The sequence below is a fragment of the Pecten maximus genome, chromosome 15 (genome assembly GCF_902652985.1).
Source record: "Pecten maximus chromosome 15, xPecMax1.1, whole genome shotgun sequence".
Lineage (NCBI taxonomy): Eukaryota > Metazoa > Mollusca > Bivalvia > Pectinida > Pectinidae > Pecten > Pecten maximus.
Window position 1 is genome coordinate 35,163,205 of NC_047029.1, and position 56,509 is coordinate 35,219,713.

The 56,509-nt window shown below is 39.7% G+C and overlaps 1 protein-coding gene across 1 annotated transcript; it reads right to left on the reverse strand.

Annotated features, from left to right (window-relative positions):
- Window positions 1-409: 409 nt before the first annotated feature.
- On the reverse strand, window positions 410-44,246 carry LOC117343406 (solute carrier family 28 member 3-like). The gene is made up of 10 exons (XM_033905748.1): window positions 44,083-44,246; window positions 43,707-43,860; window positions 35,925-36,116; window positions 32,475-32,636; window positions 29,130-29,255; window positions 23,799-23,929; window positions 19,246-19,429; window positions 13,569-13,862; window positions 13,100-13,280; window positions 410-752 (listed from the first exon to the last, which is right to left on the reverse strand). The coding sequence occupies exons 1-10, from the start codon at window positions 44,244-44,246 to the stop codon at window positions 727-729; spliced, it is 1,614 nt and encodes a 537-aa protein (XP_033761639.1). The 3' UTR covers window positions 410-726.
- Between the last annotated feature and the right edge of the window lie 12,263 nt (window positions 44,247-56,509).

The following is a 56,509-nucleotide window of genomic DNA, read 5'->3' on the forward strand; positions in this document are numbered from 1 at the left end:
ATACATTCTGTTTTCCTTGCTTGTGGTGATATTCTATTTCCCCTCACTCTACCTCATCCCTACCGTGCACAATGTACGCGACAGAGACCGCAGGGGAAACAGAAATTGATGGTGACTATTTTTATCAATCATTAAAAAAAACAAAAAAACAAAACAGCAGCAGCAGCAGCGTCCACAGGCATCATAATGACACACTTTTCCGCGTAATGTTTAAATATATAATGTAATAAAGCAAGTGACAACAACAGGCCTGGAGACAACGGTACTCGTATTGGAAATGATAAAAACTTGATTATGAAAATACTTTGCTGTTTGCATATTAATTGTATGATAATAAAAAAAAACAACAACGAAACAGTATAAATTTGATTTTATGCTTGATAGCTATATTTATACCATTGACAAAAAAAAAAGAAAAAAAAAGAAGAAATAATCTTGTAAAAAGCAACCATACAATGTCTTAATATGTTTTGTCATATTGTGGAAATCCAGAAAAAAAACCCGCGAGAGTTGGTCACATCTGAGCCTATTAGAGACATGTCAACTAGGCAGACAAACACATACTTGAGATGAAAATCGATGTTTCATTAATATCATTAATTAATAGACATTGTTACGTTAGGTTATGTTAATAGAAAAAATATATTTGTAGGTGCTAAATTTTTTCTTCGCCGGTGCATATATACTATGTCTGTTTCCCTGTCAGCTTCGTCACTCATCGCGTGGTCAAACTTCCCCTCTGTACAAAAGTCCTGCAAAAAAAAAAAAAAAATGTAAAAAATGCAAAGGCTGTATGATAAGGTGTGACTCTAGTAACAGAAAGGATCGTGTATAATGGCAACGTATGTAGTGTGTAAACAGAAAGGATCGTGTATAATGGCAACTTATGTAGTGTGTAAACACGTGTTGCATGCTGATCAATAATGGAATGGATGAATTCAATATGGTGGTATACCAATATTAAGTTTCATACATATAGCAGAATAATGTTGAATTTCAAACACTAATAAATATCTGCAATGCACAAAACTAGTCATGTAATACACCAAAATGTTTGTTTGTACATGTAGTTTCTTTAAATCACCAATAATTTACTGTAGATGCTAACAGTGTCTTCTATAGAGTTACTTCGTTGTAAGATGTCGTTCGGGATAGTTCCAAGTCACACAAATAATCAAACCTGAAAATAGCCATATTGTTATTCTCACAACACGATAGAAACAGTGAATAATATTACACAAACATAGCATAAATGGAGGCATTGTATTGTATTGTATTGTATTGTATTGTATTGTATTGTATTGTATTGTATTGCAGTGTATCGTAGAGGAGCAGAAATCACAAGTTTAATTTTAATTAGATTGATATTTTGACGTGTTTTTAGAATATGTTTGTGGCTGATGTTAGCTGCTGTTGTAGGAAATTATATATTCCTGTCATATCTCTGTCGTCATCCTCCGGCGTTCCTTCAATTACAGGTATCTTGAGGATCTGTGATGAATACCAAAACTATTGTAGCCATTACAATAGAATTCTGATAAAAATATTATCCTCTAACAAAACCAATCTTCTTTGACAAAAAGATCTTTTGTGAATATTCATATATAAAAGATTGTAAACTCTCTGCACCAAGCGGAATAGAATTACCAGAGCGACCTTCCGTTATAACGTATCTCAATAGCTCCTGGATACAGCACGTTATTTACTACAGCGAATCAGATTTGAGTAATCGAATACTGTAGCTATCAGATATTGACCAGTCAGATTTGAGTAATCGAATCCTCTAGCTATCAGATATTGACCAATCAGATTTGAGTATATCAGATATTGACCAATCAGATTTGAACAAACGAATACACAGACCGATCAGACATCAATCGTTCAGTTTTGAGAAAACGAATTCAACAACCAAAGGGATAAAGACCAATTAGATTTGAGCAAAAGAATACAAATACCAATGGAAATCAAGGCTGCATCTTTACAAATTATAAGTACCAATATATCTTCATACGCCATTTTACACAATAACAGTTTACATTGAAAGGTTGCATGGCAACAAAAATTGTATAAATGGAATTCATTTATAGGAAATCGATTCAATGTTTATGACTCGACTTACATCATATTGGCAATACTTCATGCTCCGTTCAAATTTTACTTGAGGTAGAAACTGAGAAAAAGAAGGATGTCAATGATGATGAGTACTCAAACAAAAAGATTATTGGAAGGCGATAAATAATATAGACCGTACAAGTTTACATAGACGATCAATTTGTGAAATATTTACCAATGATTTATGATAGTAAGTACAAAGAAGTGATTCGTTTCTTTAGCAATTTCAAAAGTTAGTAGCACAGACAAATGTATGAGGAGAACTATCCGTAAGCTGTAGTCAATAAATGTCGAAATATCGCAGAAGCAGCAAGATTTTCTTAGGGAGATATGGTATGACCAAAAACACGTGCTTGGCTATAAGGGCATCAAAAAGGAAAGCAAGCTGAAAATAAGTCATCACAGATCACCGATTGGTTGCAGAATCAAGATCCTTACAGTGTTTGAAGCCAGGCTCGACACAAAACACTTCCAAACAAACTTCTTTTGATGAATCTGGATTAAATGTGGAATACTGATTTAGCAAATGTCTCCAGTATCGGATACTTTATCGATTAAGTCACCTTCTTACTAGTCGTTTTATATCATTTCCCGTGCTATGCTTGGGCACTTCCTCTGAAGAAGAAGAACGCCAGCACTGTATTGGATGATATTTGTCGAGAGAACCCCCAACATCGTCGGATCAGATCAGGAAAGAATTTTTCAACCTTCCATTCCGACAACATTGTAAATCCATTTGGGTCACCCACATTGCAAGTGACAATGCTCATTAAGCTCTATTTGCTGAATCGTATTTAGGGTAATCGAAAAACAAGCTGTATAGATACTTGCATTCACATCAGACCTTCACCATTATCGACGTATCATCGGATCTCGTTAGAAGTTACATCAGTAGAAAACACTCTTGTCCGTATGGATTGGCACCAAACGATGTGAACATATACACACAAAACGTCATCTTTTTTCAGAAGAGACCAAGAACCTACCAAGACGAAGCCACACAAATTCAAAAAGGGGAGATCAAGGGAGACTGAGTTGAAAAGCACGAGAGTTTCGTCGTTGGTGGCAGTAAAAGTGGACGGAAGAAATATTCAGCGTCTCTCACAGATACTACTGAGTGTTCCTGTTTACAAAGTCAAAGATATGATTGGCGAACAGATAGAAGGAGCTTTTTACGCTCAAGAAAAGCAGAAGGTCAACAAACCAAAAGAAACGTAGTGGAAAATAGAAGAAGCCTGAAGAAGATAAAAGGAAAGAAATCAGCTTTGGTCAAATGATTACGCTAGCCCAAAAAATCGATTTCTTGATCAATCTTGACCCCCTATTTTTAAGAAATAAATGTCATGTTTTCGAGGATGTCTTCGTATCTCGTGAAACATTGCAAAGACTTGGGAGTTTTTCTGCCGGGCTAAACCTTCAATACATAAAGCTATCTTCTAAAAAGCCAGTTAAAGTTTCGTATGCTGTTTATGTGAGCGCATTCTACAAGGTCGCTTGGCCTAAACAACTTACGATAACGTGGTATATAATGGTCTTTTCAAGATGACGGACCAGGACGATCGAAGAAAGTAGGTCTTAACATCAAGCTACCAGATCAGTTGTTTGTACTACCAGATCAGTTGTTTGTACACACATTGTGACCATGAGAAATACCATACTGAACTCAGACAACTGGCAAGATACTTGTCAATCCATCGTGACTGTGGACGAATTGTTGAATCAGATCTTTCGTTATAATGTGTCGGTATCGAATTATATCAAGGGTCTTATGTCTCGCCACCTAGTCAGAAATACTCCCCAGTGAGATCAGATAACATGTCATATACTGTTCGTGTCCACAGGCCTATACTTTTTTCCCCCGAAAATCAAGGGATAAACAAATTATTTATGTTGAGGATTGGTCCAACGTTATAGAATCCACGTTTTTGAAACAATGCTACTGATTGGTTTCAAAAAATCAAATTATCTGGTTATTGATTGGTTCCGAAACAACTGAAGATTGACATATGTTCATTTTTCAGATTTAAAGTTATGGATATATCTTTCCATTGACCGGATTCGGCGACGCTTCTCTATGACCACTGCGGTAAGGAGTTCAAGTCATGAAATGGTATGAGACGCTTACTAAAAGTTAGTGCGAGAAGCGCCTCCTAGACGTCATCATCGTTGGATCAAATATTTGTAAAAGAAAGGGTTGATATCATCATTTGCAACGATCATTTTAATCAATCATAGTTATGGTGCATCACATATACAATTGGGTTTGGACCAATCCATAACCAGATGATTTTATTTTTTGCATCAACTACACTGTCATCGTCTGTAGCATATGTCATCTAAGCACACGTCATCCCCTAGAGTCTCTGTGGTTTCTTTGTTGAGCAGTGGTAGTACCTAGAACTACTCCTCTAAAAAGGAAAGAAATATTGTATAACCCTACCCAGTAACAATGCGACTTAAACCACACGTCTGCATGAACCCATTGAACTAAGAAGTTTGTGGGAAGTGTGTTTGACCGAAATTCAATATCCCAAGTTTAACGTCCTTGAAGGTGAATTATGGTTGAAGATGGTCGTAGGTTGCAGTGAAAACATTGCCAGCGTGAAATTCGATTCCGCAGCTGCAGTAAGATTTCACGTTAAAGCAGGTTATTATCCAAACGTGATCGGAATTTTAGAGTACCTATGAGGTGCTAAACGAATGGTATCAGACGGAAATATATTCAAGATTGCAACGGACGAATTCGATCAGAGGGTGACGTTTAAGGTGACTACATGTTTACGCTTAATTGAGCAACAATTGATAGGATTCGAATCTTCACGCTTTTCCGAAGATAAACATACCGGATAGTGGGCGAGTTCCTATCAAAGGTACCCCCGCAAACGTCATCATTCAAACATTCCAACCCATTCACTGAATACGATTACAACAACGACAATTTCAAGAAATATAAATCTTGAGAGACGATACCGGTTAACCCATTCCATTCGTGAGAGGACAAGTTGCCGCGGCTACCTTTCATTTCAGAAGACGTTTGTAAAGCTTGATCAACCACATCTAGATACTCTATATAAGGAATGAATGACGTCAAAAATTGGGGAAAAAAATCAATATGAAAGCTGCTCACCAAAGCGATAAAAACCTATTCGAAAGGTATTATTTGAACCGAGCTGGAGGGGGTTGTGGTGAAAATGTCTTTAGAGGAACGCGAATGCAGAGAGGTCATGGCAAGGGAGGTATGTTTAGATATTTATTTCATCGGTCAGGCCTTTACTGAAATCTTGAATAAAGACCATCACGCAAATCTTGAAGAAAGGGATGATATTTGTAGGACAACAAGCAATCTATTCTGGCATGACTTTGGCAGGAGATTTGTTAAAAGGAAGAAATATCAAAACTGCAACAAGAAAACGTGCTATCTTAGCTAGAGATCAACTTAAATGTAAAACGTCGAACCACCTGGAGAGAGAATAAAGAGACGAAAATCTGCATCGAGATAAAGATATCTTTGATTCATGATTAACCCCAAAAAAGTGTGGAGCCATCCATCGTTTCCGTAAAGATGTGTTTAGTACATCAGAATTCGTGTGCCCAATCGGAATTAGATTTATTCGCTTCTCAACCCACTCAAACATGCGTTGAAGAATGATGCTGGCATCAAATAGGAACGGTCACTTCCATCAATGACGGTGGTCCTTACGTCTTCAACGTGTCTGGAGCTGGAGACGATAACATATATTTAGCAAATAGTTCCCTAACGTGACAGCTCAGATCATTAGTAACGATGATACGGACCTTACCGGTCAGAATGTGTCGCCCATTAATCTCTGGTTGTGTTAGCTTTTCGCTGATGTCAGCGTCAGTCTCAACGAAAAAAATTGTCTCTTCACCCAACATGTATCAGTTCAGAACTTAACTGGAAACGCAGCCGAGCTACGGATCAACTGCCAGGGAATCGCAGTTAATGACGGGAAGTGGTATAAGGACACGGCTACAAACATGGATACGACCGGAGACAAGAACTAGGGTTACATCAAGAGGAAACCGTTGACGGCCGTCACCCACCCGTCTAAATGATAAGAAGACTGCTCTTGGAATTATTTATTTAAAGTAAAGACTTGTTTTGTTTGATGGGAGAAGACAATGAATTTAAAGTGGCAACCAAGGACATATATCTAAATGTGAGAAAAGCGAGACCGAGTCCGTCGGTGAGACTAGCCAATGAATAAAGCCATGGAGATATCGTCCGTCAAATACCCCATCAGAAGAATCTTAATGAAGGTGTGTTCTGTTTCATGAGGGAAAACATAATTTCGTTGAGTCGACACTGACGCATATAGTTGACCCGTCTCCAAGAATCCTTTTCATTTTAAAGTTTCAAAAATCAATTTCGTTCTCTTGAACGTGGATGGCGAACAAGTCTCCATCAATATCGCTGAGAAGCATTACATAAGAAGCTACATGGGGCTGTTTACGACTACCGGTAAAACAGATCACGACGAAGGCACCAACATTTAGAGACGAGTATGGCACTGGTTTTACTTTGCTAGGATTCGATTTAACTCCAGACCTGTCAGATGTGGGCACATTTCATCTTATAAAAAAGAGAAAGATGTCTTTGGAAGTGGATTTCGGGGCAACCCTATCTAATACGATCAACGTCGTCGTGTACGCTGAACGTCATAGAAATCGATCGTATTAGACATATCATTTTTATCATAGAGTGTGATGAATACGCTTGAAATAAAACCGATCTTAGATACCATTTCTCCTCACTTTGCAGCGGTGTATGCCAGAAATAAACTGCCTACATATCGTTTACGTGTCCTTTGTCTTATGGTCTGTAATATTGATACCGATACTAGGTCAACATTGGATTACAGTGGATAGTGAACATGGGAATTCGTGGCGATCCTTATCGATTACCCAAGTCATTTTGAATTTAACGACTTTTTAAAATAACTACTTCCGGTACTTAATCTGGAAAGGACACACAAAGTATGGAAAGAGTTAAAATGGCGATGTAAAGCATGGAGTTATAATCCAATCAGAGCACAGCATCTGAACTCTCTAGTGTATGATCAACATTGAATCTACTACCTAGTTTACGAGAAATGGGAATGATTTAAGGCACATAACAGAAGTCTTCAATCTTACTAACATGTCATTGCTCACCTTGTAGATGACTTTGTTCGAAACCTTTTACAGTACTTGTCATAACAGGAATGTCATAATTCATTTTAAATCTTTTGTTTTTGAATGTATCAAAAGGGAGAAAAACACACAAACACAAAAAAAAAAATAAAAAAATAAAATAAGATAAAATAAACAACAACATCGGGGTCATTCACTGTGAACTCTGTATCTTAAGCAGAATTCTATAGTATTGGCTGTGATGTTGTTGTTGTGGTTTTCTTCGTATTCATCAAAGAAGAAAACTCCTCTCAAAGATACCTGCAATGAAGAATCTCAGAAGAATAACGACAAAAATACAAGACTATGGCAATTTCTTCATCAGTAAAATTGTAACAAACAACAGCTAAATACATACTCTAATAGCATGTCCTTGTGAAAACTGACATCGTGTTCAAAGCCGCTTTTCAGTATTTGAGGCACAGACACGATGGTCGTAAGTCGCGTCTGACAGGTCGCCGCTTTGAGGAAATAATATGGTAGCATATGAGAGGGAGTCGCTTAATTCAGATGATCGCTAAGGCAGGTTTGACTGTATTTTATAAAGGTTTTGAATATCATGTCAGCATTTGAAACTAACATGCAGAGTTAAATAATTGGCATGGCGAAATCAGCATATGAAGCTAACTATTTGCATTTAAGCACGTCAAAATCAGCACATGATGATTGATATTAGCATGTAAAACTAAACTGGTGGCATTCGTTAATTACGAATAAATTGTACATACAGGTAAGGAGCGATAATGCGGTGAACAAGTCTTAATTTATAGAATATCAAAATGAAAAATGCGGTGTACAGAGAAACCACTAATAAAACTTACTGTAGGGAATTAACTCGTTGACTATGTATCCAATTTACATTAGGCGTGATCATTAGTTACGTTAATAAGAATTGATGATGTCACACAAACAAATACAACATGATGGATAGATGACGATAACGAGCCGTAAGTTTAGTTTACGGGGTTCCATCAGTCTTCACCCTTAGCAAAACAGCCACTCATTCTCGTCTATTGATCAAATGGGTTATTATACCTATTTTATTCCAAAATGTCTGTTTTCAGTGGTATTAAGGTCAGACCGACATGAGATCTGTCTAATTCAGTGGTGTTAAGGTCAAACCGACATGAGATCTGTCGAAATCAGTGGTATTAAGGTCAGACCGACATGAGAACTGTCGAAATCAGTGGTATTAAGGTCAGACCGGCATGAGATATGTCTAATTCAGTGCTATTCAGGTGAGACCGACATGAGATATGTCTAATTCAGTCAAAATGTTTGATTACTTGCGTTTTTTGCTGGAATCCATATGTAGATCAGTTTAATATTCCATGGTGTACAATTTTTTGTTATATTATGAGGAAAATAACAAATAAATAGAAAACAAAATACCAGCACAGTCTGAAAAATCCTCTTTAGAGTGTTTTTCGACGTAAAAAGCGACTCCCAACAGCCAAACCAAAAGCGACCCCACCCCACTCCAGATAGCGATTCCCCTGCGCTAGGTAGTTTTATGCTATATTGGTCAAGTATTTACTGTACAACGTTATCTACTCTCTCGATCTCGAAAAGACCGACAACATCATCTCAGACTAGCGAAACCATATATAGACATAGTGGTATCGTCAGTACATGTGCCCGGACCATCTAGGTGCTGGAGTACGAACCGTCAAGGAATACATACATTTAATTACACACATATATATACAGCAGGTGCGTAGTCAGGCTGTTTCCGATATGTATGCAGAAAGTCGTGCGTTACGCCCGAGGCGTGATTGCGAAGCCATTCTAGGGGAGTGCATGTCACCCCTCTCGCTTTCATATGTTTTAAGATGCTTACATCTAGAGCTAGCTGTTGCATCATGGTGGCTTTTGAGATAAGACTTTTGATGGTTTATTTTATCTAAGACCACATTGTTCGGTTGATTCACTGACTTTGTTAAGCATCACAAAATGCGAAAGACAGTCCCATCCTGACGAAATTATCTGGAATCTGTAAAATGATGCGAGTTTTTAAGTTGACTTTGCAGCCATGTTACCGGTGTTGACAACTACAAATAAAACAAGGTACCATAGTTTCCTTAGTTATGTACAGGTGTGTACTGATCGATACCGTCAGTTGGCGTTGGATACGATCAATTAGGTCCCCCCGGCCTGTAGTATCAATGATATGTATTTCAATCGAACTACGCATCATCTAATCACTATTCCAGATTCAAGTAAAATAATGATAATAACATTAAGATAAAATGATTAAATTATCAAAATCTTATTTGAATTTGATAACTTGGCACCTACTTAGGATCGGTCTAATTCAGTGGTATTAAGGTCAGAACGGCATTAAATATGTCTAATTCAGTGGTTAAGGTCAGAACGACACTCACTGCCTTCTATGCCCAAAATGCTTGGCCAGACAGTTCCCTGGGGCGGCTTGGGTAGTCTACATGCAGTCTTCTATATGAGCCAAATGAGCTACCACGTGGTTCCTATACAGATGATATAACTGGCGCCTCGAATGGTATCAGTGTTATTAGTACACATATCTTTATCGATCATATCTTCACTACATCAATGGAAGCCTAAATGCCATCGTCGTCAACGATTCCATAGTTATGCTGTATAGGTACTAGAGGATGTATGGCCAGGATCGATGTAACGTTGTTCTGGAGCCAACAGAGGCCGACAACAAGGATCGGCGTGACCCGACACCTTGTACAACATGAAACGCTATACTCACACTGTTGATTTGCGGGAATTCCTGTATCTAGTTTTATTCGTTTATGTATAACTTCATTTCTTTGTTTTTGATGCTGTTTTCGGTAAACTATCCGTGACTTTGATATTTTCCAACACATTTCATACACTGATTGTTATGTGATGCAATTTAATTGTTTTTATCTAAATAATTGTTTTATGACGACAGCAATGAGCTATATGATCGTGTCAAATTTTGATACAATGTATGGAGGGTTGATATGCGCCATTTTCTTGTTTCGTTTTGTCGCCCCAAATAAAGATAATTGGCTTTTCATAGCGGAACAAAATAATGTTAAATTCAAATACCGAAAGAAATGAAGTCGCAGTGTACCGGCCTGAAATATGTTGCCACTCTGATTTTGTTGTCTATGGTTTTGCCACGCCTGGCGACGGGATGAAGATTATCGTCTTTTCACGACGAATAATAACTCTTATTAGCGGGTTGTATCTCGCGTCGAAGCAGCGACTTCATGTTTATGTCGCGTGAGGAACGATTCATGTTTGTGTCGCGTGAGGAGTGTGTCATGTTTGTGTCGCGTGAGGAGTGTGTCACGTTTGTGTCGCGTGAGGAGTGTGTCATGTTTGTGTCGCGTGAGGAGTGTGTCACGTTTGTGTCGCGTGAGGAGTGTGTCATGTGTGTATCGCGTGAGGAGTGTGTCACGTTTGTGTCGCGTGAGGAGTGTGTCATGTTTATGTCGCGTGAGGAGTGTGTCATGTTTGTGTCGCGTGAGGAGTGTGTCACGTTTGTGTCAGATGAGGAACGAGTCATGTTTGTGTCGCGTGAGGAGTGTGTCATGTTTGTGTCGCGTGAGGAGTGTGTCATGTTTGTATCAGATGAGGAACAAGTCATGTTTGTGTCGCGTGAGGAGTGTGTCATGTTTGTGTCGCGTGAGGAGCGACTCATGTTTGTGTCGCGTGAGGAGTGTGTCATGTTTGTGTCGCGTGAGGAGTGTGTCACGTTTGTGTCGCGTGAGGAGTGTGTCATGTTTGTGTCGCGTGAGGAGTGTGTCACGTTTGTGTCGCGTGAGGAGTGTGTCATGTGTGTATCGCGTGAGGAGTGTGTCACGTTTGTGTCGCGTGAGGAGTGTGTCATGTTTATGTCGCGTGAGGAGTGTGTCATGTTTGTGTCGCGTGAGGAGTGTGTCACGTTTGTGTCAGATGAGGAACGAGTCATGTTTGTGTCGCGTGAGGAGTGTGTCATGTTTGTGTCGCGTGAGGATTGTGTCATGTTTGTATCAGATGAGGAACAAGTCATGTTTGTGTCGCGTGAGGAGTGTGTCATGTTTGTGTCGCGTGAGGAGCGACTCATGTTTGTGTCGCGTGAGGAGTGTGTCATGTTTGTGTCGCATGAGGAGTGTGTCACGTTTGTGTCGCGTGAGGAGTGTGTCATGTTTGTGTCGCGTGAGGAGTGTGTCACGTTTGTGTCGCATGAGGAGTGTGTCATGTGTGTATCGCGTGAGGAGTGTGTCACGTTTGTGTCGCGTGAGGAGTGTGTCATGTTTATGTCGCGTGAGGAGTGTGTCATGTTTGTGTCGCGTGAGGAGTGTGTCACGTTTGTGTCAGATGAGGAACGAGTCATGTTTGTGTCGCGTGAGGAGTGTGTCATGTTTGTGTCGCGTGAGGAGTGTGTCATGTTTGTATCAGATGAGGAACAAGTCATGTTTGTGTCGCGTGAGGAGTGTGTCATGTTTGTGTCGCGTGAGGAGCGACTCATGTTTGCGTCGCATGCGGGGCGTGACCATTACTTTGTGACAATTTTGTCCGTCTTCAAAGTCTTCATCACTCACCCTTCAGCTTTTCGGACTATATTTTCCCCGACTGCTTTCCAGATCAATTCAAAACTGTGTATATTGCTTTCTTAAATTAATTATAGATCGACTTCGCATCCCATGTCAATATTCAAGTTTCTGTTGGTGTGACGGCCTTTCGCACAAAGAAAATTCTTATAATGAGTTTTTTTTCAAACCTCTTTTCGCAATCGTTTGCCCGGATCAATTTGTAACTTCGTACGTGGTTTTCATAGTGGATTATAGATCGTTTTCGAATGTCAATATTCTTAATGATTTTTTTCCTTATTTCGAGTTACATTTTTCCTTATTTCGAGTTAAATTTTGCCTTATTTCGAGTTACATGTATTCTTATTTCTAGTAACATTTTTTCCTTATTTCGAGTTAAATCTTTCCTTATTTCGAGTTGTATGTTTTCTTATTTTGAGTTGAATATTTCCTTATTTCGAGTTAAGTGTTTCGTTATTTCGAGTTACATTTTTTCTTAACTCGAGTTACATGTTTTCTTATTTCGAGTTACATTTATCTTTATTTCGAGCACTATGTTTTCTTACTTCGAGTTACATTTTTCTTAACTTTAAGTTCAATGTTTCCTTTTTCGAGTTACATGATTTCTTATTTCGAGTTACATGATTTCTTATTTCGAGTAAATTTTTTCCTTATTTCGAGTTACATTTTTCCTTATTTCGAGTAACTTTTTTGCCTTATTTCGAGTTACAATTTTCTTTATTTCGAGTTACATTTTTTTCCTTATTTCGAGTTACATTTTTTCCTTATTTCGAGTAAAATATTTCCTTATTTCGAGTTGATTGTTTCGTTATTTCCAGTTACATTTTTTCCTTATTTCGAGTTACATGTTTTCTTATTTCGAATTACATTTTTCTTTATTTTAAGTTAAATGCTTCCTTTTTCGAGTACATGATTTCTTATTTCGAGTTGCGTATTTCCTTATTTCGTTTCGGAGCTACGAAAAGATCACGTTTAGCGAGATAAAAAAAAACCGACAAGTATCTTTATTTCGGGGCGAAGTCATGACAGCAGGAAATGGCACATATCAGCCACCATAGCTTCGTAACTGATACAGTTCTCATTATAAGGAGAGCTACTCATAAATAAATGTATTGGTAATTGGACCACTATCAACATTATATCTTTGAAATTTAAACTCGCCTAGAGCGATACGAGTTTCACACATTAACACTAGAAACATGAACATTTCATTTTTTTTTCAGTTTTAACAATACTTTTACCTGCAATACATGCCGTCATGAAGCAAGCTGCATTCCCCGTTACCATGGCGCTGATCACCAAGGCTGATACATCAGTCTTACGAGACGGAGCCAGAGCACCAAGTGCTCCCAACATAATCCCCAGGGAGCTGATGTTGGAGAAGCCACACAAGGCATATGTCGAAATAACGATCGACCTATCCTGTAATGTCACACCAAAAAGATCTTAGATTTTATAACGCAAAAAAATATCCTATTTTGTTACCAAAGTATAAATAAGCAAATTTGCCAGCTTGAAGTATTTGGGATGACGATTTTAACCCTAAATCTAGACTTATGTTTTTTTACAGAAAAAGAGGCTTGAAATATGTTACTTTAAGGTATTGGTTCATCAAAATGAGATCTTTGATTGAAGCTTCACACGCTAAAGCTCATTTTAAGTAGTAGGCAAGTGTAAAAGTACACGTACACACGAGATAAAAAAACTTACAGACATGATTCCTTTCCTTAGAGTAATGTTCAGATCTGTGTACACAATATCATCTCCTGAGTAGTACCATCTTGTGACGTCACTTCCGTTAGCAACCCCCGACGTAATGTTCCTCGTCCTTTGTTGATACCATGTTAGATTGTAGTTGTTATCCATGTAAACAGAAAGTTCCGTATACGCAACTAGTTCATTTATGAATATTTTGGTTCCAATCATTTCCGCCACTTTCCGACAGTCACCAAGGTCAACTCCCATCATAGCGGCTATAGGCCAAAATATATAGGAGCACAAAAACTGAAAGGATAGATAGGGAAGTATTTAAACATTTTGATGGCAAAACATAATTTTAAAACAAATAAACCAATGAATCATCAAAGCATGTTTATATGCATTAAAATAGTTTGATTATGACAGGTTTAGAATCTACGATAATGAAAAACGAAATGAACTGACCTTAAAATATAACGAATTCTGTATCTGGGAAATAGATATTCCAGGTAGGTTATTATTATTACAACTGAAAGCACCTTTCAATATCTCCTTAATTGTAATCATGACAGTGAAATTGAGTATACATGGCTAGCATGTTACAATGGTTTAATCCTGTTTCTCACAAAACTGAAAATCCAGGTAAATTTTTTTTTGGGAGAAACAGGATTTGTTTACACAGGGGTCTAATTACTTAAGGATTGATTGTCAATTTTGTTGCTTGTATGGACTGATGAAGGGAAGTGAACCTCGTGCAAATGGTACATGAACTGCAAAGCAGTTCACTTCATTTGCACGAGGTTCACTTCCCTTCATCAGTCCATGCTAGCAACAAAATTGACAATCAATCCTTATATTTATGTTAACCAAATTAAAAACTTCGCCACAAGATTTCAAAATTAGGTCGCAACAGTGTGACGTAAGTGCTTCACTTTGTAATATTGTTATACTTATCGTACATGTGTGCACAGTAGTGGAACAGCAAATAGTCAACTATTCTCGTCGCCAAGGCAACACAAAATATAGTGTCATACACGTTTTGATTATTACGATGTTGATACACATAAATACGATATTTTCAAGGTAAAATATTCATTTATAACAAATATTTACGATATTGTATAATAAAAAATAAAAAATACCCATATAAATACGAATTTAAAGTGCAGTGTTGACGGTATAGTACAGTATGTGTGCGATTTGGTCACTCGAGAAACAGGGACTCGGCTAAAAAAATGAGCACAGGGTTTACGTGACGACAGTTCAGTGAAATATCGCAACGTTAAAAAACAGTGTTATATACTCTCTAAAGTCTTGAAAAAAATCGATTTTTAAGGTTTTATTATTTGAATGAATGTTGGAATTTTACTCTTTCGATTATTTATAGATGTCATATGTTACTCAAAATTTAACGCCGAACCCCTGTGACCGTATGTGATGCAGTCTAATAGCATACTTCTGCTACCAGTCTGTTTTGTGTTGTTAAATAGTGTTTAAATTTAGGTTTATTTTCTGTGACCACTGAAATGGTATCAAGCATGGCATTCGAGATAGAGCTGACGTTAGACCTACTGCGCTACGTACAATGTAGGTCATGAGCTCGGTGCTATCGAGAGTGTCAGTGTTATGTCAGATCCTGTACAGATAAAGTCATTGTATTGTCAGATAAAGCAATCGTATTGAAGGATAAATCATACGTTTATCCGTCAGTAGTTATTGGTTAAGGTGTGTGTCAGTTGCAGGATTAAACAAAATAATTTAAGGTATTTTAATTAATTTATTAATATTGAGAGTCCATTCCCTGATAACTGAACATACATTGTATATCTTTCCCACGAATATCGTAGACCCCATGACACTTTTATGTAACACGCGACAAACCTTCACAGGCGCCTCGCCGTCAAAGTACAATTTAAAGGCAGATTATCTGCTCCCTAACTCCCTTTGTAGACCTTTTAGATGTAACGTGAAAACACAACAAGATTTCGGCAAAGAAAAAAGGGTTAAAAAACGGCTGCTGCCATTTGGATGGCTAATGTTTCCCATGACAATTAGAATTACAAGCTACAGTATCATGATTGGTCCTATAACATGCCTTCAAAGGTTTGGATCGTGATTTTGAAACGTTTGTTTAAGGAATAATTCTTGTTTTTTTATCGTATGATGGTGTGTAAACCGCATTTTTTTTTTTTTTATAGATAACGGATATAGAGAAATATTTTTTTTGCAAATAAATGGTCATTTAAAGAGCTACACTCCATTCGTAGTCGTGCATGATATATTTGACCCTTCTTGGTACCAAAACTATAATATATAGGCGTTTCCTGAGTGTATTGCTTTTAAAGCAGCAGTATATGGATTTGAACGAACATTTTGTGGAAGACAAACTATTCCAACTACGAATGTATCTATAACAGAAGGTGGGAAAGATAAAAAAATATATTCCTGGTGTCATACCGATGACCTTCAGATACAGTACATTGGATGAGGAGGTGTAGGTACTCTGGTGTGTATTGATAAAATATCTTATGGAACTGACAATAATTATGAATTTGCCTCCGATCAAATAAGCTGAGCCAGCCTGATTCTAGTTTTTTAATGTTTACTAATTAAGTTGCACCTATTACATTTCGGGCGGCTTCAATATTGAAGTTTTCAGGTTTTTTCCCTAGCTCACACGGTATATTTCTCCACACAATATCTTCATACTCAGGTTAAGATCTTATAAATTAAAAATATATTGTTTGTTAAGTGTTTCTATCAAGTTGGAATTTCGATGTTCGCATGAAGTTAAGTGTCTGTGATGTTTTAGAGATAATGTAGTTAACGTTGTCTGTACAACTACCGTTGGAAGGGCAAAAGACTCCGATGTGCTGATGTCATATTTTAGGGTGATTTAGGGGGGTTCTTTTCCTACTTATGGTGATGTTTTCCGATTCATTAGGGTTTAAATCTACAAGCCACGTGACGTGATCATGCATTTATTTTTTCAAGTCCGATTCTTGTATTTCGTGTGTCGTTACAAGATTTTCTACAAAGACGTATTGTCGGCAAGCAGTTTTATATTGAATTTATATCAGAAACAATGTCATTAATGTACACTAAGAATAGCGTAGGACAAAGTATAGGGCCTTGGAGTGCCCCGGCATTAATAGATGCCCGATAAGAAGTACAATAATATATTCCCAATTATACCTGCAATTGTTTAAATATGATCCCTGTTTTCGGTCGAAAAGATAAACTTTAAGCCAGGATAATAACTTTCCACATATGCCAAAAAACTTTGAAGTTTGAAATGAAGGCCTTGTAGCCGAACACGATCGAAAGCTGTGCTGATGTCACGAAATACTACACGGATGTCTTTGCCTGAATCTAGAGCTTTACGGAATTCGTTAGATATACTGTGTGATTGATTTATAGTAGAGTCGCCGGGCGTGAACCCCGATTAATAGCTGGTAATGAGACTATTTTGATGAAGGGATTTGTACAACGTTCAAATACTTTGCCTGAGACACTTTATAGACATATAGGATGATAATTTTTGACGTCGTTACGGGTTTTTTTATATACAAGTATGACATTAGCTTTTTCCATGACGACGGGGATTTTGACATGGCAAAACATTTATTGAAGAAACCGGCTAGAGCATTAAAAAGAATATCTGTAGTCTCTTTTAATACTTTGGGACTAATGAAGTTGGGTCTAACTGCTTTAGACTGATCAAGATTAACCAATACATCCTTTACATCATTAGTTGGAACTATTGTAATATGACTAAGCTTGGTACGAGAGATACACGAATCATCTTCCTGTAGTACGGGAGTCATCAACTCTAGATGGGCTAGAAAAATAAAAGTTAAAAATGTCGGCTTTATCATTATCCTCATTGTAGTTAATTCCGTAACTAATGATTGTTGGAATGTTAGTTTTGTCAGTATCTATTTTGGTGAACTTTTAGAGGATTTTCCAACATGACTTTGACTGATTTGGGACGGTAGTTCTAATGACAGTTTTTTGAAATAATTTTCTTTGGACTGTCTAATTAGGTTGACACGCTTATTATATTTTGTGTTTCAATATTTCACCTAACTAAATTACATAAAGTCATTATTGGATTTAATAAATGTTTATTCGCTGTGGTTAAAATATTATGCCTAATTTCAAAAGTTGATTATATTTTAATCAAATAGCTGATCAATTTCGAAACTGTTCTTGTGGCCAATTACACATCAAGGGCTCAGAAGTAGAAATATATTTGCGATAATAAGTACTAATTAGTTAGTTACGTTCATAAGCACGTTTGACCTATGTCAAGTAATCTGGAGTGAGCGTCGATGTTTGTCACATGACGTGTATGCAATACCTCTCGATTGCTGGAACCATTCGTTTCTCTTTATTATGTAGGTGTATTTGAAATAAAGGTCAATATAGGATTATTTGAAATATGGGCCAAGGTATGTGTATTTGAAATATGCGCCAATGAAGGTGTATTTGAAATATGCGCCAATGAAGGTGTATTTGAAATATCGGCCAATGAAGGTGTATTTGAAATATCGGCCAATGTAGGTGTATTTGAAACATGGACCAATGAAGGTGTATTTGAAATATGCGCCAATGAAGGTGTATTTGAAATATCGGCCAATGTAGGTGTATTTGAAACATGGACCAATGAAGGTGTATTTGTAATATGGGCCAATGTAGGTGTATTTGTAATATGGGCCAATGTAGGTGTATTTGTAATAAAGGTCAATGTAGGATTATTTGAATTATGGGCCAATGAAGGTGTATTTGAAATAAAGGTCAATGTAGGATTATTTGAAATATGGGCCAAGGTATGTGTATTTGAAATATGCACCAATGAAGGTGTATTTGAAATATGCGCCAATGAAGGTGTATTTGAAATATCGGCCAATGAAGTTGTATTTGAAATATGGACCAATGAAGGTGTATTTGTAATATGGGCCAATGTAGGTGTATTTGTAATATGGGCCAATGTAGGTGTATTTGAATTATGGGCCAATGAAGGTGTATTTGAAATAAAGGTCAAAGTAGGATTATTTGAAATATGGGCCAAGGTATGTGTATTTGAAATAAAGGTCAATGTAGGATTATTTGAAATATGGGCCAAGGTATGTGTATTTGAAATATGCGCCAATGAAGGTGTATTTGAAATATGGGCCAAGGTATGTGTATTTGAAATATGGGCCAATGTAGGAGTATTTGAAATATGGGCCAATGTAGGTGTATTTGAAATATGGGCCAATGTAGGTGTATTTGAAATATGGGCTAATGTATGTGTAGTTGAAATATGGGCCAATGTAGGAGTATTTGAAATATGGGCCAATGTAGGTGTATTTGAAATATGGGCCAATGTAGGTGTATTTGAAATATGGGCCAATGTAGGTGTATTTGAAATATGGGCCAATGTAGGTGTATTTGAAATACTGGCCAAGATAATTTAAAGGCGCATATATATGGAAATGTGCTCTTTTTTTGCCAACTATCGATTTGACTTTGAGGTCCGGTAAATAATAAAATAAATATCCGATAAAGTATGTTAAATTCGCTATACGAACCTTGGAAGGCATACATATTATAGGACTTGACCATGGTATGTCAATACGTTTTATAGTCATTTGATAATGATATAAATTGCTGTTATATGAATGTCATCAGATGTGTAACTAACCTGAAATGTTAGTCGCTCGTACTCCGGTGGTTCTAGTCCTACTCGTGCCCCAAACCAATCCAAAGTGGCGTTGACAAATTCAAGCATTGCGATGAATGCGATCATATTCACGGCTATGTTTGCTATCAGAGTGATCGACTGGGATGCGCCGTTGGAAGCTGCCTCGATCACATTCCTCTCTGGACTTAGTGATACCGGAACCGGAAGTAAAGTAGAATGTGGGTTAAGGAACAATTCATTCTCACTGAGTTAACATTTTTCTTTTTATAAAACCTGTTCAACCAAATATCACAAATTAAATAATATTTCACGGTCGTTAAAAGTCCGAAAAAATTAACAGAACGGTAAAATAAATCACAATATTTCGTAAATAAGCATATAAATTATCACTTTCTGCAAATAATTGTGTACTTCATATTCCTTCTCAACAGACACACGAAGCTAGGCACTTACACGGTGATAAACATGGTTAGCACTTATTAAGAACACGTCATCACATTATCTCATCAGTTGTACAATGTTAATGAATTGTCATAGTTTGTGGGTATGTTAGTAAGAGCACGAGTGCAGTTTGTTTGGTTCATCGCTTCGTGAACAGCCAGGGTCATTTTGAGGCAGGGACACCTTGTAGTAGTTGGTGACTACCTCGCTGAACAACATACGGGAGCCAGTCGCTTGCCATCCAGAACAATCATTAGGGTTAAGTGCCTTGCCCAAGGGACATTCACCTGAAGTTACGTGGCCAGTGTAACGTTGAAAATCAACCCGGGGTCAGTTTTCAACGTTGAATATTGACCCTGAATACCGTTGAAAATTAAGCCATCAGCGCATTCTTCAATCCGACCCTGGAATATGGACCCCGATTAAAACTGACCCCATTACAAATGCTTTACCATTTTGCAACTTAACCCGCCATGTCGACTCGATAAATATGGCCGAATCGACCAAAACAAATGTCAATGGCACTAGTTCAAAGTTCAAGGTCATGCGACGAGTTATTCATTTATTGATTTCACTTGAAGCTCAATATTCGACATTCAACAGTAATTATTGCCCAACGAGGGAACTTTTGAATGTCGTGTAGCTCGACATACGACATTTCGTATTCTGTGACATAACTGGCCAGTCCTTTCCGATCTGTCAGTGTTCTATCTACAATTCGTTAAATATCACTCCCTTGTAACGTGTCTCCTAATCAATGTTAAAAACAGATCCCTACGTGTATGTGTAAATCTCTTTATCTCTATATCTCGGTTGCATATTTTAATGGCGTGACTGGCTTCAGGATAGACAAAAGTATATGCTTTGCCGTATTCTGATATCAGATACACGTATTTTTTTTTATATAAAAACATTAGTTATATCAAAACATAAATTTTAATTTATTGTTTGATCTCGAAAATCGATTTTCTGATATGATATCAAGGATCAAAATTGAAATCTTAATTTCTGATGTAAAAAAAAAAATCGAATGTTTGATAATAAAAAAATAAAAATTATTGATATAGGAAAATAGTGAATAAAATAGTAATTATCAATGATGAAAGAACGAAGGAGGGGACCACATTGGACAAATAAAGATTGCAAAAGTCTGTACATCACATAGCATGTCAGCACAAGACCGCGTGACGTCATTCGAACATTGCTGACGTATACAACAGGAAGTCAGGGGACCAATCATATGGCTCCAAAGTGATAAACAACGGGAGTTTACGGGAGCTTCGAGATAGTAAAAAATACATAAAATTACGAGTACGATTCTCCCGGATTGTCCAACCTTCGGTGATTGTGGCGTCACATTTTGGTGGGAATATCGTACTCAAACCATTTAGTTTTACATCATTTTTACTATCTTTGAAACTCTCGTATCAAACAACCAAGCCCAAATATCCTATGGCCTGGTTGTGTGCTTAAAAATATCAAAAACCATCCGTCGAAACAAAATATGTCGACTAACGGACAGGAAATTGCTTCAAGACGATGAATTGGAAGCTAATGTAATTCAAATAGCTACTTAGAAGAGGGTGCTTACAGCGAAAAAGGCAATCTAAGGCCCCAGGCAGATCGGTGAAGCTTGTGTTGAACAGTCAATTTTCATCGGACAATTTTCAACAAACCATCCGTTTAGAATTGACCTTTTAAGCCGTCATTTTTCAACGACACGACCCATTTTCAACGGCATCCGGGTCCATATTCAACGTTAAAAAGTGACCCAGGGTCCATATTCAACGATAAACAGTGACCCAGGGTCCTGCTGACCTAGTCTCTACCTTACACCGGCTGAGCTATCGCGACGCCCTCACCTAAGGTTATGTGGACGTCGGCGCTCTGACTGAGCTATCACGGCCCCCTCTCCTGAGGTTACGTGGCCGGCGCTCTAACCGACCAAACTATCACGGCCCCCTCACCTGAGGTTACTTGGCCGGGGCTCTAAGCGGTTGAGCTATCACGGCCCCCTCACCTGAGGTTACTTGGCTGGCGCTCAAACCGACAGAACCGACTGAGCTATTGCGGCCCCTCACCTGACTAAGATATCACGGTACCCTCACCTAAGGTAACGTGGTCAGCGCTCTACCGATTAAGCTATCACGGCCCCCTCACCAGAGGTTACGTGCTCAGCAATACACTCCCGGGGGCGTAGCTAGGCCAACACAAATGTGTAAGCCCAGGTGAGGGGTGTGGGGGCCGCCTAGGCCCCCAGCGGGTCCAGGGCAGAGCCCTGGTAGGGAGATTAGGGGGCGAAGCCCTCCGACGGAAAATGAACTTAAATATTTTATGAGGGTTTGAAAATTGATTTCCGAGATAGTAATTTCAAAATATGTTTAATTCTAAATCATACTGAACTACAAGTTTTCCGGTATAAACATATAATTAATGTTCATTTGTTTCTATAGTTTAGACAAAAGACAATTGTCTGTCTAAATTTAAAGGCATTTTCAATTTGGGTAAGAAATCTCATGTCTAGGTAATTCGGGCCTTTCTGGGATAATTTGTGGTCGGAACATGTAGGTCCGACTTTGCCATATGTCTGTGGTACATAATGTACGTTACTTGGGCCAGGAAATGAGCTATCAGCAGACTGGTTCAACTTTTTAGTCGCTGATTCTTCTTCCTTGGGTTTGAAGAATGTTTCGATCCATTTTTTGAAGCCTTCTTCATTTTGAATAGATACACTTTTCAACATTACACAACCGGAAACAGGGGGTTGACAGTAATGGACAAATATGATGTGATAGATATTCCAGAATGCACTAGACATATATTTATTTAAGAAATAATTAACGATGATTCGTGTATTGTTGCATGATATACAACGAGGACGAGGATATTTTGCAATTAAATTAATAACGAAGGCCGCAGGCCTGAGTTATTAATTAAAATTGCAAAATATCTAAGTCCGAGTTGTATATCCTGCAACAATACACGAGTCAAAGTTGATTATTTCTATTCTACCATGTACTGTTTAGTTCTGAGATCGACCTCTTTCTAATAGAAAAACGGCAAAGAAACCCGGGAAAACCTTGTAATTTATTTCTTGAGTATTGCATTATTTTGTTGATAAAATGTACATTTCTTTACAGGCACTACAGTACTACAATCAAGAACATCTATCGTATGGCATTGATTTTTTAAGGCCTTCGTGGGATTCGAACTCGCGTCGTGATACAAAATAAGCAAAGACTAACCATTAGCCCACTCGGCTATAGTAACCGTATTATTTCTGGGTGAATATTAGATACATAACATTGTAACAGACGTGACTCACGAGCGTGTGTTATTGACACGAGCGTGTATTATTGGAAAATAATACATGGTTTTAAACCAATCAAAACTGGCGTTGCATAGCAAACATGGTAGAATTCATTTTATTTTATAATATATAGCACACAGTGGTACATTTTCTGGTATTATCAATCATTTGGTTATAATATTAAATCAAAACTTTGAAGTCATAATCACTCACTTTTTCTCGGAGGCTACTTGAAATGTTGGACCATAACATAAAGGTATGATTTTTATGTGTAAGCCCGGGCTTTGTTTTGGAATGGACGCTACGCCCCTGACTCCTTTGTGACAACGCTCTATTAATAATGATTGGACCAGAGATTGTTAGAGTATATCTTTATGCTATATGTACATAATTGTATTATCCATCCGTGTGTCTGTAAAACTATGAAAATTGATGTTTCGAAACTTTATTGTGAAGCTGCACGCGCTTAAGTTTCACGTGAAGTCCCAAGGAACAAATGAGCGTTGCACATTACAGACTGAGCTGTAATAGAAATTGTACTAACGTTGCTGTGCCCTAGCAGTTGATGGTTTTCAAGTGCATGTTGACGTAACGTACACGGTTTTTAAGTACGGTGATAAAATAGCTTTGTTTGAAATGTTGAACTGTTAAAGTATACAACTATACTTTTTTGATCTACATGGACTGGATAATGGAATTAGGACCAATTCGTTCGAACTTTAAATTCACTAACGAATGTTAATGTTCGCCAGACTGAAGTGGAATGACACCAGTGAGAATTAGGAACAATATAGCTACCTACCCTTTGTCCATCTGGTAGACTTTGTCAGGGTCCATCTGTGGTCGATTGGTTTCTGGATAAATCAGTTTTGACAGTGCTAACGCAGCAGGCGCGGACATGACCGAGGCAGAGAGGAGATGGTTAGCGGGTACCTGTTGGTATAGACAGCAGAAACCTGTAACTACCCATCAAAATAAACTTAAACATCATGAAGTATAAGTACCTGGTAAACTTCATCAAATAGTGTGAAACCTAATGCTACATTTCATAATAAACTCAACTTAAAACATACTGATAAACATTCACATGTAGTCTTAAATCTATCATTCACCGGGTGGGCGAGCTAATTATCGTCTACATGTGTATTAAACACCGGGTGGGCGAGCTAATTATCGTCTACATGTGTATTAAACACCGGGTGGGCGAGCTAATTATCGTCTTCAGGTGTATTAAACACCGGGTGGGCGAGCTAATTATCGTCTACATGTGTATTAAACACCGGGTGGGCGAGCTAATTATCGTCTACAGGTGTATTAAACACCGGGTGGCCGAGCTAATTATCGTCTACAGGTGTATTAAACACCGGGTGGGCGAGCTAATTATCGTCTACAGGTGTATTAAACACCGGGTGGGCGAGCTAATTATCGTCTACATGTGTATTAAACACCGGGTGGGCGAGCTAATTATCGTCTACATGTGTATTAAACACCGGGTGGGCGAGCTAATTATCGTCTACATGTGTATTAAACACCGGGTGGGCGAGCTAATTATCGTCTACAGGTGTATTAAACACCGGGTGGGCGAGCTAATTATCGTCTACATGTGTATTAAACACCGGCTGGGCGAGCTAATTATCGTCTACAGGTGTATTAAACACCGGGTGGGCGAGCTAATTATCGTCTACATGTGTATTAAACACCGGGTGGGCGAGCTAATTATCGTCTACAGGTGTATTAAACACCGGGTGGGCGAGCTAATTATCGTCTACAGGTGTATTAAACACCGGGTGGGCGAGCTAATTATCGTTTACATGTGTATTAAACACCGGGTGGGCGAGCTAATTATCGTCTACATGTGTATTAAACACCGGGTGGGCGAGCTAATTATCGTCTACAGGTGTATTAAACACCGGGTGGGCGAGCTAATTATCGTCTACAGGTGTATTAAACACCGGGTGGGCGAGCTAATTATCGTCTACAGGTGTATTAAACACCGGGTGGGCGAGCTAATTATCGTCTACAGGTGTATTAAACACCGGGTGGGCGAGCTAATTATCGTCTACAGGTGTATTAAACACCGGGTGGGCGAGCTAATTATCGTCTACAGGTTTATTAAACACCGGGTGGGCGAGCTAATTATCGTCTACAGGTGTATTAAACACCGGGTGGGCGAGCTAATTATCGCCTACATGTGTATTAAACACCGGGTGGGCGAGCTAATTATCGTCTACATGTGTATTAAATACCGGGTGGCCGAGCTAATTATCGTCTACAGGTGTATTAAACACCGGGTGGGCGAGCTAATCATCGTCTACATGTGTATTAAACACCGGGTGGGCGAGCTAATTATCGTCTACAGGTGTATTAAACACCGGGTGGCCGAGCTAATTATCGTCTACAGGTGTATTAAACACCGGGTGGGCGAGCTAATTATCGTCTACAGGTGTATTAAACACCGGGTGGGCGAGCTAATTATCGTCTACAGGTGTATTAAACACCGGGTGGGCGAGCTAATTATCGTCTACATGTGTATTAAACAAAGTCACGAAAACGCATTGAAAATTTGTCGAAATGAATTTTAATATACAGAGACCGTAAAAATATATAGAAGTAAAATAAGTTGCGTTCCGAGACTTGTCCACGTCTCTGAATGTGAAAGTATACACTGTACACGGATGGTACAACATTTTTGATTGGATCAAAAGGTGAGCATGTCCCATATCCTTAAAAGCCTATATTATTAATCTAATCGAAATCAACCGTGCCATTCATTATCGTTTTAATCTTTATCACATCGCATATCTTAAAAGCAGTGTGCTATGACGTGGAACAATATACAACGTTGCTTAACAAGATCAGGATAATACGATGTATAAGTTTAGACATTATGTAAATTACTTTAGAAAACATTGCTTATAACAATAACATCTTTCTCGGTGAATCTATTCGCGGGTAAAGCAAATAACACGCGAGGTTTAAAGGGTATGACGTTAAATAAGCCAGGACTGGAGTGTTGTCTGTTTGATGTTACCCAGGACTGGGTGTTGTCTGTATGATGTTACCCAGGACTGGGTGTTGTCTGTTTGATGTTACCCAGGACTGGGTGTTGTCTGTATGATGTTACCAAGGACTGTGTGTTGTCTGTATGATGTTACCAAGGACTGGGTGTTGTCTGTATAATGTTACCCAGGACTGGGTGTTGTCTGTATGATGTTACCCAGAACTGAGTGTTGTCTGTATGATGTTACCCAGAACTGAGTGTTGTCTGTATGATGTTACCATGGACTGGGTGTTGTCTGTATGATGTTACCATGGACTGGGTGTTGTCTGTATGATGTTACCCAGGACTGGGCGTTGTCTGTATGATGTTACCAAGGACTGAGTGTTGTCTGTATGATGTTACCTAGGATTGGGTGTTGTCTGTATGACGTTACCCAGGACTGGGTGTTGTCTGTATGATGTTACCCAGGACTTGGTGTTGTCTGTATGATGTTACCCAGGACTGAATGTTGTCTGTATGATGTTACCCAGGACTGGTTGTTGTCTGTATGATGTTACACAGGACTGGAGTGTTGTCTGTATAATGTTACCTAGGACTGGGTGTTGTCTGTATGATGTTACCTAGGACTGAGTGTTGTCTGTTTGATGTTACACAGGACGGGGTGTTGTCTGTATGATGTTACCCAAGACGGGGTGTTGTCTGTATGACGTTACCCAGGACTGGGTGTTGTATGTATGTTACCCCGGACTGGAGTGTTGTCTGTATGATATTACCCAGGACTGAGTGTTGTCTGTATGATGTTACCCAGGACTGAGTGTTGTCTGTATGATGTTACCCAGGACTGGGTGTTGTCTGTATGATGTTACCCAGGACTGAGTGTTGTCTGTATGATGTTACCCAGGACTGAGTGTTGTCTGTATGATGTTACCTAGGACTGGAGTGTTGTCTGTATGATGTTACCCAGGACTGGGTGTTGTCAGTACGATGTTACCCAGGACTTGGTGTTGTCTGTATGATGTTACCCAGGACTGAGTGTTGTCTGTATGATGTTACCCAGGACTGAGTGTTGTCTGTATGATGTTACCCAGGACTGGGTGTTGTCTGTATGATGTTACCCGGGACTGGGTGTTGTTTGTACGATGTTACCCAGGACTGAGTGTTGTCTGTATGATGTTACCCAGGACAGAGTGATGTCTGTATGATGTTACCCAGGACTGGATGTTGTCTCTATGATGTTACCCAGGACTGAGTGTTGTCTGTATGATGTTACCCAGGAATGTGTGTTGTCTGTATGATGTACCCAGGACTGAGTGTTGTCTGTATGATGTTACCCAGGACTGAGTGTTGTCTGTATGATGTTACCCAGGACTGGGTGTTGTCTGTATGATGTTGCCCAGGACTGAGTGTTGTCTGTATGATGTTACCCAGGACTGGGTGTTGTCTGTATGACGTTACCCAGGACTGAGTGTTGTCTGTATGATGTTACCCAGGACTGGGTGTTGTCTGTATGTTACCCAGGGCTGGGTGTTGTCTGTATGATGTTACCCAGGACTGAGTGTTGTCTGTATGATGTTACCCAGGACTGGGTGTTGTCTGTATGATGTTACCCAGGACTGGGTGTTGTCTGTATGATGTTACCCAGGACTGGGTGTTGTCTGTGTGATGTTACCCAGGACTGAATGTTGTCTGTTTGATGTTACCCAGGACTAGAGTGTTGTCTGTATGATGTTACCCAGGACTGGGTGTTGTCTGTATGACGTTACCAAGGACTGGGTGTTGTCTGAATGATCTTACAGGAGCTTGACTCCCGCGCCACCTAACATTATGACCCTGCCTAAGCTTACGTACCCCTCTGCTAACTATCCAGCTAAGCGAAGGCCTGTTGAAATGTGGCACACCTCCGGAAACAAATCCGTTCGACTGCCCCCTGAGCGAGCCAGACACCCGAATATATACCCGAGATTGCGCCCCAGGCATGCTCGTGCGAATCTATTTATAAACAGCTACAACTGGATAAGCGACAATAACAGGGTCAGCCAGACATGACCTGGCGACGTCACAATCCCCTCGATCGTCGTCGAGCTGACTGGTAACAAAATAACATAATATCTAATACTGTACGTTGTTTTTACGATGCTTAGTTTTAATCAGTCCCTGAAATCCTCTCCAACTACACATCTATGGGACCAGTCTATCACACTTCACTGCTCAAATAAATTGAAATCTTGATCGAACTAAAATGTAAATTCAAATTCTAAATATAAGCACAAAAGGCATCAATTTAGGCGGAAAACCTTGAAAAATACAGGGATGATCAGACGAGGGGTCCACTGGTGACTTATTGATGCCTCGTTAGTGGGTATGTACATGTACAGTGTATAGGTATACACACAATACTAAATAGTGAACAATCTAATTGAAATCTAGATCCTCGTTCTCACTAAGTTACATGAATATCTAACAACATCCTATAAGGGGTCACGTTCTGATGACCTCTGAGATGTGTATTCGACTTTCAGGGCGAATTGTCAATTTCGTCACAGCATTGCATCTGAAGCAAACCATATCGACAGAGCAAGTATTAAACTATTTAAACTATATGCTTTGTTGGACGAAATGACTTGAAACAAATTGACAGATTTTGTATGTACTCTACTCATGCTACATGTAATTCGTACATATAAAGTTCACTTCCAAGATTCTGGAAGTAGTCATTTGATTGGCTGATCAAAAAGGTCACCTTGGCATTACTACTTTTTAGGATGTTGTTAGATGTTAATGTAATGGAGTAAAAGTGAGGATCTAGATTTCAATTAGTTTGTTCACTGTTTGTTATTGTGAGTATACCTGTTCATACCCACTAACGAGGCATCAATAAGTCACCAGTTGACCCTTCGTCTGATCATCCTTCTACTTATCAAGGTTCTCCGTCTAAATTGATGCCTTTTGTTTTTCGATTTTGAATTTGAATTACAGGTTGTTTTACTCTCGATATTTTCTCTTTCAAACCACTATTGTCATCTATGAAAGATTTCCACATTTCTAAGGTACAGGTCCTATGGGATATATTCTCCATTGTTTACTTTAACATCAATTTATACATATTGTTATTTCACAGTTTCCCTCACGTACGTTTATCAGGATATAGGCGGCCATGACAGTTCCCGCTATGGTTGCAAAGCCTCCAGTGAGTACAGCATGAAGCTCAGAGTTCGTCATATCCGGGAGAAATGGTTTAATCAGTAAAGGAGCCTCACTCTGAAATAGAAACGACTTAATTAATAAAAGAGACACACTCTAAAATAGGAACGGCTTAATAAGTAATTAAGCCTAATTCTGATCAATGAATGCCCTCTCTCTTAAACAGAACCCAATCACTGAATACAATATATGTTATTTTTAATCTATATAAGCTATTCCTATATTTTGTGAAAATATAATCAATGTTTAGATATTTTGTGTATAAACACATGTATTTAGATGCGTTTGTAAATATATTTCATTATGTATCTAAGGATTAACTTGAATATACATTGTTATGACATCTAGTAGCGGTTTATATAGAGTACAAACTGTTTTGTGTTATAGATTTACAACATACACATCATGTCCAGGTGAGTGGTGATAATCTAATCCACAGGAGACAATCCCTGTGGAAATCAACTCTTATTTATGGAATATTTGCACGCCGCCGTATGAGCCCATAACGGTTTATGCCCATGAAAATGCTTGTTACAAGCAAGATTCAATAATATTGTATTGTCTTTGCTGTATGGAGGATGAGCCTGAAGACGAGGTTTATACTTAATAGGCTATCAACAATACATTTAAGCATTTATTATGACAAAATCATAATGTTTCCGACCATATACAAGGTAATTTTCCTCATATAACGATAAAATATGTAGAAGTGAAACCATAATGCGATTAAGCATATTTTTATCCACGGAAACTATTTCATATCAACTTAATTTACCACGTGACCTATGCTTATAGATCATAATTACTGACAACCAACCCCAAGCCTGCATTGTGTACGTATGCATTAACTAAACGAATCCAGCGTAAATCTACATCTCGCCGTAATGTAGGAGTATATCGGTATAATAACTAATAACAAGGTGATCGTATAAATGTGGAATATAGTCTTCCCTGGATTGCATTAAGAGTGATTGAGCCAATTAGGTCCCTAATCCCAAAATGAATTACTGCTTAAAATCAAGACGAAAAGAAATCATAACACACTGAATGATCCCAGTTTGTATGTACAGTTACAAATTTGTAGAATTGATTATTAGTCCAGTCAAATTAAGTTTTATCTTCGAAAAAAATGCAATAGAAATTATTTCTTCTGTTTAATATTCAGAAAACGTGTACAAACAACATATCAAAAATATCGGGAAATATTGGTTGGGGAACATGTTTAATTTTGTTATGTAAATACAGCGCATTTGTGTATTGCGCAGTTTGCCGTTGCGGGCTGCCGTACACAGTAAGGGAGATAACCAGATGCTTATTGTTGTAGCACATCACATCTCGACGTATGACTTTATATCTTCGTAATGCTGGTTTGCTGCTGTGTTTACTATGGTAAGTTCTCAAATAGTTACTAAGAATGATTTAGATGCTGTCTACAACGAGATTTTCTGAAAACAAGATTAATAAAAATATGGAAAGAATTTGTTTTGATCATCGTCTGCTTGTTTGTTTACTTCGAATCGCTTCAACTGGTACGCAACCAAACCTGTTATTTTTCTGAAAATTCAGCTCTACCACTGTACACTGTATATAATCTAAAGATGGTCATATATGATTGCAGTATGCCACCTTTCAAAGTTATTAACGAAATTATTAAAGAAAGGCTTCGAAGGAGTATCGTATTTTTGTCGGGTTTTCAACTGTATGGAAGCCCGTACACGTGTAAAAATCGTGAAAACTATAGGATGTGTAGACCTATTGGGGAAAACACGATCAATATCGTACAAAAATGTATATTATGCATTTTCTGTTTAATATGATATCAGTTTATATATGTTAAGTCAAATTTTAAAAGTGTTCACTGTTTATTAATCCAGATTTTTCGAAATGTTGCCCTGTACATTGGTCATCGGTAAACATTTGCAATTTGAGTAGCTTGCATGCTTGCATCGATTTTCTTGCAATATTGAATTTATTACGCGAATTTATAATATTTGAAATATTTTCAAACTTTGTAAATAATATATTATGTAGTGGTACATGTACATAATAATGAATGAATATTCTATTTTCATGCAAAATTCCAGAAACATGTTAAAAATTGCATACATACTGCGTTATACTAGTATTTTGATCAGGCGTGATATGCGTTCATATTTCAGTATTGTTTGTTTCGTTATTATCGTTTCCACCAGCCTTTTTTGTTTCCCCACCCCCACGTATGCTTTAAGTTTTTCCCAATGGATCGGATCTTGGTCATGTACAGCGAACATCGGATTCTCAAAAAAAAAAAATCATGTTTGCACCAAGGATGCCGATTCACTAGGTATCCTGCTTCATCACCAATTTGGCTCCAAGTTCCTTATTGAGACTCTAGGTAGCCTGGGTTTTTGTTCGTCGTACTCTGAAGCACAAAGATTCGAAACAAGTGCCGCGGCCGCCAAAGGAACGAATATTCTCGGATTTATATGTGGATGTTAATACGTTCAAGTGGTAGGGAAGGCGGACGTATTATTTCAATGTGTTCACTATCGTTTGATTGCGCTAGTAAATATATACCCGATTTACAGGCTAATACGGTTTCAGCAATGTCGTAATTACTGTAAACGTGGAAATTTACGCGGGGGGGGGGGGGGGGGGGGGGGGGGGGGGGGGGATTTACGCTAATTACGCGGATTCCTTTTAATCGCGAAAATTTCCCACACGTGTATTATTTTGATGTTAATTTGAGTAAGCTCGAACTACGAACGAAGGTGGGTCAATCGCGAAAATTACCCCCGCGCGTATAGTTTATGTATCGAAATCGTGAAATCAACCCCCCGCGAAAATAACCACTTTTACAGTACAAAGTTTTCTATGAACCCTTGTTTATCACGTGACAGTACTAGTGATACAACCTCTAATCTACATCTAAAGAAGAGGACACGTGCTATAAGTGAGACAAATTGTGAAAGTTATCCTATATTAGGCGCCTCTCGCACTTAACACCCTTTGCGCTGAAATTTTGTGCAATTTACGTCATAGATTTGAAACATTGGTAAACATGTTTAGCCTTTTGATGCCTTTTCGACATTTAAAAGGTTACGCAGTGTGTATAAGGAAGATTCTCGAGGTTGGTGTTAACACTGTATTAGGAATCTGTCGTTAATGTACTGTGCCAGTATTCCGACAAAGCTGACGATATCACAGAAGCAAATGGCCATTAAAGTGCGCACAATAGTACCGAGTTATAGTTATCTTACTGTGTCAGCCAGGAGGCCACAGGTGTTCGATATTTACGTGTCCAATAAATATGTTGGCAGCTGCGTTTAGCGACTCAGTGGGCGAAGTGCCGAGAGTGGAGGCCATGAAGCGGGCGATGTTACAGATGATGAACTGCATGACGCCCAGGTAATAGAGGACGGATACGGTGGTACTGAAAAACACTACCACCGTCAGGGCCTGTAACAAATATAAACATATACAGTGTAAATATTAACACTACCACCGTGAGGGCCTGTAACAAATATAAACATATACAGTGTAAATAAAAACACTACCACCGTCAGGGCCTGTTACAAATATAAACATATACAGTGTAAATATATACACTACCACCGTCAGGGCCTGTAACAAATATAAACATATACAGTGTAAATATATACACTACCACCGTCAGGGCCTGTAGTAAATATAAACATATACAGTGTAAATATAAACACTACCACCGTGAGGGCCTGTAGTAAATATAAACATATACAGTGTAAATATAAACACTACCACCGTGAGGGCCTGTAGTAAATATAAACATATACAGTGTAAATATAAACACTACCACCGTCAGGGCCTGTAGTAAATATAAACATATACAGTGTAAATATAAACACTACCACCGTCAGGGCCTGTAACAAATATAAACATATACAGTGTAAATTTAAACACTACCACCGTCAGGGCCTGTAACAAATATAAACATATACAGTGTAAATATAAACACTACCACCGTCAGGGCCTGTAACAAATATAAACATATACATTGTAAATATAAACACTACCACCGTCAGGGCCTGTAACAAATATAAACATATATAGTGTAAATATATATACATACTACCACCGTCAGGGCCTGTAACAAATATAAACATATATAGTGTAAATATATATACATGTACTACCACCGTCAGGGCCTGTAACAAATATAAACATATATAGTGTAAATATATATACATGTACTACCACTGTCAGGGCCTGTAGCAAATATAAACATATACAGTGTAAATATATATACATGTACTACCACCGTCAGGGCCTGTAACAAATATAAACATATACAGTGTAAATATATATACATGTACTACCACTGTCAGGGCCTGTAGCAAATATATAGAGATTGGATTTCACTTTTATGTTAACCATGCTTTTATGGAGCAATTCCTCTAAGAATATATTCTATGGTTCGCCCATTTAGAATATATTCTTAGAGGAATTGCTCCATAAAAGCATGGTTCACATAAAAGTGAAATCCAATCCCTATATTTACACTTACGGATGTTGTTTCTATAAGTCTTTGTGATTACAATATTTTTTCTTTGTAAATAAAAAAAATCATATAAAAGTCGGACACAGTGGGAGGAGTCAATTATTAGAACAGTCAATTGTGGCGCTTCACAACAAATTGAGACTTTTTTTCCGCGGTAAAAAAATAGTTTTTATTATGATATTAACATAAATAACAAAAACATTTTGATAGATTATCATATTTAATATTATCAAACATGTTATTTAGATTTCAAATTAGAAAATAACCCTTTGTAACTTAAATTGTAAATGTAAACAAAGCCATGTGCTTAGCGAAAGTAGTTCCCGTAGCCTGTCATATTTTCATACGCAAGTTCAAAGGTCAATGTTTCCATGCAAGAATGGTAAGCAAATCGGTCTGGTATTGTTATATAGTGACAAAACTTTGCAAGTGTAAATATATGCTTGTAAGATATCACTGGATTTTATTTTTACATGAACCTTAATGTTAAAAACATGTCGACCTCATACTCTCGGATAAAAGCCAGGATATTAAGATTTCTTAGCATACAACTGTAGTTATTAACATCAAGTTATTTCGGATTGTATTTCCGATGAAAATTAATTAGTCTAGGAAGATATTGATTCGAATAATAGGGAAAACAAGAAATTATGAACTGAAAGAGACAAAACGAGCAATTATGAAAAAACCTGGCTCTGGTTGCTCAAAGACTTGACATTTCGAACCTGTGATCAATGCGTCAGTTACTGTACGCTGTAGTTTACAACTTATTATCAGGCTAAATACTGACAACAATGGTTGTACATTACAGACATGTGGATTAGGTAGAGTCTGAATGGAATATCTCATCTCCTCTACAAATCACACACATGTGGATTAGGTAGGGTCTGAATGGAATATCTCATCTCCTCTACAAATCACACACATGTGGATTAGGTAGGGTCTGAATGGAATATCTCATCTCCTCTACAAATTACACACATGTGGATTAGGTAGGGTCTGAATGGAATATCTCATCTCCTCTACAAATTACACACATGTGGATTAGGTTGGGTCTGAATGGAATATCAGATCTTCTCTTCAAATCACACACATGTGGATTAGGTAGGGTCTGAACGAGATATGTCATCTCCTCTAAAAATCACACACATGTGGATTAGGTAGGGTCTGAATGGAATATCTCATCTTCTCTACAAATCACACACATGTGGATTAGGTAGGGTCTTCATTAGATACAAATGTATCTCATCTCCTCTACAAATTACAAACATGTGGATTAGGTAGGGTCTGAATGGAATATCTCATCTCCTCTACAAATTACACACATGTGGATTAGGTAGGGTCTGAATGGAATATCTCATCTCCTCTACAAATTACACACATGTGGATTAGGTAGGGTCTGAATGGAATATCTCATCTTCTCTTCAAATTACACACATGTGGATTAGGTAGGGTCTGAATGGAATATCTCATCTCCTCTACAAATCACACACATGTGGATTAGGTTGGGTCTGAATGGAATATATCATCTCCTCTACAAATTACACACATGTGGATTAGGTAGGGTCTGAATGGAATATCTCATCTCCTCTACAAATTACACACATGTGGATTAGGTAGGGTCTGAATGGAATATCTCATCTCCTCTACAAATCACACACATGTGGATTAGGTAGGGTCTGAATGGAATATCTCATCTCCTCTACAAATTACAAACATGTGGATTAGGTAGGGTCTGAATGAGATATGTCATCTTCTTTACAAATTGCACACATGTGGATTAGGTAGGGTCTGAATGGAATATCTCATCTTCTTTACAAATCACACACATATGGATTACCTGAAAGGCACAGGGTTACCTTAAGACCCAGGGTTACCTTATAGACACATGGTTACCTTATAGACATGGGGTTACCTTATAGACACGGGGTTACCTTACATACATGGGGTTACCTTAAACTCTGGGTTACCTTAAGACACCGGTTTACCTTTAACACTGGGTTACCTTAAACACTGGGTTACCTTAAACACTGGGTTACCTTAAACACTGGGTTACCTTAAGACACCGGGTTACCTTAAACACTAGTTTACCTTAAACATTGGATTACCTTAAACACTGGGATACCTTAAACACTGGGTTACCTTAAACACAGAGTTACCTTAAATCTGGGTTACCTTAAACACTGGGTTACCTTAAGACACGTGGTTACCTTAAATGCAAAGAAATGATCTGTGTACTTCTCTCCAAAAACGAACATTGAGCCTTTGTCGGTGTAGGAAAGGAATTCATAGACACGCTGCCCAAGCCACTTAAACGCCTGGAGGCCGAAATGCCACCTCAGGATGAGCAGAGCAAACAGGAATTGGAGGGCCAAGCCCCAAAATACAGGACGCCACTTCACCTTCAATAAAAGTACAGCTTTAGTTCGATACAAATTTGTCATAAACTGGGAGTCTTAAACGTACATATTAACATATTTTCAAAGTTAAAATTGATGTTTCCAATACTTGTTCATAGGTAAGTGTAGTATACTTATTTATATGATTAGAATAGATATAAAGGTAAATGTTAATTAATTTGTTTAAGATTTTCTTTTACGAATATTTCACCAACATTAATATCTTTTCTCAGCAATATAATACAGATCTTACCCCTGATGGGTCGTGTGTATAGATCTTACCCCTGATGGGTCGTGTGTACAGATCTTACCCCCGATGGGTCGTGTGTACAGATATTACCCCTGATGGGTCGTGTGTACAGATCTTACCCCTGATGGGTCGTGTGTACAGATCTTACCCCTGTTGGGTCGTGTGTACAGATCTTACCCCTGATGGGTCGTGTGTACAGATCTTACCCCTGATGGGTCGTGTGTATAGAACTTACCCCTGATGGGTGGTGTGTACAGATCTTACCCCTGTTGGGTCGTGTGTACAGATCTTACCCCTGATGGGTCGTGTGTACAGATCTTACCCCTGATGGGTCGTGTGTATAGATCTTACCCCTGATGGGTCGTGTGTACAGATCTTACCCCTGATGGGTCGTGTATACAGATCTTACCCCTGATGGGTCGTGTGTACAGATCTTACCCCTGATGGGTCGTGTGTACAGATCTTACCCCTGATGGGTCGTGTGTACAGATCTTACCCCTGATGGGTCGTGTATACAGATCTTACCCCTGATGGGTCGTGTGTACAGATCTTACCCCTGATGGGTCGTGTGTACAGATCTTACCCCTGATGGATCGTGTGTACAGATCTTACCCCTGATGGGTCGTGTGTACACATCTTACCCCTGATGGGTCGTGTGTACAGATCTTACCCCTGGTGGGTCGTGTGTATAGATCTTACCCCTGAAGGGTCGTGTGTACAGATCTTACCCCTGATGGGTCGTGTGTACAGATCTTACCCCTGATGGGTCGTGTGTACAGATCTTACCTCTGATGGGTCGTGTATATAGATCTTACCCCTGATGGGTCGTGTGTATAGATCTTACCCCTGACGGGTCGTGTGTATAGATCTTACCTCTGATGGGTCGTGTTTACAGATCTTACCTCTGATGGGTCGTGTGTACAGATCTTACCCCTGATGGGTCGTGTGTACAGATCTTACCCCTGATGGGTCGTGTGTACAGATCTTACCCCTGATGGGTCGTGTGTACAGATCTTACCCCTGATGGGTCGTGTATATAGATCTTACCCCTGATGGGTCGTGTGTACAGATCTTACCCCTGATGGGTCGTGTGTACAGATCTTACCCCTGATGGGTCGTGTGTACAGATCTTACCCCTGATGGGTCGTGTGTACAGATCTTACCCCTGATGGGTCGTGTGTACAGATCTTATCCCTGTTGGGTCGTGTGTATAGATCTAACCCCTGATGGGTCGTGTGTACATATCTTACCCCTGATGGGTCGTGTGTACAGATCTTACCCCTGAAGGGCCGTGTGTGTATGTCTTACCCCTGATGGGTCGTGTGTACAGATCTTACCCCTGATGGGTCGTGTGTACAAATCTTACCCCTGATGGGTCGTGTGTACAGATCTTACCCCTGATGGGTCGGGCGTGCAGATCTTACCCCTGATGGGTAGTGTGTACAGATCTTACCCCTGATGGGTAGTGTGTACAGATCTTACCCCTAATGGGTCGTGTATATATATCTTACCCCTGATGGGTCGTTTGTACATATCTTACCCCTGATGGGTCGTGTGTACAGATCTTACCCCTGATGGGTCGTGTGTACAGATCTTACCCCTGATGGGTCGTGTGTACAGATCTTACCCCTGATGGGTCGTGTATACAGATCTTCCCCCTGATGGGTCGTGTGTACAGATCTTACCCCTGATGGGTCGTGTGTACATATCTTACCCCTGATGGGTCGTGTATACATATCTTACCCCTGATGGGTCGTGTGTACATATCTTACCCCTGATGGGTCGTGTGTACAGATCTTACCCCTGATGGGTCGTGTGTACAGATCTTACCCCTGATGGGTCGTGTGTACAGATCTTACCCCAGATGGGTCGTGTGTACAGATCTTACCCCTGATGGGTCGTGTGTACAGATCTTACCCCTGATGGGCCGTGTGTACATATCTTACCCCTGATGGGTCGTGTGTACAGATCTTACCCCGATGGGTCGTGTGTACATATCTTACCCCTGATGGGTCGTGTGTACAGATCTTACATCTGATGGGTCGTGTGTACAGATCTTACCCCTGATGGGTCGTGTGTACAGATCTTACCCCTGATGGGCCGTGTGTACATATCTTACCCCTGATGGGTCGTGTGTACAGATCTTACCCCGATGGGTCGTGTGTACATATCTTACCCCGATGGGTCGTGTGTACAGATCTTACCCCTGATGGGTCGTGTGTACAGATCTTACCCCTGATGGGTCGTGTGTACATATCTTACCCCTGTTGGGTCGTGTGTACAGATCTTACCCCTGATGGGTTGTGTGTACAGATCTTACCCCTGATTGGTCGTGTATATAGATCTTACCCCTGATGGGTGTTGTGTATAGATCTTACCCCTGATGGGTCGTGTGTACATATCTTACCCCTGATGGGTCGTGTGTACAGATCTTACCCCTGAAGGGTCGTGTGTATAGATCTTACCCTGGATGGGTCGTGTGTACAGATCTTACATCTGATAGATCGTGTGTACAGATCTTACCCCTGATGGGTCGTGTGTACAGATCTTACCCCTGATGGGTCTTGTGTACAGATCTTACCCCTGATGGGTCGTGTGTACAGATCTTACCTCTGATGGGTCGTGTGTACAGATCTTACCCCTGATGGGTCGCGTGTATAGATCTTACCCCTGATGGGTCGCGTGTATAGATCTTACCCCTGATGGGTGTTGTGTATAGATCTTACCCCTGAAGGGTCGTGTGTACAGATCTTACCCCTGAAGGGTCGTGTGTACAGATCTTACCCCTGAAGGGTCGTGTGTACAGATCTTACCCCTGAAGGGTCGTGTGTATAGATCTTACCCCTGATGGATGTTGAGTATAGATCTTACCCCTGATGGGTCGTGTGTACAGATCTTACCCCTGATGGGTCGTGTGTACAGATCTTACCCCGGATGGGTCGTGTGTACAAATCTTACCCCTGATGGGTCGTGTGTATAGATCTTACCCCTGATGGGTCGCGTGTATAGATCCTACCCCTGATGGGTCGTGTGTATAGATCTTACCCCTGACGGGTCGTGTGTATAGATCTTACCCCTGATGGGTCGTGTGTACAGATCTTACCCCTGACGGGTCGTGTGTACATATCTTACCCCTGATGGGTCGTGTGTACAGATCTTACCCCCAATGGGTTGTGTGAACAGATCTTACCCCTGATGTGTTGTGTGTACAAATCTTACCCCTGATGGGTCGTGTGTACAGATCTTACACCTGATGGGTCGTGTGTACAGATCTTATCCCTGATGGGTCGTGTGTATAGATCTTACCCCTGATGGGTCGTGTGTACAGATCTTACCCCTGATGGGTCGTGTGTACAGATCTTACCCCTGATGGGTCGTGTGTACAGATCTTACCCCGATGGGTCGTGTGTACAGATCTTACCCCTGTTGGGTCGTGTGTATAGATCTTACCCCTGATGGGTCGTGTGTACAGATCTTACCCCTGATGGGTCGTGTGTATAGATCTTACCCCTGTTGGGTCGTGTGTACAGATCTTACCCCTGATGGGTCGTGTGTATAGATCTTACCCCGATGGGTCGTGTGTACAGATCTTACCCCTGTTGGGTCGTGTGTACAGATCTTACCCCTGATGGGTCGTGTGTATAGATCTTACCCCTGATGGGTCGTGTGTACAGATCTTACCCCTGTTGGGTCGTGTGTACAGATCTTACCCCTGTTGGGTCGTGTGTACAGATCTTACCCCTGATGGGTCGTGTGTATAGATCTTACCCCTGATGGGTCGTGTGTACAGATCTTACCCCTGATGGGTCGTGTGTACAGATCTTACCCCTCATGGGTCGTGTGTATAGATCTTACCCCTGATGGGTCGTGTATATAGATCTTACCCCTGATGGTTCGTGTGTACAGATCTTACCCCTGATGGGTCGTGTGTACATATCTTACCCCTGATGGGTCGTGTGTATAGATCTTACCCCTGATGGGTCGTGTGTACAGATCTTACCCCTGTTGGGTCGTGTGTACATATCTTACCCCTGTTGGGTCGTGTGTACAGATCTTACCCCTGATGGGTCGTGTGTATAGATCTTACCCCTGATGGGTCGTGTGTACAGATCTTACCCCTGTTGGGTCGTGTGTACATATCTTACCCCTGATGGGTCGTGTGTATAGATCTTACCCCTGTTGGGTCGTGTGTACAGATCTTACCCCTGATGGGTCGTGTGTATAGATCTTACCCCTGATGGGTAGTGTGTATAGATCTTACCCCTGATGGGTCGTGTGTACATATCTTACCCCTGATGGGTCGTGTGAACATATCTTACCCCTGATGGGGCGTGTGTACATATCTTACCCCTGATGGGTCGTGTGTACAGATCTTACCCCTGATGGGTCGTGTATATAGATCTTACCCCTGATGGGTCGTGTGTACAGATCTTACCCCTGATGGGTCGTGTGTACATATCTTACCCTGATGGGTCGTGTGTATAGATCTTACCCCTGATGGGTCGTGTGTACAGATCTTACCCCTGTTGGGTCGTGTGTACAGATCTTACCCCTGTTGGGTCGTGTGTACAGATCTTACCCCTGATGGGTCGTGTGTATAGATCTTACCCCTGATGGGTCGTGTGTACAGATCTTACCCCTGATGGGTCGTGTGTATAGATCTTACCCCTGATGGGTCGTGTGTACAGATCTTACCCCTGATGGGTCGTGTGTATAGATCTTACCCCTGATGGGTCGGGTGTACAGATCTTACCTTGATGGGTCGTGTGTACAGATCTTACCCCTCATGGGTCGTGTGTATAGATCTTACCCCTGATGGGTCGTGTGTATAGATCTTACCCCTGATGGGTCGTGTGTACAGATCTTACCCCTGATGGGTCGTGTGTATAGATCTTACCCCTGATGGGTCGTGTGTACAGATCTTACAAAATGTACATGTACCTCTGATGGGTCTTGTGTACAGATCTTACCCCTGATGGGTCGTGTGTACAGATCTTACCCCTGATGGGTCGTGTGTACAGATCTTACCCCTGATGGGCCGTGTGTACATATCTTACCCCTGTTGGGTCGTGTGTACAGATCTTACCCCTGATGGGTCGTGTGTATAGATCTTACCCCTGATTGGTCGTGTGTATAGATCTTACCCCTGATGGTCGAGTGTACAGATCTTACCCCTGAAGGGTCGTGTGTATAGATCTTACCCTGGATGGGTCGTGTATACAGATCTTACCCCTGAAGGGTCGTGTGTATAGATCTTACCCCTGATGGGTCGTGTGTATAGATCTTACACCTGATGGGTCGTGTGTATACAAATCTTACCCCTGATGGGTCGTGTGTACAGATCTTACACCTGATGGGTCGTGTGTACAGATCTTACCTCTGATGGGTCGTGTGTACAGATCTTACCCCTGATGGGTCGTGTGTACAGATCTTACCCCTGATGGGTCGTGTGTATAGATCTTACCCCTGATGGGTCGTGTGTACAGATCTTACCCCTGATGGGTCGTGTGTACATATCTTACCCCTGATGGGTCGTGTGTATAGATCTTACCCCTGATGGGTCGTGTGTACAGATCTTACCCCTGATGGGTCGTGTGTATATATCTTACCCCTGATGGGTCGTGTGTATAGATCTTACCCCTGATGGGTCGTGTGTACAGATCTTACCCCTGTTGGGTCGTGTGTACAGATCTTACCCCTGATGGGTCGTGTGTACATATCTTACCCCTGATGGGTCGTGTGTACAGATCTTACACCTGATGGGTCGTGTGTACAAATCTTACCCCTGATGGGTCGTGTGTACAGATCCTATCCCTGATGGGTCGTGTGTACAGATCTTACCCCTGATGGGTCGTGTGTATATATCTTACCCCTGATGGGTCGTGTGTATAGATCTTACCCCTGATGGGTCGTGTGTACAGATCTTACCCCTGATGGGTCGTGTGTATATATCTTACCCCTGATGGGTCGTGTGTATAGATCTTACCCCTGATGGGTCGTGTGTACAGATCTTACCCCTGATGGGTCGTGTGTACAGATCTTACACCTGATGGGTCGTGTGTACATATCTTACACCTGATGGGTCGTGTGTACAAATCTTACCCCTGATGGGTCGTGTGTACATATCTTACCCCTGATGGGTCGTGTGTATATATTTTACCCCTGTTGGGTCGTGTGTACATATCTTACCCCTGTTGGGTCGTGTGTACAGATCTTACCCCTGATGGGTCGTGTGTACAGATCTTACCCCTGATGGGCCGTGTGTACAGATCTTACCCCTGATGGGTCGTGTGTACAGATCTTACCCCTGATGGGTCGTGTGTACAGATCTTACCCCTGATGGGCCGTGTGTACAGATCTTACCCCTGATGGGTCGTGTATATAGATCTTACCCCTGATGGGTCGTGTATATAGATCTTACCCCTGATGGGTCGTGTGTATAGATCTTACCCCTGACGGGTGGTGTGTATAGATCTTACCCCTGATGGGTCGCGTGTATAGATCTTACCCCTGATGGGTCGTGTGTACAGATCTTACCCCTGATGGGTCGTGTGTACAGATCTTACCCCTGATGGGTCGCGTGTATAGATCTTACCCCTGATGGTTCGTGTGTATAGATCTTACCCCTGATGGGTCGTGTGTACAAATCTTACCCCTGATGGGTCGTGTGTACAAATCTTACCCCTGATGGGTCGTGTGTACAAATCTTACCCCTGATGGGTCGTATGTACAGATCTTACCCCTGATGGGTCGTGTGTACAGATCTAACCCCTGATCGGTCGTGTGTACAGATCTTACCCCTGATGGGTCGTGTGTACAGATCTTACCCCTGACGGGTCGTGTGTATAGATCTTACCCCTGACGGGTCGTGTGTATAGATCTTACCCCTGATGGGTCGTGTGTACAGATCTTACCCCTGATGGGTCGTGTGTACAGATCTTACCCTGATGGGTCGTGTGTACAGATCTTACCCCTGATGGGCCGTGTGTATAGATCTTACCCCTGATGGGTCGTGTGTACAGATCTTACCCCTGATGGGCCGTGTGTATAGATCTCACCCCTGATGGGTCGTGTGTACAGATCTTACCCCGAAGGGCCGTGTACAGATCTTACCCCTGATGGGTCGTGTGTACAGATCTTACCCCTGATGGGTCGTGTGTACAGATCTTACCCCTGATGGGTCGTGTGTACAGATCTTACCCCTGATGGGTCGTGTGTATAGATCTTACCCCTGATGGGTCGTGTGTACAGATCTTACCCCTGATGGTCGTGTGTACAGATCTTACCCCTGATGGTCGTGTGTACAGATCTTACCCCTGATGGGTCGTGTGTACAGATCTTACCCCTGATGGGTCGTGCGAAAATACAAAGAGAGCGATAACAAAGAACACGACTCCCGTCAAAGATGTCAGATTCCTGGGTGTTTCCATGGAGATGTCCATTATTATATAGATGACGATAAACAAAGCTGTTCCAATTGCAAGAGGTGTCCGAAATCTGAAGACAAAGACAAAAAGCGAGCAAGGTTTCGTTGTACATGTATAGGGAAAATAAACACTACAGGTACATGTATTGTTGGTATAGAGATTACATATTACAGGTATTGGTTGTAGTATACAGATAGTACACCTTCTTTTTTATCTTTCTTATATATAACTTTAACTTTGTCTATCAGGATATCCCCAACATATCTACGTTCAACCTCTAAGTAATACTTACGCATCGAACATCCTTTGCGATTTGTTGCGGTCTAGAGGGAAACCAAAACAACAGTTGCTGGCATCGAATCGTTTGTAGATAAATTTTACAACGAAGAAAGTGGTGACCAAGACGGTACACACCAGGAGCCGAATCGAACCTTCATCCCCAAACTTGTGAAACATGGCGTAACAGAAATATACAAAGTAAGCTGTCACCAACAACGTGTAGACCGTCCTCCACCAGAAGACGTACCATTTCCGGTATAAGTCAGAGATGGCGGTCTGTAGGACTTTCACACGAGATTTAGTCTGTCCTGAAGTTTGGCTGTGAGACAGTGGAAGGTTTATAGTCACATCGATGTCCTGAATCAAATAGTGGAGTAAAATTTAATTCTTTTTATCGTCTGCAAAGAGTAACGGTCAGTTAAAACATATACTTCCTTATGGTGACAGAAATGGCAAACAATGTATGATAAATTCAAATTGATTGTCTTCTTTGAAAAGTTTTTTGTCCTTTAATTCTCACAAAATTGCAGACACATTGAATAACGTGCGGCCGTTCTCGGCAAAAATAAAGTTCGTTGAAATAAACACAAAATCACAAATTGAATTAATTTCAACATTTTAAAATGTTGAAATTAATTCAATTGACGATTTTGTGTTTATTTCAACGAACTATATATAGTGACGTCAGACAAAACGACGTCATTTAGTGATGACGTCACGAACATTGAGCTAAATATCACTACACAAATGGGAATTTTGTTAGAATTAAAATCTGATAACTTTCTCTTTTGTTTGGTAAAGTATATAGTGACAATGCAGAGCAAATGAAAATACGTCGATATAAACTAACCAAATGAGACCTTTCCTTGGGTACACGTCCATATATAGTCACAGAATAGTAGGGCTATTCAGTACCTCCTTCAATACGAGGGTCACAACATATCAATCATCCCTCGTATAATTCGTTATATTTACATTTGTCTGGCATTGTCACTATATAGTCTGTTTGAGAGCTCTGGCATTGATGTACGTTTAAATGCTATCCATCACGCGCTACACTTATCAGCGTATTAATACAACACAAACCGGAACTACAATATCCAGGAAAATTAAGTTTAACGACAAATTAGTTTGTCAACATTATTTGTTATAAAACATTTGCGCATTACGTTAATAATAAAATGTTTAACAAAATTGAGGTTTTTACAAAAAAAATTATAAACTATTTTGTTTGCCAAAAAGCACGCGACCATGTTCCGGCTGTTCCAACGACTGACAAAAAATCTGCTGACTGGTAAGGCGGGAATTATGAATTTTAAATATGAATTATAGTACTGTATTTAAATTATTTTTTTTAAAGTAGAAGGAATGTAAATATAAGCTTTGAACAGTTTTCACAGTTCAATGCTTAAATAAACGTCAAAGTTATAGCCTCAACAATGTCAAACAATGTATAACAACATCTAATTCGTTATAGCGTAAACAATGTCAAACAATGTATAGCATCTAATTCGTTATAACCTCAATAATGTCAAACAATGTATAGCATCTAATTCGTTATAACCTCAATAATGGCAAACATTGTATAATATCGAATTAGGGGATAGTACGTTGTTTTGAGTGACTATACTGGCGATTAGGACATGGAATTTGGTTTGAACTCGAGACCGATGGGTCGAGAGATTAAACCAAATTTCATGTTCTAATCGCCAGTATAGCCACGAAAAACAACGTACTATCCCCATTCTAACACGTTTACTATCGCATATATTTAGAAACATTGTTTTGCATCGCTACAAGTACGCTGTTAAGTACTGTGACCTCCACTAGTGACGTGTCATACTGTGACGGATTGACCAATCAGAAAGAAGCTTTTAAAGTCGGTCAATTGGCCACGCCTATACCGGCGAGAGTTCGATCTGTATGTTGACGAAGCGGTGTATTTGGATCGTTGTGAAAGTCCTGTTACCGAAGATTTAACGACATATTTGGATTTACATGTCGTTATGCAGTATGCATAACGACATGGGCGTTTTGACAAAGTCAGTGTTGATATGTTTCTACAGGCTCAATCGTTATGTGAAGTTGTGTGCACTTGTTCCATTTCATTTCGCATTTTACTTGGCTAGAGATGCCTACACACGGACGAAACGAACGTTTCAATCAATAAATGACGGTAAGAATGATGCTAACGATTTTTGTTAAATTTATTAAGTTAATTCATTCTTTTCGATTTCTTCACTTTCGATTCCAATCTCATGGATCATCAATCATAAATGGTGCAGAGTGTTAAATTTCGCTACGAGTCGAACTTGACGCCATATTGTTTTGATTAAAAACGGGGCGTGGCTAAACACGATAGATCATGGTTCTATCGCAGATTAGAACATGGCCCGTAACCAATCAAAACACGTGTTGCAAACGAATCGTGTTAGAATTAGTTATAACGTTTAACATTAAATTCGTTATAGCGTAAACAATGTCAAACATTGTTTAACAAAATTCGTTAGCGATGTATATCTATGTATTGCAAACAAAGGAAAATCCTCTGATCGGATATCTTACTGCTTACCGTGTCAACAATGACAAACCCCTGTGTTGTACTGAGACATGTATATTGTAGATACCGTGATTACTTTAAGCATTCATATTTAAATAAATGTGCATAAACAATTGTGTGTCATGCAGGTGTAAAGAGAATAAAATGAATAATTATAAAATACTGTATACTTCGCAGTTGGCCAAGTCGGAATTAGTTCATTGGTATTTAGTTTCGCGCAGCATCTCCTTATAAACATAATTCTCTACCTATCATTGTTTGGATTATAAAAGAGATTATACCATCATTCCAAGACTTGTATATTATTTTATTTGTTCATAATTTCTCTGTCATCCTCTAGGGTGTGATATCTATGTTGACCTCCCGGGTATGTTTTCTCTGTTACCCCTAGGGTGTTAGATATCTGTCACCCCTAGGATGTTAGATATCTGTCACCCCTAGGGTGTTAGATATCTGTCAACCCTAGGGTGTTAGATCTATGTCACCCCTAGGGTGTTAGATCTATGTCACTCCTAGGGTGTTAGATATCTGTCACCCCTAGGATGTTAGATATCTGTCAACCCTAGGATGTTAGATATCTGTCAACCCTAGGCTGTTAGATATCTATCAACCCTAGGATGTTAGATCTATGTCACTCCTAGGGTGTTAGATATCTGTCACCTTTAGGGTGTTAGATATCTGTCACCCCTATGATGTTAGATATCTGTCACCCCTAGGATGTTAGATATCTGTCAACCCTAGGATGTTAGATATCTGTCACCCCTAGGGTGTTAGATCTATGTCACCCCTAGGGTGTTAGATCTACGTCACTCCTAGGGTGTTAGATATCTGTCACCTTTAGGGTGTTAGATATCTGTCACCCTTAGGATGTTAGATATCTGTCACCCCTAGGATGTTAGATATCTGTCAACCCTAGGATGTTAGATATCTGTCAACCCTAGGATGTTAGATATCTGTCACCCCTAGGATGTTAGATATCTGTCAACCCTAGGATGTTAGATATCTGTCAACCCTAGGGTGTTAGATGTCTGTCAACCCTAGGATGTTAGATATCTGTCAACCCTAGGATGTTAGATATCTGTCACCCTTAGGATGTTAGATATCTGTCAACCCTAGGATGTTAGATATCTGTCAACCCTAGGATGTTAGATATCTAGATCTGTCACCCCTAAGATGTTAGATATTTGTCACCCCTAGGGTATGAGTTATCTGTCAACCCCTCGGGTATGACAAAGCACGTGCTAGCAAAAAATACAATGACGTCACGGCATAATGCAATGACGCCACATCGAAAAATTCAATAACGTCACGTGGACATTGTGTTGCATTGTCATATCCTTGACTCTGCGTGAATAAAACCATGATATAGGCGTAATGTAGTGTTAATATAGAGGATTACATAATCTGTCCTAGCTACGTCATCATGATGCATGTATACAAAGTTTAACATACCGTACAGGAGTGGTCAGTCCTTTCCTCTATTATCGGTAAATGGTGCCATTCACTGTCGGCATTTCCAACATTCATTGAGGGACAAGACATTTTGTCTAATGGTAAACAAGCATTGAGTGAGTTCGAAGATACACTGGACGTGATACGCTTTGATTTACACTTAATAACGTGGCAATGAGTGACAGGGCTGACCGACCCATGTCTACTTACACGTGAACTAAAGAGGAATATATTCAATCTATTGGCAAAATGTCAACCTGCATTTCTTTAGAGCTGTGTATCTGTAGGATCGTACCGCAATTAGTAATGTACAACAAGTGACCAGCTTTTAAAATGTAAAAGTATATTGTCTCTTAGATCAAACATCATCTATACAGGTGTACCGTGACGGTACCTATACGGGTGTACCGTGATGACATAAATATAGGTGTACCGTGACCACATCTATACAGGTGTACCGTGACGACATATATACAGGTGTACCGTGACGACATCTATAAAGGTGTATCGTGACGATACCTATACAGGTGTATCGTGACGACATCTATATAGGTGTACCGTGATGACATCTATATAGGTGTACCGTGATGACATCTATATAGGTGTACCGTGACGACATCTATATAGGTGTACCGTGACGACATCTATGCAAACATACCAGCTTTATGATCGTAGACCAGACTATCATACCCACCAGCTTTGTGATCGTAGACCAGACTATCATACCCACCAGCTTTATGATCGTAGACCAGGCTATCATACCCACCAGCTTTGTGTTCGTAGACCAGACTATCATACCCACCAGCTTTGTGTTCGTAGACCAGACTATCATACCCACCAGCTTTGTGATCGTAGACCAGACTATCATACCCAACGACTTTGTGATCGTAGACCAGACTATCATACCCACCAGCTTTGTGATCGTAGACCAGGCTATCATACCCAACGACTTTGTGATCGTAGACCAGGCTATCATACCCACCAGTTTTGTGATCGTAGACCAGGCTATCATACCCACTAAATTTGTGATCGTAGACCAGGCTATCATACCCACCAGTTTTGTGATCGTAGACCAGGCTATCATACCCACCAGCTTTGTGATTATAGACCGGGCTATCATACCCACCAGCCTTGTGATCGTAAACCAGGCTATCATACCCACCAACTTTGTGATTATAGACCAGGCTATCATACCCACCAGCTTTGTGATCGTAGACCAGGCTATCATACCCACCAGCTTTGTGATCGTAGACCAGGCTATCATACCCACCAGCTTTGTGATCGTAGACCAGGCTATCATACCCACCAGCTTTGTGATCGTAGACCAGGCTATTATACCCACCAGCTTTGTGATCGTATACCAGACTATCATACCCACTAGCTTTGTGATCGTAGACCAGACTATCATACCCACCAGCTTTGTGATCGTAGACCAGGCTATCATACCCACCAGCTTTATGATCGTAGACCAGGCTATCATACCCACCAGCTTTGGGATCGTAGACCAGGCTATCATACCCACCAGCTTTGTGATCATACACCAGGTCATCATACCCACCAGCTTTGTGATCGTAGACCAGGCTATCATACCCATCAACTTTGTTATCGTAGACCAGGCCATCATACCCATCAACTTTGTGATCGTAGACCAGACTATCATACCCACCAAATTGTGATCGTAGACCAGGCTATCGTACCCACCAGCTTTGTGATCGTAGACCAGGCTATCGTACCCACCAGCTTTGTGATCATAGACCAGGCCATCATACCCACAAGCTTTGTGATCGTAGACCAGGCTATCATACCCACCAACGTTGGGATCGTAGACCAGGCTATCATACCCACCAGCTTTGTGATCGTAGACCAGGCCATCATACCCACCAGCTTTGTGATCGTAAACCAGGCTATCATACCCACCAGTTTTGTGATCGTAGACCAGGCTATCATACCCACCAGTTTTGTGATCGTAGACCAGACTATCATACCCACCAGTTTTGTGATCGTAGACCAGGCTATCATACCCACCAGCTTTGTGATCGTAAACCAGGCTATCATACCCACCAGCCTTGTGATCGTAGACCAGACTATCATACCCACCAGTTTTGTGATCGTAGACCAGGCTATCATACCCACCAGCCTTGTGATCGTAAACCAGGCTATCATACCCACCAGCGTTGTGATCGTAAACCAGGCTATCATACCCACCAGCGTTGTGATCGTAAACCAGGCTATCATACCCACCAGTTTTGTGATCGTAAACCAGGCTATCATACCCACCAGCCTTGTGATTATAGACCAGGCTATTATACCCACCAGATCTGTGATCGTAGACCAGACTATCATACCCACCAGCTTTGCGTTTCTTACATACTACCCGCATGTCGTCAGCGGTGAACATTTCTGACAAAAATATCTACTTCTTGATAAGACTTATTTTGAATTTCATTGGCCTTTAGTAAAACATCTCGACAAAAGATTCCATAAAATGACTCAAGCGTTTCATTATTGAACGTCTACAATTTGTTCACACCGTGTGGTATCATAGTAATTCATGTCTGTTTGGGAACAACTTACATTACTAGAACTATTGAAGTAGTTTCCAGAAGAGAGTTTGGTAAACATCTCCGGATTTATCTATTTTGGCGAATTGCTACATTATATTTTATCAAAAACATGACGAAGTCATCACTCGAATTTTGTTTTTAGAGCCTTGCAATAACAATTAATCATTACCTCATTGTCTACCAGACGTATTCCAATACGACGTCTTGGAAGCCATTTCAGTGTGCAATTTAGATACTTGCTTGTTCCAAGTTGGTTTAAAATCTTTGAAATCATAAAAGAACTTGTCTAAACCGACTTGTCTGACGCCTTAAGTAAACATCATTTGATTTCGTTGTATATCAACATCAGTAGTACAAACAACCTATTGAGGTATTTCAACATTGTCAAGGAGGGTATTTACATCAAGCTCAATGAACTCATTATTCAGCTTTTCTCCAGTTAGAAAAAGGAAACTATATATCTTACAACAATTGCGAAACAAGTTATATGAACTCATTTTGACCATGCTTGTTCGCTCGGATGAGGGTCTTACAGTGGGAGGAAACCGGAGTACCCAGAGAAAACCCACGTGGTGGGGCATGTGACCCAATACCTTTTCACGTCCGATCGGGGAATCGCACTCCGGCCGCCTAGGTGAAGGACGAGTGTGTTACCACTATGTCACCCGACCACTCTCACCTGGTACAGTAAAATGGGACCCCTCCCGGTCTTAAAACTTCGCAAAATTGTTCGGGAATATTCATCAGGAAAATTACAGGCTTGCATTCTGAAACACTTAATTCATGATCGTCTAAAGCTTTACAATGTTCAACCAAATCTATCAACTTAAAACTAATAATATGTTCGATAATAGTGCGATACCCCCTTGTTGGATTGGACCCTTGTTGGATTGGACCCTTGTTGGATTGGACCATTGTTGGATTGGACCCTTGTTGGATTGGACCATTGTTGGATTGGACCTTTGCACGTTTCGGTCCTATTAACAGACGCCATATTTGTATAATAAAAAAAATCTTGAACTCTTAAACAGCTCTTAACAACTGTCATTACCAGCAAATCGACACCACGGCCCTGGAATCCACGTTCATACCTCCGAGTACAAAAACTTAATCTTCCTCTGATTAAACCCTTACCAGATATATCGATCGGCCTAGAGGTAGCAGTAAACCTAGAAAACATATAGGTACTCACCTTTTACCTTTTAAATTCGAAACCTAGGATTTCTTGGACAATCGGCAATACTTTCTTGCATTCTCAAATTCTCCATGAATAACATCCAAACATTACCTCTGATAGTACATCTATATCGAAAATGATCAATTTCATTGACAGGTTTAACAAAACACCAGTAACCAGTGTTCTTAAAAGATTCAAAAAACCAAGCATTACATCCCCTGAGCCAATGCTCAGAGATACCACATACGTTAATGTCATGTGTATGAAGAACACTCTACAAGGTAAAGCATACCGGTCCTGATACCGTCAATGTTCCAGGACATGACATTTAAACTACCAGGTGTCTTCAGCTTGATCCTATAAGACATTTCTGGGCAACCATTCCCTAACATGGAAACTTTTATAGCCAAAACGTTGGATGTTCGATACTTTTTGTAATGGCTTCATTGTCTGCTAGATTGAGTTGAGTCGATGCAATGTGTTTCCGTCACCGAGCTAAGTACCACGCGCAAAAATAAAATAAAAAAAACAACAGCAAGAACAGCTTTCAATCAAAGCCAAACACAAAAACGAAAAAACAGCGAGAACTGCCTCCAATCCTAAACACGTATTATACGGGGAAAAACCCAACAAGATTTGGTTTAGTTTGGTTTGATTTGTTTAAACGCCCTATCGACAGCTAAGGTCATTGAAGGTATGTGTGTTTTGGGAGGCTGCGGTATGTTTGTGTTATGTCTCCTTAAAAGGGGTGAACGCTCAACTAAAGGTCAGTGAACAGAACCCAAAGCCTTCCTCATAGGGGCGACCGCTCAACTGAAGACTAAAAGTGCGGCATTGTCAAGGGAGACACTAGGAAGAAGAAAGTTGTTCAGAAAGAAGAGGACAGATTAGATCCCAAATTTAGTCGCCTCTTACGATCATTCTGACGTCCTTCCTTCAGGGCAAAACAACGAGAACTGCCTACAAACGGAGACAGCTACCATACGGAAAAACCCCAGCGAGAACTGTCTCCAAAAAAACGCTTGTGTTTCCTTGTATGGTTATTGTCAACAGGCCACGCGACTACAGATGTCTTGTTATTAAGTCAGAAGTAGACTTTCCCCAGCTTGCTGTGGGACATATACCGTTACTGTGTCCGGGAGTGTTAGTGTCGTCCGCCTGTCTGGTTTCCACTGAGAACTACATTGTCTCCACGTGTTATCGATTGTTTGCGATGTCGACCGAGTTTTTATTTATTCCATGTCGACTGGGTCACTGCGCCATTTCCCTACTTTCTTATAAGAGTTCACGTGTTTTTTTTCAAAATTGAAATAAAATCCTCTCCGGTGTTCTGATATGAAAAAGGTCCATGTAAGGTATTTTTGTCTGTCATAATCAACAATACTATATTTGTATGTTTACGTGTCCTATGGGATCGTCTTTATCTAAATATCTGTTTCGTTAAGACGAGGCTCATTTGGATTTTTCAATTCAGTGATTACTATCTTGTTTCTGTGCGGCGATCGAAAAGAACATTGTTCGGAAATATACGTCACTATTGATGAGCGGTTTAACGTGTTTTATCTATCGATTTGTTTTAAGATAAAGAAATGTGACCCTGGGGTCTGAGGACGAGGTATATGTTGGGAGCTTGTTAATTACCTATTTTACAAGTTCAGACAGAAACAAATTCAAGCATTTTTTTCACATATTTAAAACAAAAATGAAATTAAATCCTCTTCGGTGTTTTGAAATTAAAAAGGTCCCTGTAATTTTTTTTTTCTGTCACAGTTTCAACATCAACAATAATATATTTTCTATTTTTACGTGTCCTATGGGATAGTCTTTATCTAAATGTCTGTTTCTTTAAGACGAGACTCGTTTGGATTTTTCAATTCAGTGATTACTGTCTTGTTTCTGTGCGGCGATCGAAAAGAACGTTGTTCGGAAATATACGTCACTGTTGATGAGCGGTTTAATGTCTTCATCTATTGATTTTTCAAAGATAAAGAAATGTAACCCCGAGGTCTGAGGACGAGGCTTCTGTTAGATAGCTTGTTAACATTGTGATTGAATATCAACGATTAAATACCTATTTCACAAGTTCAGACAGGAAAAAAAATCAAATCAAGGATTTTTTTGATTTTTGATTTTTTTTTAAATTTTAGTTTTTGCACACTGTACACTTTAACAACACAGACAGACCTGTTCTAACTGATAACAAGGTATTTATTTCTGAAAGCTGTTGTTTCAGACATATGAATATTAACTCATTGGAAGGATGTTGGAACTAGGATACATGTTAGCGTAAATTCACTTAGACTGACGTCGTATGCCAAAACTCCCACTGGACATTCTCAGTGTAGAACTTGGTTTCGGATTATTCAGCTTAATGCTGATATACATGTAGCCATATACAGAAACGTGTTTAAATATTAATAAAACAAGGCAGACAGATCTACTGCAGACTTTCTATACCAGTGAACTATCGTTTTATCAATACTACATACATTTCGGTGTTCCTATCTACAAATCAATAGGTCGTCCACGTAGAAAAAACGTCAGGGAAATCGAAATAGTTACATGTAGGAAACAACGGAGAAAAAGGCTTATACGGAAAAACGAGGGACATATTGATGTGAAATTGTACGACCTGGCAAGGAATCGTATACCATAATTTAATTGGTTTTTCTATTAGTTTGAATTCAAATAAAACCCGAAAACATGTCGACCAAGAGAGAAGCATTTTTTTTTTGTATTTCTATGCATTTAGTCAATTTGAAAAATAAAAACGATACAAAAACAAAAAACCAAAACAGCAAACACACAAACAAATAAACTCTTGACAATTGAGCCTTTGTATTCTGTTTGTAATTGTAGTAGCTTACTATCTAAGCATCAAACTGCCGTGTCATGGTACCTATGGTCGATTTTAATGCCAAAGCTTTGCAGACAAACGTAATATTGCGCTTTAGCGTAGTGTGATATGTTTATCTGTAAAGTTCATCGGCAATAGATACGGTACCAAACCGAGACATTTTAATGCTTATATTTGCGTTTTCAAAGCCTCGTTTAAAAGATATGCAAATTAAAGTTCAAGCTATGGTTAAAACTCTCCGTCTTATCGAAAGCCCCATCATTCGGGTTCAACAGCTAGAAAACTCAGATGTAGTCGCGGGCAGATTGGTAAACAAAATCATAAAAATTCAATAAATATGCAAGTTTTTCACCATTAATTATTATCGATGAAATCATGTTATTTTATTATCTTGTATTTATTGAACAGTGCGATTATCAATTACGAAGTATCTATTTTTTCGAATTGCCACCCGGTTCAAAGAGGTTATGGCGCATATTGGCCTGTTTCGACCAAACGATGACCGTATATCAAAATTATCAGTAAGATGTTGGTACAAAAATCCTTTTGATGAGTTTTTAATTCTGCTAAGCATTTCCTGTTCATTAACTTCTAATAATCTTTGTTTTATAATATCATATGCCACAGAGACGGGCAACTCGTTCTCAAACAAATAATGAAGACCTAGAATTGACAATTCATGTTTAATATTACACATCCAGATATCATTTCCACTCACACACTGTCATAACATGCTTCCAAATGCAGTTGTCTGTGTACCTAAGTTTTAACCAGTATTTGAAAGCCCTTAACTTTCTACTATTTAACAATGGTAATCTTCCCAATTCACTGTATACTAAATCGTTACTTGTACTTTTTCTTACTCCTAAAATGTTCTTACAAAACGCTAAATGTACCTTTTCTATATCATACGCTTTATAGAATCCACATATTTCTGATCCATAGCCAAGTATGCTACTAATATACGTATCAAAAACAGAACAGAGCGTTTCTATATTTAAAGAATAGTTTCTTAAAGAGGACATAAGTGAATATAAAGCTTTTCTACCCTGTTCTGCTAAACGCTTCTGAGTTTTTGCAAATTTACCATTATATTTCAACAGAACACCCAAATACTTAAGCTCATCGACAAGTTGTACTTGTTTGTTATCGTATGTCCAACTTTCGTTGTTTTTTTAAAATTCTACCATTTCTAAATACTACAATCTTAGTCTTTTCTATATTTACTTCCATGTTCCATGTTTTGCTGTAATTACTCAGACTATCTAACATTGATTGCAGTCCTTCTGGGGTTTCAGCAAGTAACACCATATCGTCCGCATACATCAAAAGAAACATATTTATCATTTATATTTCAATGCCGGGACAAGTATCCTTAATAAAGTTCATTTCAAAGTCATTTATATATAAAGAAAACATTATCGGGGACAATATTTCCCCCTGTAAGAGGCCTGACATGTTATACGTATTATTGTATTAAACGCATGACTTAACATTTTGATATAAAGAATATAATATTTTGAGAAATTTACCACGAAAACCGTAATTGATCAATTTTCCCCATAACTTTAACCTGTCTACAAAATCAAACGCTTTGCGAAAGTCAATGAAACAACAATACAATCTTTTCTTATTTCTTAATGTCTTATTAATTAATGACTGTAAAACAAAAATTGCATCTACTGTAGACAATCCATTTCGAAATCCGAACTGAGCGTCTGTTAGAATACTATTCTGTTTTTCCCAAACCATTATTCTATTATTCAAAAAAATACTTGTAAAACGTTTCCCAAAACAGCTGACAAGAGAAATTCCACGATAATTATTGAC

Excerpts from the sequence above, each read along its gene's own strand:
- LOC117343406 (XM_033905748.1), bottom strand. The coding sequence starts at position 44,246 with ATGTTTCACAAGTTTGGGGATGAAGGTTCGATTCGGCTCCTGGTGTGT. Across the intron at positions 36,117-43,706 it reads TTTCGCACGACCCATCAGGG|GTGAAGTGGCGTCCTGTATT; the intron begins GTAAGATCTGTA and ends CTTTTATTGAAG. Across the intron at positions 32,637-35,924 it reads ATCATTTCTTTGCATTTAAG|GCCCTGACGGTGGTAGTGTT; the intron begins GTAACCACGTGT and ends TATTTGTTACAG.